Below are 72,089 nucleotides of genomic sequence, written 5' to 3' on the forward strand. Positions count from 1 at the left end.
GCCAATTCCTAAGACTCAGAGACCATCCCCAGCTCCCATCCTGCTGGAGCTCCCATCTGGACAAGATAAGGAGATTCCAGCCACTTCCTGAGACTCAAAGACCAACCCCAAGCTCCCATCTGCCCCGGAAATCCCATCTGGACCAGGGCTTCCATCCTGCCCCAGAACTCCGATCTGGACAACAAGAGCTCCCATCGGGACAAGATAGAGAGACCCCAGCAACTTCCTGAGACCAGCCCCCAGCTCCCATCTGGCCAGCACTACCATCTGGCCCAGAGCTTCCATCTGGCCCAGAGCTTCCATCTGAACCAGAGAGAGGCTCCCTAAATCTGTCATCTCTGTCTGGACCAAGTGCACTGATAAGACCAAGAACGAACACAAGAGGAGATAGGCAGACGTCAAGGCAGAAGTACATACAACAAAATAAGGAGCAATACAGCATCACCAGAAACTAGCCCTTCTCCAACAGCTAGACCTGAACATCACGGAATGGAAGAAGAAGAAGAAAACAACCTTATAAGTAACATCATGAAGAGGCTAGAGCCTTGTATAGAAGAAATCAAAAATGAAGAGGATGAACAGACAAACAAAAAATGGGAAGAATGCTATAAAAAAAAAAAAAAAAAACTAGAGGAAAGGACAATTAAAGCAGAAGAAAACAAGTCCCTGAAAGAAAATCACGAAAAAGCAATGAAACAGATGAGGGAAATAGTCCAATACCTGAAAAGGGAAATAGAAAAAATGAAGAAGACACAAGCAGAGGGAATGTTGGAAACAGAAAATCTGAGTAAACAAACAGGAACTTCAGAGGCAAGTATAACCAACAGAATGCAAGAGATGGAAGAGAGGATCTCTGGTGTTGAAGATATGGTAGAAGAAATAGATTCATCAGTCAAAGAAAACACTAAAGCCAACAAAGTCATGACCCAAAATGTCCAAGAAATATGGGACACCATGAAAAGACCAAACCTATGAATAATAGGGATAGAGGAAGGAGAAGAATACCAACTCAAAGGCACAGAAAATATATTTAACAAGATCATAGAAGAAAACTTTCCCACCTTAAAGAATGAAATGCCTATGAAGATACAAGAAACCTATAGAACACCAAACAGACTAGACCCCCCAAAAAAGTCCCCTCGCCACAAAAAAATTAAACAACTAAATGTACAGAATAAAGAAAGAATATTAAGAGTAGCAAAGGAAAAATCCAAGTGACTTATAAAGACAAACCCATCAGAATAACACCCAATTTCTCAGTGGAGACTTTGAAAGCCAGAAGGACGTGGACAAACATAATGCAGACACTAAGAGAATATGGATGCCAGCCTAAACTAATATACCCAGAAAACTTTCAATCATCATAGATGGAGTGAACAAGACATTCCAAGAAAAAGCCAGATTTAAACAATATTTAACCACAAACCTAGCCCTATAGAAAGCACTAGAAGGAAAGTTCCAACCTAAGGAAGTCAGATACACCCTCCAAACACAGGCAATAGATAAAACCACAGCAGTAAACCCCAAAGAAGAGAAGTACAGACACATTACCACCAAAACAAAAAAAAATAATAACAGGAATTAACAATCACTGGTCATTAATATCCCTTAATATCAAAGGACTTCATTCACCTATAAAAAGACACAGACTAACAGCATGGATACGGAAACAGGACCCAACTTTCTGCTGCATAAAAGAAACACACCTCAAATTCAAAGAAAGACATTACCTAAGAATTAAAGGCTGGGAAAAGACTTTCCAATCAAATGATCTTAAGAATCAAGCTGGTGTAGCCATCCTAATATCCAGCAAAATAGACTTCAAACTAAAATCAATCAAAGGAGATGATGAAGGACATTACATACTCATCACAGGAAAGATCCACCAAGATGAAGTTTCAATTCTGAATATTTATGCCCCAAACACGAGGGTACCCACATATGTAAAAGAAACATTACTAAAGCTTAAATCACATATAAAAGCCCACACATTAATAGTGGGAGACTTCAACACCTCACTTTCACCTCTGGACAGATCTGCCAAATTGAAAATTAACAGAGAAATAATGGACTTAACTGATGTTACAACTCAAATGGACTTAATCGATATCGACAGAACATTCCACCCAAACAAAAAAGAATATACCTTCTTCTCAGCACCCCATGGAACCTTCTCTAATATCGACCACATACTTGGCCACAAAGCAAATCTCAACAGATACAAAACAATTGGAATAACCTCCTGTGTTCTATCAGACCACCATGGTTTAAAGATAGATTTCAACAACAACAAAAACTACAAAAAACATATAATCTCATGGAAATTGAATAATGCTCATCTGAAACATCAATGGATCAAGGAATAAATAAAGAAAGAAATTAAAGATTTTATAGAATTCAATGAAAATGAAAGTACAACGTACCCACATTTATGGGACACTATGAAAGCAGTACTAAGAGGAAAATTCATGTATCTGAATGCACACATAAAGAAGATAGAGAAATCTTATACCAAAGAATTAACAGCACAACTGAAAGCACTGGAACAAAAAGAAACAAAATCACCCAGGAGAAATAGATGCCAGGAAATAATCAAATTGAGGGCTGAAGTCAACGAAATAGAAACCAAGAGAACAATACAAAAAATCAATGAAACGAAGAGTTGGTTCTTTAAGATACTCAACAAGATAGATAAACCCCTAGCCAAATTAACCAAAAGGCAAAGAGAGAGCACCCAAATTAACAAAATCAGAAATGAAAAGGGGACATAACAACAGACAATGAGGAAATCCAGAGAATCGTCAGATCATACTTCAAAAACCTCTACTCTACAAAACTGGAAAATCTAAAAGAAATGGATGATTTTCTGGATAGGTACCACATACCTAAGTTAAATCAAGACCAGATAAACAATTTAAATAGTCCAATAACCCCTAAGGAAATAGAATCAGTCATTAAAAGTCTCCCAACCAAAAAAAAGCCCAGGACGAGATGGTTTCAGTGCAGAATTCTACCACATCTTCAAAGAAGATTTAATACCAATACTCTTTAAATTGTTCCACACAATAGAAGCAGAAGGAGTATTACCAAACTCCTTCTATGAGGCTACAATTATCCTGATTCCTAAAACCAAACAAAGATGCAACAAAGAAAGAATACTACAGACTGATCTCTCTCATGAACATTGATGCAAAAATACTCAATAAAATACTTGCAAAAAAATGCCAAGAACACATCAAAACAATTATCCACCATGATCAAGTAGGCTTCATCCCAGCGATGCAAGGGTGGTTCAACATAGGAAAGTCTGTCAATGTAAAACACCATATAAACAAACTTAAAAAAAAAAAACCACATGATCATCTCACTAGATGCAGAAAAGGCATTTGACAAAATCCAACACCCCTTCATGATAAAGGTCTTGGAGAGATCAAGAATACAGGGAACATACCTAAACATAATAAAGATAATTTACAGCAAGCCAACAGCCAACATCACATTAAATGGAGAGAAACTCAAAGCAATACCACTAAAATCAGGAACAAGGCAAGGCTGCCCCCTCTCCCCCTACTTATTCAATATAGTACTTGAAGTTCTAGCCAGAGCTATAAGACAACATAAGGAGATTAAGGGGATACAAATTGGAAAGAAAGAAGTCAAACTTTCCCTATTTGCAGATGACATGATAGTATACATGAGTGACCCCAAGAATTCAACCAAGGTACTGATACAGCTAATAAACACCTTCAGCAACATAGCAGGATACTAGATCAACTCAAAAAAAAATCAGTAGCCCTCCTATATACAATAGACAAACAGGCTGAGAAGGAAATCAGAGATACATCACAATTTACAATAGCCTCAAATGATATAAAATACCCTGCGGTTACTCTAACTAAGCATATGAAGGACCTATATGACAAGAACTTTAAGTCCCTGTAAAAAGAAATTTAAGAAGATGGCAGAAAATGGAAAGATCTCCCATGCTCTTGGATAGGCAGGATTAACATAGTAATAATGGCAATCTTACCAAAAGCAATCTCCAGATTCAATGCAATCCCCACCAAATTACCAACACAATTCTTCACAGACCTGGAAAGAATAATACTCAACTTCATATGGAAAAACAAAAAACCCAGGATAGCCAAAAGAATCCTGTACAATAAACAACCTCTGGAGGCATCACAATTCCCGACTTCAAGCTCTAATATAGAGCTACCATAATAAAAACAGCTTGGTACTGGCATAAAAACCAACATGTGGACCAATGGAATCTAATTGAAGACTCTGATATTAACCCGCACACCTATGAACATATAATTTTTGACAAAGAAGCCAAAAATGTACAATGGAAAAAAGAAAGCATCTTCAACAAATGGTACTGGCATAACTGGATGTCAACTTGTAGAAGGCTGCAAATAGATCCTTATCTGTCACGGTGCACAAAATTTCAGTCCAAGTGGATCAAAGACCTCAACATAAATCCAGTTACTCTGAACCTGATAGAAGAGAAAGTAGAAAGTATTCTTGAACGCATTGGCACCACAGATCATTTTCTAAATATAACAACAGACACTGAGAGAAACAATCAATCAATGGAACCTGTTGAAACTGAGAAGTTTTTGTAGAGCAAAGGACACGGTCAACAAGACAAAGCAACAGCCTACAGAAAAGGTCTTCACCAACCCCACATCAGACAGAGGGCTGATATCCAGAATATATAAAGAATTCAAGAAATAAGACATCAAAATGCTCAACAGTCCATTTAAGAAATGGGCTATAGAACTAAACAGAGAATTCTCAACAGAGGAAGTTCAAATGGCTGAAAGACATTTAAGAAATTGCTTAACATGCTGAATTATCCAGGAAATGCAAATCAAAATGACTCTGAGATGCCACCTTACATCTGTCAGAATGGCTAAGATCAAAAACACAGAAGACAGCTTATGCTGGAGAGGATGTGGAGCAAGGGGAACTCTCCTCCACTGTCGGTGGGAATGCAAGCTTGTACAGCCACTTTGGAAGTCAATATACTGCTTCCTTAGAAAATTGGGAATCCATCTCCCCCAAGACCCAGCTATAGCACTCTTGGGCATATACCCAAGGAATGCTCAATCATACCACAAGGGCATTTGCTCAGCTATGTTCATATCAGCATTGTTTGTAATAGCCAGAAACTGGAAACAACCTAGATGCCCTTCAACTGAAGAATGGATAAAGAAAATATGGTACATATACACAATGGAGTACTACTCAGCAGAGAAAAACAATGACATCATGAGGTTTGCAGGCAAATGGATGGATCTAGAAAAAATCATCCTGAATGAGGTAACCCAGACTCAGAAAGACAAACATGGTATGTACTCACTCATAGGAGGATACTAGATGTAAAACAAAGATGACTAGACTGTTACACAACTCCAGGGATGCTACTTAAAAAACGGGACCCTAAGAAAGACGCAGGGATCACCCAATGACAGAGAAATGGATGAGATCTACATGAACAACCTGGACAACACTGGGAGTAACGAAGGGCAAGATTTAAGGGAAAGAGAGCTTAGGTGAGCAGGAGATCCCAGCTGGATCATGAACAGAAAGGGAAAAAGAGGAATAACAGACCATGATAAATGAAGACCACATGAGAACAGGAATAGGCAGAGTGCTAGAGAGGTCCCCAGAAATCCACAATGATACATCCACTGTAGACTACTGGCAATGGTCGAGAGAAAGCCTGATCTGACCTAGTCTGGTGATCAGATGGCCAAACACCCTTACAGTCATGCTGGAACTCTCATCCAATAACTGATGGAAGTGGATGCAGAGATCCTCAGCCAGGCCCCAGATGGAGCTCCAGGAGTCCAATTGTTGAGAAAGAGGAGGGACTGTAAGAGTGTGAATTGTTGAGACCAAGATTGGAAAAAGCACAGGGACAAATAGCTAAACTAATGGAAACACATGAATTATGAACCAAAAGCTGTGAAGCCCCCAACTGGATCAGGCCCTCTGGATAAGTGAGACAATTGAATAGCTTGAACTGTTTGGGAGGCACCCAGGCTGTGGGACCTAGTCCTGTCTTTAGTGCATGAGCTGGCTGTTTGGAACCTTGGGCTTACACAGGGACACTTTGCTCAGCCTAGAAGGAGGGGACTGGACTTGCCTGTACTGAATCCACCAGGTTTAAATGAATCCCCAGGGGTGTCTTGGCCCTGGAGGAGATGGGAATGGAGGGGAGGGGCTGGGGGGAAGGTGAAGTGGGGAGGACAGAGGAACCCATGGCTGATATGTAAAATTAAAACACAAATATAATAAAAAAGCACTTAAGTCTAAAAGCTTTAAGTTGCAAATATACAAATATTTAATAAGTTCAAGGTTGTTATAACAAAAGAAAATAGAAGAGGATAATTAGCATGAATTGTCCAGATAAAAAGGTCAGAATTTAGTGTGGTGGTCTGACTTAATCTACTGTAATATAAAAGAATGAGAAAATTGCACATTTCAATCTGTGCTTTATTAACTATTGAAATTTCCCTGGTGGTGGCTGAAAGTCTGAGAGCAGTGTCTCAGCTTCCCCACTAACACCAACACTGACAACCTGGAAATTATGTTCCAGCAGCACAAGAACTCGAGATGCACTCATTAAGAGTATCCATCTCATGAACCCTTCTGAAACTTGCTTCCTCTCTCTGTCAGCTCTAACGTTCTTGCAAAACCTGAAGCATGCAATGTTTAAAAATAAGACAAACAGCTCTGTCTAGTGGCAAGGTTTATCACTGCAACCTAAGTCATAAACTGTTTTCTTTAACTTGGCAAGCAAGGCTGACAGGAAATGGCTGTTGCGACCCCTGCTCATAGGACACAATAGATAAGCACTTAAAACTATCAGTAATGTTCCCCACCCCACCCCACCCCGCCCCACTGGGGACAGTTCTCAGGGCAATTAAGAGAGACAGGTGTAAAACCCACATCAATGGTGTGACTTTAAAGGAAATGCAAAAGCATTTAAATTTTTTAATTAAAAAACTGTGGAATTTTGATTTTTTAAAAATAAGTTTTTCTGTCAAACATAGGTACAAATCTTAGCCTTGGGCCCAGCTTCCTCCTGCCTTCCTTTCTTACCTCTCACTTCTTCTTCCAGTAAGAAAACTCCAGAATTCAGCTCTCTGTCAAAACTATAGTATTCTTCACAGGGCAGATAAAGCCGCAGCTGGGGCCCCTGGCTTTAAACACGGTTTCCACAAAGTTCTCCAGAATGTTCTAGAGTACTGTGTGCCCACAACTCAGAATGGGAGCCATTCCCTCCAGTTCCACCAGAAAGCACTCCAAAAATCAGCAGTCTTTTTGCTCACAAAGAATGGCGCATCAGGAAAAACTGTCTTCCACAGAATACCATGAAACATTGTATATTGCATTAAAATCAAGAAGATGAACAAAGGATTGGCCAACAGTCTAAGGTGAGGGCTGAAACGAGGGCCTGTTAGATTTTTTGGCTAAATCAGATGGGAAGGATGTTTGCAAATTGAATCAAAATGTATTGGCAAGGAAAGTAAGGATGAGAATTGCTTTTCCTTTTCAATGCTGGGATTGAACCCAGGGCCTTACATGTACTAGGCTAGATGTCCTACCATACTCTTTAACACATAATAGTAACAACATATTAAGTGTCTGGCTGTATCCAAAAAAATAATAATCAAAATTTTACGGCATTGCATGTTTGCCAAAGATAATAGTCAAAGGGGTACTGTCCATCCTCCCTAATTCATGAACTCTTTTTTAACAATTATTGTTACATGTATATTTGTGTGTGTATTGTGTATATACATAACAAAATTAAATTAAATAATTAAAAGTAATATATATATTTATATAAATGTAACAATATGTGTAATGATTATATATATACATACACACTCACATATACATATATACAACCTACTGAGTTTAATGTTGCTCATATGTGTATGTGTTCATTGCTGACCATTGGAGATTGAACAACTTACATAAGAGCTTGTTCCTGGAGGAAACTAATTCTCACTCTCTCAGCAACCATTACCTATAGCTTTTCATATAGGTATGGAGCCTTACAGAACTCCCCCTGCCTATGTTCAAATGTTTGTATTCAGACATCCTTGCTGTTGAGAGTTCATGGGTACATTTTTCCAGTCATGTCTAGGGAAGACTAGGTAGCAGCAGGCATCTTGGACCTCTGGCTCTTAAACTATTTCTGCCCCCTCTTCTTTGATTTTACCAGTCATGTTTGCTTGCTAAGGTTTAGACAGATTTTTAAAGCACATTTTAGAAGAAATTACTTTTTATGTATATCAGAAGAATGAATTTGTGAAGAAAATTTGTGGTATGAGATCCAAGAAGTAATTTTGGAGACCCAAAGATGGCAAAGACAAAAATTATGTCAGTGTCATAGATACACTGAGTTAGGCAGGAGGAGACATGTTCTTTCAAATCTTCCTCCATCTTAGTTCGTAAGTTATAAAACTGGTCACAGTGTCATAGAAGCAACAATCCTACAGCTCTAAGAATCCTGAATGTGATTTAGTGGCATAATCAAACAGAACCTGCCACAAAGCTAACATAACCCTGATTAAATGGTATGCATAATCATAGCAGCATTACACAGCGATTTGGAATAAATGACAAGTGATTACTTAGATGGCTGAAATTAGCATTACTTTTACAAACTGCATTTCTAGGGTCAGTGAAAGAGAAGAATAATAAGACAGGCTAAAAAGATGCTTTAACGTTTATCTGGAAGGAAAAATACTAGCAGCTGGTCTCCTTAGTTCTCTTGGGATATTTTAGTACTAAGGAGTGGAAAAAAAAAAAAAAAAAAAAAAAACATAATGCCAGGTTGGTTAGTTCGTGTCTGTAACCCTGGGACAGAAAAGGTATGTGGCAGGTAGAGGTAGACCATGAGCTTGAATCCAGTTTGAGTACACAAGCAAAAAGAAGAGGGCATAGCACTGAGTAAAGGAGGACGGGTGAGGCATGGGAAGATGTTTGTACCACAGCTTCCACAGGCTTCTCGCTTTGCCTTCCTCTCTGAAACTCAGAAGCAAGAGCAGAAATTCAACCACCTACTAGAAAATTCTCAATCAGAGGTATTCTGTGATGTCTAGTGCCATGTTTTTCTTGTCACAACTGGGGGAGCAGAACATGAGATAGTGGTATTTAGTGGGCAGAGGCCAGGAGTGCTGCTAAACCTTCCACGGTGCATGAAGTAGCTTCACTGCAATGAATCAGCCCCTCAAATGTGTGCACCGTGCTGAGGCTGTGAAGCCTTGAGCTGTTAATACCTGTTCTCATCATGACCCCAGCAGCAAAGCCTCAAGTGACTGATCTGTTCCGGGGGGTTTTACTCTCTGCCAGACTGTTGGCATCCTACGCTTTAACAACCTAAATTTAAACATGGACTACATGAAAGCTAGTTCAAAGTCTTTCTTCAATTCTTACTGTGTTCAAAAGCAAAAAGCTGGTTTTTAAATAAGTATTAAACTAGAGCCTTACTAAACAGAGGTATAACTCTTCAGCCTGTGTTTCATATCTCTCTGTAGAGTACAGAAGTACCTGTAAACTAATCCTTCATGTTCTAAAGGTAATGGTAGACAGTATTTGAACTGTAAGTTTTCTGAAAAAAAGCTAAAACCAAAATTAAGGGTTTAGAATAAATTCTTGACTTGAGAAGACATCCCAGAATTGCATCATATAATTAGATAATGTCCTTCCTTTTCAGCCAAGAAGTGAGCTGTGACACCACGAGATATGGGTTGCTAAGGAATACATGTCTCTTCAGTCTGTCTGTCCAAACTCGTCTTTTTCAGCAAGACATACATGATCTGCCACTATGGAAAAGTCTCCTGGCGTTCCAAGTTCAGAACTACCAGGTTCAATCAGTCCCGAGTAGATTGAAAGATGTTTTAGAAACAAGGAGGGGAGAGATATGAAAATTAACAGGGATGTACCTTTGGGCAAATGGTAAAGTGCCTGTCTTAGTTAGGGTGTCTATTGCTGCAACAAAACACCATGACCAAAAAGCATGTTGGCAAAGAAAGGGTTTATTCAGCTTAAATTTCCACATTGCTGTTCATCACCAAAGAAAGTCAGCACAGTAATTCAAACAGGGCAGGATCCTTGAGGCAAGAGCTGATGCAGAGGTCATGGAGGGATGCTAATTACTGGCTTACTTCACGTGGCTTGCTCAACCTGATTTCTTATAGAATGAAGGACTACTAACCCAGGGATAGCACCACCTACCATGAGCTGGACCCTCCCTTATTTATCATTAATTGTCTTACATCTGGATCTCATGGAGACATTTGCTCAATTAAGACTCCTTCCTCTCTAATGACTCTAGCTTGTGTCAAGTTGATACACAAAACCAGCCAGTATGAAGACCATCAAGTTATCTATCTTTATATAGTAAAATTGCTGCCATGCAGAGACTACATTTGTCAAGGGCATGAAACTTTCCTGATTGAAAACTTGGCTGACTTGCTGTGGGATGTTCTGTATGTCAAATGTGTTGCTCTGATTGGTTAAAATAAATAAAGTGCTGATTGGCCAGTAGCCAGACAGGAAGGATAGGGTAGGCGAGACAAGGAAGAGGAGAATTCTGGGAAGTAAAGGCTGGGTGGAGAGACACTGCCAGCAGCCGCCATGACAAGAAAGATGTAAGGTACTGGGAAGCCACGAGCCACATGGCAAAGTATAGATTAATAGGAATGGGATAAATATAAGAACAAGAGAGTTGGGGATTTAGCTCAGTGGTAGAGCGCTTGCCTAGCAAGCACAAGACCCTGGGTTCGGTCCTCAGCTCTGAAAAAAAAAAGTATCAGTTTAAAAAAAAAAAGAGTAAGAGATAGACAATGATAGGACTGAGCTAATGGCCAAGCAGTTTAAATAATTTAAGTGTCTGTATGTTTATTTTATAAGTGGGTTGTTGGACTAACAGGGCTTGGCAGGGGCTGGAGAGAAAGTCTTCAACTACAGCTGACTTGTTGATATTTTGCTACTTCTCATTTGTGATTACAGTAAACATCAAACCCTCTCAGCAGTACATAGAAGCTAAGGAAGAAAGTTCCCAGACTTGAAATACCACACCAAGAGTCAGGCACACTGGGAAGTAATGCATGCAGTGCCTATGTGTCCATGGATGAGTTCTTCTCTCCAGTGCGTCTTCCTAAATGGTCCTCTTACATCTGAGAAATGTTTACAGGACTCCAGGTATACAAGTATATAAAATAGGTAGATCAATTAAACATTTACTGATAATACACCATAAAGAGTTTTTATTTTATCATACCATGAGATGATGTGATCACAGTCTAGTAAATACAATTGCATTTAGTTTTATTGGATATTATGAATTTCACGTAAAATGTAAAGTATTTTCTGCTATTACAAAAAAAAGAAAAAGACGAAAAAGGCACTTGCTGCTCTTGCAGATGTAATGAGTCTTTTTCTGTCCTACTGCCAAGAAATGACATGGGGACTTCTTACCAATTATGAAAGCTTGGCCTATAGATTAGGCTTGTTCCTAACTAGCTCTTATAGCTTAAATTAACCCATTTATATTAATCTACATTCTAACATATGGTGTTACCTCTCTTCCATCTTGTACCTCCTAGTGACTCAGCCTTTCTTCTTCCCATAGTCCTCTCTGTCTCTGGAAATCCCACCTATACCTCCTGCTTAATTATTGTCCATTCAGCCTTTTATTATACCAGTCACAATGATACACCTTCACACACTGTACAAATAGCCCACAACAGAGGACCCTGGTTTGGTTCCCAGTAACCACTTGGTGGTTCATAACCATCCATAGATCCAGTTCCAGTTCATTCATGAACCTCTTCTGAGCTTCATGGGAACCAGGAATGAACATAGTATACATATAGTCGAGCAGGTAAGACTCAAAGAAATAAAACAATTAAATCAAAAAATTAAATTTATGTATGAAACTGTTGCACATAAGTTAAGTGTGGATCCAGGGCATTGTATTCTATCCTTTCTGCTCAGTATTACTCTAAGCATCAAAATGATCTAATAAATAAACAATTATAAAAAAAGAAATTTATTTCAAAGCAATTCTTCAGTATGCATTTAATTTTGCTACTTATTAATGATAAAAGCAAATTTGTTTTCTAGTGATATGAATGTATTTGTTTATTTTTGGCTGAATAGTTGAGGCTGCATGACATGGAACACTTTCATTGTTTTTCAGAGATGATCAATATCTTGATTTTTTTATAATCATAGGTCTAAGAACCCCACTTTGCACAATGTAATATAAATGGTAGAGATATATTTAGGATCAATTCAGAAATTGTCAGAAATTCTGAAGTTACTAAGCTGAAATTCATTTAATTTTTTTGTTTTGTTTTGTTTGTTGTTGTTTGTTTCTTTTTTAATGAAACTGAGCTCATCAACTTCTTTGTTTGTTTCGAGACAGGGTATCATTATGTAGTTCTGGATGTCCTGGAATTCACTAGGTAAACCAGGATGACCTTGAACTCATAGAGATCCTCCTGCCTCTGCTTCCCAAGTGCTGAGATTAAAGGTGTATACCAACACAAGGGTGACAAACAACAATTTTTGACACTGAACATTTTTACACAATGTTGGTGAGAAAACATTAAAAGTTGCTTTCTACAAAGAAGTTATCATCGTGCTTCTACAAAGACAGAAAGGTTTGTGTGTGCACTAAAAGCACTACAGTTCATAGCATGCAGCTGTCAAATCTAAACCGGATGTTTCTGGTAGGGATGTTGGTGCTGCATGATTTGATGGCCTATGTGCACAGTGCAAAGTGTGCATATCATATTCTTAACCAAGACTGCAGTTGAATCCCATAATACAACACAGACAAGTACTGCCTCACATACCTTGGATTCATCCTATTGTGGTTGAATTCCAGGCACTGTGTTTTCAGAGGTGTCTCATTGTTGTAAAATTTTTGAAACCCTTTGTGGATTTAGAAACTTGTGCTATAAGAGAAATCATGTTTTGCCTCTCTAGTAAAAGCTCTTTTTTTCATTTTACAGTGTTCAGAATAATAAATCCCTTAGCGTGTGCCTTCCTATGACCACTATGTCTAGAGGTGCCCACTTTTCCTTGCTCAGACTGTGATCACTGTAAAGTATGAAAAGGTCCCCCCATAGCCCATGGTCCAAGCTCCAGATGCTTAATACCAGAACGCCATGTTCAAAACAACCCTAAATACATGTCTGAGAACAGCACAAGGTCTTTCTCCAGGTCTCTTTCATCAGAACATTAGGCTTGAGATTTGTGCGGAGTAGTTCACGTGCACCACGGAGGACTGGAGCTTGGCTATATAAGCTAAGTACAGTACCCAGGAGAGTACCCAAGAGTATCCACATAAAGACAAGGCAGGCTATCACAGTACAGGATGGAGCCAAGGATGGCGAGAGATGCTGAAGTTCAAGTAAGGGGATGAAACCATGGGATTAACTTTCCAAATATGGCCACATTCTGACTCCAAAATGTTCAAAAATTGCAAATGTGAGCTAGGACTGCTATATCCTTAAGAATGAATCTGGTGCAGACAGTGAGCAGAAAATTTTATTTAGCAGTTAGTAGGAAGATTACTACCTGAAAATCTTTTTCCAAATTTCATGTGGTATCTACTTGTAGCTCTTTCTATCTCCACAGATTAAACTGCTTAAACTGTGTACACCCTGCTTGGACCTGTATCTGTCCTACCTCCAGTTCTGACCTTTGGGCTAGCTGGATCTGTGGGTGTCATCTCCATCTTTGTAAAATCATCGTATTTTTTAAATATAGTCTTTGAGAAGTTCTTATATATATACAATGAACTATGATCATACCCACCTCCATTTCTCCCCTACTACTCCCCCAATATTTCTCACTCTCAGCTGTTTTGGCTCTTCTTTGTTTTATTTTTGCCTTAATTTTATAACACTTTAAATTAAAATATAATTACATTACTTTCCCTCTTCCCTTTCTTCCTTCAATCCTTCTCAGGTCCCCTCCTTCCAACACCCTCATGCCCACCCCCCTCTCAAACTGATACCTCTTTTTCTTTAAATATTATTGTTTTACACGTGCCTATATGTGCACAAATATATATGCAATCTCAGTCTACTTCCATTGTTCATGTGTATATGGATAACCAATAAAGAAGCTCAACCCTGGGCAAGTCTAACTCTTCTTTTTACTACAGTTACCTGTAGTTCTGTCTAGGGGTGAGACTCCATGAAATTTTCCACCTTTTGCATTAGCATGTGCTTTGATAGTGCCATTGTTCTGGTCTTGTTTATGCAGTCATTTCTAGGAGATACTGTTTCATAGTAGTCTTCCTGAGATTTAACTCTTTCCTTCTCTTCCCCTCCCTTCCCTTCCTTTTCCCTTCCCTTCCCCTTCCCTTCCCTTCCCTTCCCATTCTCTTCCCTTCCTTTTCCCTCCCCTTCCTTTCCTCTTCCCTTCCCTTCCCATTCTCTTCCCTTCCCTTCCCTTCCTTTCCTCTTCCCTTCCCTTCGCTATTCCCTCCCCTCCTCTTCCTCTTCTCTTCCTTTCCTTTTCCCTCCCCTCCCCTCCCCTCCCCTCCCCTTCCCTTCCCTTCCCTTCCCTTTCCCTCCCCTTCCCTTCCCATTCTCTTCCCTTCCTTTCCTCTTCTCTTCCCTTCCCTATTCCCTTCCCTTCCCTTCTCTTCCCCTTCCCTCCCTTTCCCTTCCCCCTTCCTTCCCTTTCCTCTTCTTTTCCCTTCCCTTCTCTTCCCCTCCCTCCCCTTCCCTTCTTCCCATTCCCTCCTCTTCCCTTCTCTCCCCTGCCCTCCATTTTCCTTTCTTCCTTTCCTTTTATTTGAAGTGTTGTAGACCAAACCTGGGGTCTCTTTGTGTCCTGGACTAGCATTGCTCCACAGTGTGCAGCTTCTCAGTCTGTTCTGGTTTGTTCATTTTTCTCTTGGGTATCTGATTCTTTTCAGCTGATGATTATATTACAGATACTCTTTTGCAGATCTCTACATGGACTCCAAATATTTTCCCTAGCTCCTATGTCATTCTTAACTTTACATTATCCCTTTAAAAATAAGACTTTTTCTTCTTAGTGTTTTTCAAACATATCAGTCTTTTTGCTTTACTGTCATGTTAGAATTTTCCTATGTGTTCTTTTCCTCGTAAGTTTGTGTAGCGCTGAAGAGCAACTGCAGATCTTTGTGCATACTAGGCAACTGTTTTATTGAATTCAAATATCAGGATTAGAATTCTTGCATATAAAACATCATTTTCCTTGTCCCATTGGCCTAGGACCTCTAGCACAGTGTCAGAGTGGTACTAATAATTGTCATCATTTCCTTGCTCTTGATTTAGCTGGGTATTTTCAATGTATCACCACAAAATATCTACTATGGGACTGATTAGCTTTGAGTACTAGGCAAGATTTTTAGCACAGTAAACTGACCATGAAATCTAGCATGCGTTATTTAATAAACCATATAAAAAGCCCTCTATTTGTGAGTCTTTCAACTTACAAATAAGGGGTTGGGGCTACATAATGTAGAAGGTATTTCCAGTGCTTGGAGACTCAAGATAAAGTTTCAATACATCTGTCCTTTTATTAACCTAAGTATACAATATCTTATCTGTAAAATAAAATATATAACATAAGGGAACTCCTAATGATTCTTGCACATTGCCACATTCAGTTACCAACATAACATGCAGGCTTGGCCTCCTTTAAGTATAGATTCTATATGCTCACTTTCCCCCCAATCAATCACATCATTCATCTCCATGATGCTGATCTCTTATTAATCACAATTGATTTTCCAGCTCCTCATAACCAGCATTCATTGTTTCAGTGAAGCATAGGAGGTTTCACTTTGGTGGTGCAGGTGCCTTTTAATCCCAATTAATTCTTCATTACCAACCACAGATTGTTAACCAAAATATCACATGAAATGCCTCTATCCAAGTTACTAGTAAAGTCCTTTTTCCCCTCTAAAAATCTCATAAGCTGGGCCTCCACTGACCACATTTCTCTCAGCATTACCGTCTTCCCAACTCCCACTAGAACAGCTTGTTAACCTCTGCTTATAGCACCAAAAGGTTTTTCTAACCCAAAGTTCTAAAATCTTCTACATTACTCCCATAAAACAAAGATCTAAGAGCCACATAATCAGGCTTACCACAGCCAAATCCCACTCTCAGTATCGGTTTCCATATTAGTTCATTTTCTGTTGCTGTGATAAAAAAAAAAAAAAAAATACTCTGACCAAAAGCAACTTGGGGAGGAAAGGATTTATTTGGATTACATTTGTGGGTGAGGGAAGTCAGGGCAGGAACCCAAGGAGGGACTAAAGCAAAAACCATAGAAAAATACTGCTTACTGGCTCACTCAGCTAGCTGTTTTATCCATCCCAGATCCTCCTAACTTAGGACTGTAGCCACTCTGATCTAAGCAACTCCTGAGTTGGGGTTCCCACTTGCCAGATGACTCTGTGTCAAGGTAATAATAATAATAATAATAATAATAATAATAATAATAATAATAATAATAAAACTAACCAGGACTGGAAAGGAAAAGAGACATTATAATTAAAAGAAATTCAAATGGCCAGTGTGTGTAAAGATACACTCAACCTCACCAGCTACCAAGAAAATGAAATAAAATAGCATATCATTCTTAACACACCACATAAAATGTTTCTGTTACTTCTACACTGAAGCAATTAAATCTACCATGAACCTCTAGCTCCACCTGCAACTCAGCTCTGTGGTGATATTTTATTTGTACTGAAATGTGATCTTATTTGTATATTAATAAAGTTGCCTTGGGGTCAGAGCAAGCCATAGCAGAAGCTGGGCAGTGGTGGTACACGCCTTTAATCCCAGCACTTGGTAGGCAGAGGTAGATGGATCTCTGTGTGTTCAAGAATACAATCAGCATGGAGACACAAGCCTTTAATCTCAATACCAACCATAGAAGACCTGGAGGTCTGCACAGATAGGCAGTGACGAAATCACGTGGTTGGGTTTACAACCAATGAGAAGGCAGAACAGAAAGTCTATATAAAGAGAAAAACACAGGAAATAGGTCTCTTGAGGAGAGGAAAGACAGCAACAGCAGTGAAGGGTAAGGTTTTCAGCTCTCAGCTATTGCTCTGACCTCTTGGCTTTTAACTCTGCAGTTGGCTCTGTGTTTCTTATTTAACAAGATGGTTACATCTACACAGCTCTGGTGACTTAGAGCAGTGTCAGATCCATAGGCTGGAAGCAGACTGCAATGCTGAGCTCAGGTGAGTGACGACTCTGTGAGCTTTATTAAATGTATATTGAGTAGGCCAAATGAAAAATATATTAAGCCATTGTGATCAGTTACCAATAGGTACTGCCTTAAAAAAAAAAAAAAAAAAAAAAAAAAAAACCACTTGGGTTTTATTTGTAGTTAACTCTCCGAATAATATATCCATCTTCTTCTGAGAGCAATATTCCAGAAACTGCCACATCAAATAGTTTTGATGTACTGGTATCAGTCTTATATGGGGGTTTATTGTGGTGGTTTCTTCATGGATTTTTTTTGGCATGTCTTTATTTACTTTGGAGTGATGTTGCTGAGATACTGTCTTGCCCTGTCCAAGTTGGTCTGGAATTTGCTCTCCTTCTGTTTCCAGATTCCAAGTGCTGGGATTATAGGAATGTACTACCATGAGTGACTGTGTTTATTTGTTTTGTTTTAAATATATTAGTTTTTATCAAGAAATTGCTAGTCTACTACAAAACTAAATTTTCAGTCTAGTCTTTTCCTGAAGCTTTTGAGTTATCTGAGCTTTCTTTTTTTTAATGAAGAAATTTGTTATTCATTTTACATACCAACCACAGATCCCCCTCTCTTCCTTCCTCCCACACCCGAGCCTTCCCCCTCAACCCACCCCCAATTCCCTCCTCCAACAAGGTAAGGCCTCCCATGGGCAGTCAGCAGAGCCTGGTACACTCAGCTGAGGCAGGTCCAAGCCCCTCCACCTGCATCAAGGCATTTATTGTTCTGAAGTCTTCATTCTATTACCTATTTATGTGTGATCATGAAACATTTGGCTTTTCCAATAATGGAAAGCATGGGCTCCCCTATTCAATGGCATGTTTTATTCAGTTCCTTTCTCTGTTTCACTCACTCATGGTTTTAAAATCTTAGCAAATACAACAATAGCACCCAGAACACAGCTGATGTTCTTCTTTGCAACCACTTCCTTATACTTGTTAGGCTTCTAAATTACCAAAAATGATGGTATTGCCATATTCTGGTTCTGTGTACCATACATCACCATCTTTCTGACCTTCAGTAAAGATTTTTCTTGCCATCCATTACCTGACAGTGCAACCGGTGACACTCAGGTTAGGTTCTGTGATGGCAGCATCCCTCTGCCCATACCACATTTTAAATAGCCAGGTAAGCAATAACTTGTAGCACTTTGAATTAACTTTCTGACAAAGAACGGAATACTTCTAGCTCATGAGGTCCAGTGACAGCTCTGGAACTGTGAGATCTGGCTTCTCATGCTCCACCTCCTTAGCTCTGGGCTTCCTTAATGAAGTAACAGGTAGAGATGCAGCAGAGGGCCACACCTTGACTAATCTCTGGCTTGGTACTTGGTCCAAAGGTACTTTTGCTCATAGTCTGCTCAGAGGCCAGTTGTGATTCTGTGGCCCCATTTAGCTTCTTGGGATACAAAATTCAAGGAAGCCAGTGTGTGGTTACTCACAGATTCTATTAAACCCCCATTGTGGCAAACATATTTGCAGTGCTCTTTTAAGGTGCTCAAAACAGGTAATCCTAAACAATTTCATCTGCCAACATACACATCTATATTTGTTTTCACGGTTTGCCATATCAAAATTCACAGACTTGTTGACTTAAACAGAATCTTCTTTACCAAACAATCCCTCAGGCTAAAGGGTCAAGATCAAGAGTTGTCAGGTTTGATTTCTCTTAAGGCTGCCTTACTTGGCTTTTCACTTGACTGCCCTCAAACCACAGACACACATCAACTTGGGCATGTGTGTAAGTGTATGTGATTGGGGGGGGGGGGGTCTGTGTGTATATGTGTCTGTTTTTGTCTGTATCTGTTTTGTCTTTATGTGTGTCATGTGTGAGTCTGTGTGTTTCTATGTGTCTTCATATGTGTCTGTCTGTGTGTCTGTATGTGTTTTTGTGCATGTGTCTGTATCTGTGTTTCTGTATGTGTTCCCTAGTAGTGTCTAACATTATTCCTTTTTTATGAAGATACTAATTATACTAGGGCATGGTCTTATCTTTATGGTGCCATGTATCCTTAACTGCTTTATTAAAGCTCCTATCAAATTACAACCACCTTTATAAGTCTGCTGAGGTTAGAATTTGAGAAGGGGATTTGACTCAATCAAAATGATTGGCATAATATCTTATCTCCAATATGAGAGGAAAAATAAATATCTGTGTACAATGTAAGCATTTAAGTTTAAGAGAAGAAAAAATCAGAAGCAACCTATATAAAATTGGAATGAAAAAAAGGCTCATCATAAGGTAGCCTAGGATACAACCTATTAAGATAAGTAGCAAACTACAATTGTTTATATAAAGGAAAATAACATGGGACAAATTAGAGATGTATGCCAGGACTGATGACACATCATCTGTGTGGAAGACATAAGTAGAAAATATTCTCATAAATAAGCTAGGACCCTGCTCGAATAATTCATTTATGCTGCTCTGGGATGAATACTAATTCATCCTGAAATCTCCCAACACATTGCAGCATTCTTTTACTTTCAGATTTTAATATACAAATAATAACTCCAATTGGGGTGATGGCAAATACAATTTTTTATTAAAATTTTTCCATACAATATATGTTGATCATGTTTTCCCTCTCCCCAGAAGCCACAGGGCTCAAGTTCTGGAAATTAACACCGAAGCCTTCATAATAAGGTTGGCTGAATTACAGTGATAATTCAAGTCCCAGCCCCAGAGGGTAATGCCAGTTAAAGTAAGGGCATCAGTTGGTAAAGAATGGGATCCTGTTACTTGGGGTGAGGATATGCGGGAGGACCCTATTGAGGCTGAGAACTTTGAACCCTCAGATTCTCAAGGGTTTTTCTCACCTGAAGAAATAGCTTCTGTACCCTCAGCCCCACCCCTTGAAATACTGCCTTTCCACCTTTGACTGGGAAAATTAATCCATCATTGTCTCCTAAACTATCAGTGACTCTCTAAAGAAAATGCCAAGCAATAGTTTCCCCTAGGCCTGTGACCAGACTTAAGACAAAGCAGGCTCCTAGATGGGCAAGGGTAGAAAGTGAAGTCCATGAGGAAGTGAACTGTACTGCTAAAGAGCTTAATATGTTTGCTAATTCATTAAAGCAAATGTCTGGGGAATATGTGTGGAAATGGAATTTAAGGGTGTGGGAAAATGGTGGAAGAAACATAAAACTGGATCAGACTGAGTTTATTGATGGCCCTCTGAGTAGAGATTTTAGGCTTAATATGGAAGCTCACAGAGCTTTTTTTCTTAAGGTATGAAAAGTTTGAATGGTTAGCTGAAGCATTTGTCAAAAGATGGCCTAATGAAAAGGAGATAGAAATGCCTGACATCCTTTGGCTTAGTGTTGATGAAGGGAATTTAAGGCTCAGGGAAATGACAATGCTAGAGTGAATAAACTGTGTAAAAGCTAATCCTCCACAATCGGAAGGCCCAAAAGACTGCCCTTCACTAATCCTATAAGACACAAAATGATGAGAGGGGCACCAGCACAATTGAAGAACTTTATTCTCTCCTTTTTTCTTGTGTCAGACCTTAGGCTTGGAGATGCTGCTGCTCACTTGGATGGATTAAGTGTAATGGGTATAATTGGGCCCCAGGATAGCAGGGGCAACATAGCAGTGTTGAATCACCAAAAGCAAGGTAAAACTATGCAAAAGCATAGTTACTGTAATGTGTATCAGACAAAGTAATATCAATAATGGCCTAACCCATAGGGGTCAATACAGGCAAAGTAAATTTTATGGAGGCATGACTCATATGAGGCTTTGGTACTGGCTAATCAATCATGGTTTTTCCGGACATGAAATAGATAAGATGCCTATTGAATTTTTGTTTGATCTGTATAGCAGAAAAATCTTTCAAACAAATGAAAGAAAGGCTATACTGGATTATGGCAAAAGGGAATCTCCCAGTACATGGTATGCATCCCTGGTACATGGTATGCATGTATTGATCTAGCAAATGCTTTTTTCTTGGTACCTGTCCACAAGGACCACCATAAGCAATGTGTTTTCAATTGGCAAGGCTAGCAAGTATACCTTAAAGTTTTGCCTCATGATATATTTACTCTCTAGCCCTGTCTCATAACTTAGAAGAAATCTTGGCCATCTGTCTCTTCCATGAAATATCATATTGGTTCACTATATTGATGATATTATACTGATTGTAGCAAATGAACAGGAGGTAACAACCACTTTGTAAAGGGGGCCTTGGAGTTGGCACAGAACACACCCAGACACAAAATTCTCAACTCAAAGAAAATGTATTCCCCCAGAGGGACAAGTGGGATAAGGGTGGGGCTGCTTCTGGATCTGGATCAAAGACAGCAGCAGGTATTTCTGCAGGAGTAGCTTTTTTAAGGAGAAAAGAGGAAAGTCTGTGCAAGGATGAATTGTTAAGTCCTGACTGGGCATGTTAGCCACTATAGCCAAAGAATGAATTTTGATTGTTGGACTTTGGTGTTTTGATAGCTGGACCTGGGAGTTTTTAGTCAGGCATAGGGAAGTGGCAAAATAAGGGAATGGACCTTGGTAGCTAGGGGCTAGCCAGCTTTAGGAATGTAATCTCACAGATTATCTAGGGAGAGGGGAAGGGGAGAGAAAGACCTGCCAGAGTCGTGTTTGCCATGCCTGGACCTCGTAGAGAGACCTTCACTTTGTACTTATTGGTAACACATGAGCATCAGAGGATGGGAAAGAAATCTAACTAAAATCCAAGGGCCCTCTACCCCAGTGAAATACTTAGGAGTCCAGTTGTGTGGGGCATGCAGAGACATTCTTTCTAATGTGAAGAATAAGTTATTGTACTGGGTCACTAACATACTAGAAAAATATCACCCTAAACTTCCAATAAAAATTGACAATAAAAACTCCAAATGTCTAATAGACACAGGGTCAGACAAGACTATCCTAAGACAAGCCGTGTTTCTCCCACATTGGAACCTCCTAGCAGAGGCTAAGAGGTCTCTCCCAATCGTTCATTAACCAATACTTTCATAGGTGGGAAGACCAGACAGAACAAATGGGACTCTTAGACTCCTAGTGGCTGACATGGCCACTAACTTGCTGAGTAGAGCCATCTTAGAAGACTTAAATGTGGTTCTTGCTAGTGAAGAAGAGGAAGAATATCTCCAGGTAGATTACTAAAATATCAAGATCAGAAGAACCCCTAACTCTCAGGGCCACTGTTGAGTCCCTCACTCCCCACCTAGAATGGAATCACAGAAGATCCTGTCTGGGTGGAACAGTGGCCTTCAAACCAGGAGAAATTAACTATTTTGTAATAGTTGGTTAAATAACAATTAGACATGGGACACATTTGTCCCTCTACAAGCCCCTGGATCACCCAGGGTTTTGTAATAAAAAAGAAGCCTGGGATCTGGAGGCTCCTCCAGGGCTTGCCTCTGCCGTGCTAGTAAATACCACACTATTAATTTTAAATACTAAAGATTGCTTCTTCTCAATGCCACTCCATGGCACAATTTCAAGCACTTCACTTCTCAATACCTAAAATGAACAACTCAGGACCAACTGATAGCTATGAGTGAAGGATACTCTGCTATGGATATTGCTCTGTATAAATAAAATGCTGTTTGGCCAGTGGCCAGGCAGGAAGTATAGGCGGGACAAGAGAGAAGAGAATTCTGGGAAGTAAAGGCTGGGGCAGAGAGAGACTGCCAGCCGCCACCATGACTAGGAAGATGTAAGGTAATGGTAAGCCACGAGCCACATGGCAAAGTATAGATTAATAGAAATGGGTTAATTTAAGATATAGGAACAGCTAGCTAGAAGCCTGAGCCATTGGGCCAAACAGTTTAAATATTATAAGCGTCTGTGTGTTTATTTTATAAGTGGGCTGCAGGACTGCAGGGGTTTGGCGGTACCCGGAGAGAAACTCTTCAGTTACAATGCTCCCTCAAGACATGGCTAATTATGTCACCATTTATCAGGAATCTGTACCCAGTGCATTAAAACCCCTTATTAAATCAGGTCTCCACATACATCATTACATGGATAGCCTATTAATGTGGCAGGACAAAAGACAGGATCAAAAACTAACCTTAAACAGCAAGCCATAATGGCCCTAAAAGAAAGAGACTTTAGCAGAAGATAAGGTCCAACTTGTCCTCCGCCCCATCACATCCTGGGGACAGAGATTACTGTAGCCAGCTAAGCTTGTTATTGACTTCCCAAAACCATTAGCCCTAAATAAGCTCCAAAGCTCCTTAGGCAATGTTAATTGACTGAGGCCTCAGCTCCCCCCATACCTCCCAGCCAATCGCAGCCTCTAGTTGACTTACTTATGGGTAACAACGACCCCTCCTCTCTTTGCTCCTTGACACCAGCAGCCAAGGTGCTATGAACAGCCACATTAAAAATACCTCCCTGGCTCGCTACAATCCACAAAAACCAATCCAGATCCTTGTATTCAACTCCTCCCCCACTGTAGTGGGAGCCTTGTACCAATCTCGGGAACCTAGAATTGCTCCATACACCAATAGGGGGAGCTCCTTGACTATTAACCAAGACCATCGACGCTTTATCCACTATAAGGACAGGAAGAGTGCACCTGACAGATCGGATGGTTGTTTTCCCTTCCTCCTCCCAGACAGGCAATGGCTCCTGAGAAATCACATTTGTTTGGCTAACAGCCTCATCAGTTTATCAGGAAAAATAGATAACCACTACCGCAAGGATAAATTTCTGGCAACCACACCGCTTCTCTCTGCTTATTCTCTCCATCCCCTATCCCCCAGACCCCACTGCTTTCACAGATGGGGGCAAGAAAAGGCCACATAAGCAATATATCGAGGAGACAATGACACTGAGTCTTTTCTTTTCTTCGTCCCAGATAAATTCCCCCAATTCAAGGAACTGTATGTCATCTTCCTGGTTCTAACACACCTCAAAGAACCATTTAAGTCTATATTCAGACAGCATTTATGCAGTTAACCTGCTCCCTTGGCTAGCCCACTCGTATGTCAAGTTTCATGGTAGTCCTCTCTCCCAACAACTAATAAAAATTTTAAATATACTCCAAACACGAACATGTCCAGTTTTTATCAGCCATATATGGTCACACCCTGGATCCCTCTCTGATGGTAATGCCTGAGCCAATAAGATTGCCACAACCAGGGCCTTCACGATGTCGACCCTCACTGCTAAAGAATCCCACAGCTAACTCATATCAACTTGAAAAGGCTACAACTTAAATTCCCCAACGCTCCCATAGAACATCTTAAATGTATTCTCAAAACGTGCTTCTCTTCTGCTTCCCTAATCCACACCCCTGCTATACAGCAACTGGGCATCAATCTCAGAGGCCTTAAAGCCAATGCCCTCTGGCAAATTGATGTCACCCACATTCAATCATTTGGGAGACATAAATTTGTATTTGTTACTATTCACACTTATTCCCATTTCACTTGGGCTACAACACAAACTAATGAATATCCCAAAGAAACTAATTAACCATGTCCTCTCCACCTTCACTATTTTTTAAACCCCTCTCCAGATCAAAAATGATAATGGACCAGCCTATAAGAAACACCAATTTTGCAAACCTTGGAAAACAGTCTACCTCACTGGCATCCCTCACAAATCTCAGGGCCAATCTGTCATTGAAAGAACACACCAAACACTAAAAAAAAAAAAAAAAAATCAAACAAGCACAGGGCTCCCTAACACACCAAACATTCCCTTGAATCTGGTATTATTCATACTCAATGTGCTGAATGTTTATGCTACCCAGGACAAAGCCTCCATTGCCCATCCCTGGAGCCACCACCACACAAACCACCCATTTCTGGTTCATTGTAAGGTCCCAATGACAGGTGTTGGAAGGGCCCCAACCCTCTGCTTGTATCTTTCCACAGAATCAACTTTGCCCTATCTGGGCACCAGCCAGCAATGTCTGTCATGACCCCTCCAGTCAAAAAGATGGCAGGCTTGTTGATCATGGGGAAGACAAAGGGGAAGTGATGCAGACCACCAAGGACATGCAACCAAAACACCTGGGGAGAGATACATGCCCTTATTGATACAACTTCCCTTTCCGTTATTCTCATGGCTGCTTTTGCTCTCTTGGATGCTAATTATCATACACTGCCTAGTTCCCCTAATATTTGCCAATGGTGTTTCTTTGTTAGGGAAACATATCAGGGTCACAACATCATTATAGGCCCTGGGACATTATAGGCATCCCACTTGAAAGATGCCAGAAAGCTTTGTCCTTCCTCCTTTACCCCAATTCCACCAATGTTCAAATGCCCCTGTCATTTGCTTCCCATATAGAGAATATGTATGCTACAATCTGAACAACCACCAAGGTCAGGCAGTTGGTAAGGGACTGGGAGTCAGGAGGATCTCACAAGGAAAGGGACATAGAATGTAGTGTTCTAGGGAGGTAAAGGAGGAACTAGAACAGGAGTAAACAGGGAGGAGAGTGGGAGAGACTGGAAAAGGGTGGATGACCAATACTAAATGCCTTTTGAAAAACTACTACTACTAATTCTTTTAAAGGAAGTTCTATACGAATGACTGCAGAGAACCATTGCTGGTTGTGTTCCACCTTCTGGATATAATATGAGCTTATATAAAGACAAGCAGCTTTGATGTATTCAGCATTTATCACTATGCCACACACATGTCAAAATATGTAAAATGTCTGTTAAATGAAACTCTCCTAAGAAACAAGCTGCTAATAAGGTTCTTCTGGTTCATGTTATTAACACATATCATAGTATTATATGATATTATGATACTATCTAATATCATAATATTAGATTCTAAGCCTTTTCAAAAGAATTTCTTTTTCTTTTTTGCTCATGAAGGTCATAGATGACAAAATATTTGGAGTTTAATGATTTATATACCATGAACATTGTTGCTGTCTGTGAAATGACTATTTTTGAAACAGTGAGTAATACTTGGTAAAGTTCTGAAGAAAACAGTGTAATTGTCACTGAATTAATATGGTCATTAAATTCCTAGAATACTCGTTTAATAATAATACCCTTTGAAGTGTACTTACCATTGATATGTGGAATGTATTCCTCATTTAGATTAATCAAAACCATTGTTTGACACGGATAAGCTTCTGTCTGGAAGTCAGAAAGATGTTCAGGACATCTGAGAAGAAATTCTGCAAACTGCTTTATGAGGTGGTCCTGAACATTGTAGGTAAGGAGCCATGTTTTTCATTTCTACCTATTAAATGCTGGCTTTCTCATCTACGATAACCAGAATAACTATGGCCAATTTCAAAAACACCCCCTGGGGGCACTATAGCCCTGCTGAGAGTCACTGTTCCAGCTCCAGTGTGAAATCTAAATCCATAAAGTATCTCTACATTATTCCTACCACAGAACATGCTTTGTATGTGGGGTTTTGTTTTTATCTCTCTTAATTGAACTATCATCTCAGGCCTGTGTTCATGCTAACCCATTACATACTTAATGCAGATTTATCATTCTAAATAATAAGGACTTCAGGTCAGGGTGGTATATGATTTCACGTGGAAGACCACTTTTCCACCCCTTACCTCTGCCGCAAAATCACAAAAGCACAAAATTTGAAAATATAAACTCATTCTCATAAACAAATGACTCTAGAGGGAAGAATTAATATAGCAAAAATACAAGCATGCAAGCAGTAGCTCGGAACATTGAAAAAAGGTACTGAATCTTCACCTCCACGTGGTAGCAGAGACAGAGGTAGCAGTCATTGTGGGCAAATAGAGCAGACAAGCCAATAGTATCCAGCCTGGTTTTCATGCCTTGAAGTTTCCTCTCCCATTAACCAATGGCAGTCCATTATCACTGTTGCAGCCTCTAAACACACATTCCCTACAGCAGACAGCAAAAGCAATGGCATCTCATCAAACTTCGTAATGATAGCTTGTATTTTTTCAAAGTCTTGATCCATCAATGCAAGATTTTCTTTGAATGGAGGTGATTCTGCAGAAACATCAAACACTAAAAGAAGGGAAGGTTGGAAGAAACACACAGATTTCTATGTGAGACAGGTTCACAAACTGGAATTCTAGAGTAACATGTTTTCATGACCTCTTTTTCCCTAAGTATTATTTTACATATATACATATATTAATGTATAAATACAGCCAGGAAATGGTGGCACATACCTTTAATCCTAGCACTAAGGAGGCAGAAGCAGGCAGATCTCTGAGTTCGAGGCCAGCCTAGACTACAGAGCAAGTTCCAGGACAGCCAGAATGACATGGAGAAACACTATCATGAAAAACCATATGTGTGTGTGTGTGTGTGTGTGTGTGTGTGTGTGTGTGTGTGTGTGTATGTGTATATATATATATATGCTGAGTCTATTTGGTATTATTTATATTTATATTTACATGTGTTTAGAGCTGACCATGTGATGTTGGATGTATCCTATCAAAGGTCTCATCCCTGAGAAGACAGATTCTCCTCTCAGTAGCCATTAATTGCTTGTAGTTTTTCATCTAGGGGTGAAGCTGAGATGTATGCAGTTCTCCCATTCACAATGGCATGTCAACTGGTATTGTCACTGTGTCTTGTTCAGGCAACCATGTTGATATTTCATGGGTGTGCATTCCCTGTCATAAATAGAGGATACTTTCTGGAAGCAGACATGGCTCTTAAAATCTTTCTGCCACCTCTTCCATAATGTTTCCTGAGGCTTAAGTGTTGTATTTTAAATATCAACTGAGATTGGACACCCTGTGGTCAATTGTTCTCTGCATTGTGACCAGTTATGGATTTCTGTAATGGTCTCCATCTTCTGGAAAAAGAAGCTTCATTGATGAGGGGTGAGAGCTACATATGTGTCTTCAGATTTAGAGCTATGAGCCAGGCGATTGTGGCATGTACCTCTAATCCCAGTACTCTGGAGGCAGAGCCAGGTAGATCTCTGAGAGTTTGAGGCCAGCCTGGTCTATAAAGCAAGATCCAGGATAGGCACCAAAACTACACAGATAAACTCTGTCTTGAAAAACCAAAAAAAAAAAAAAAAAAAAGATTCAGAGCTATGATCCACCAGTCAGAGAACATACTGTCAGACAAGCTAATGAGTTAACACACAAAAACCTCCATTCCAGAAAAGGTTTTGGGAAAAAGGCATTGATATCCCTATCTTCAGATTCCACAAGTAGTCTCTTAATATTAATCTGCAACACATTTTATAGCACTCTTGTAGTTATCTGAGTTAGAATCTGTAGGCAGCCAACAGTGCTTGTTTTATAAAGACCCAAGTAATAGTTTGAGCATATTCTGGGAAAGCTCAAAGCTCGCCCTACTGCATTTATGTCATGGTCTCCAGATGATCAATCACACTGGCTGTAAGTGCCCATTTATGGTCTAGCTGAACAAAAGAAGAATGAGAAAGCACTATAAAACTAAAAATATCCATGCTCTTGTGTTTTCTTATTACAGAGTCACCACATTGTTCCCTGAGAAGGCTCACTTGAGCTGAGATGAGAACTGGTGTGTCCGGAGGAACGGAGGGCTACCACAAAAATAACAGAAAAAAATGCCAAAGTCCAGCAAAATCCCAGTCATAGACTGAGGCTCAAGGGCAGAGTGCAAATCCAAGGGCGGGAGGGGAGTGGGTAGCCAGAACAAAGACAAATACAAATGGACCAAAGTCTACTATGAACGGCAGAATGTGGAACCTAAGGCCATCAGGGGTCAGTCAGCTTCACAGATTTTTACTGAGGTTTTGTTGTTGTTGTTGTTGTTGTTGTTGTTGTTGTTGTTGTTGCTGCTGCTGTTGTCAGTTCTTTATAAGTTTCATACAATGTCTATTCATATTCACACATTCCCAACTCTGATTGCACTTCCATTCCCTAGCCACCCAATTTTATGTCACATTTTTCTTAAATTCTTCAAGACCAATTTGTGTTACCAGCTATCCATGGATGTGTTTTCCCTTACTGGAAAGTGGTCAATTAATCAAGAGCTACACTCTCAGAGAAAACTCTCTTTTCCTCAGCCAGGAGGTAGCAATTGTCAATAGTTCCATGGCTAGGTGTATGGGGTTGTGTGCTCAACCCCTCTTGCCTTGTGGGATTTAACCTGGATTGCCCTTGAACAGGTTTTTTACATGCTGCTACAACCACTGTGGATTCATGTGTACAGCTGCCCTGATTGTTCAGAAGATAAAGCTTTCTTGCATACATTTATAGCCTCAGACTCTTGTACTCTTTCTGCCCCCTTTTCCACAATGATTGCTGAGCCTTGAGAGGGGGTTACATTATCTATGTACTCTAGAGTGCTGAAAATTCCACATTCCCTGCACCTTGGCCAGGTGGGTGGGGGTGGGAGGGTCTCTGTGTTAATCACTATCTACTTCAAATAAAATCCTCTCAAATGAAGGATGAGAGATGCATTGTGTAACATGAATTACTAAACAGTCTTATTAATAAAATCAAACCCAGAGCCAGGTATTGAGGTGAATGCTGAAAGATCAGAGAAGCAGAACAAGCCACAGCTTCCTCACCTCACCAATTCCTCAACTGATCCTGTTTCCTCAGACTGGAAGCCTCTGAGTCCTCATCCAAATGGATCTCAGCTGAACTGCTACTCAAAAGCCTAAAAGCTTAACCAAGCCTAGTTCCTGGTCCTCACACCTTATATACCTTCCTGCTTCCTGCCATTACTTCCTGGGATTAAAGGTGTGAGTCGCCATGCCTGGCGGTTTCCAGTGTGGCTTTAAACTCACAGAGATCCAGCTGGATCTCTGCCTTTGGAATGCTAGGATTAAAAGTGTGTGTGTGCCCCCATTTTCTGGCCTCTATGTCTAGTGGCTGTTTCTGTTCTCTGACCCCAGATAAGTTTATTAGGGTGCACAACATATTGAGGGGGCACAATATCACCATAGCATTGATCTATGGGAATAATGATAAATCATTAGAAGTAAGTTTAATACAATGTCCATTCAGTACCATCATAGTAGTAGGACCTCCCCTAGGGCCTATGATCCACAGGGTCTTGGTCTAATAATGATGGCGGTTTTGGGTTTTACCATGTGTAACCGAACATACATCCAATTAGAATGTGATGTTTCCTTCCATGGTGTTTATGTCACCATTGTCCAGTGGGCATGTTTTTCCAAGCCAGTCATTATTATAGCTCACAGGTTTCACATTTGGGTATGATAGATAATTACTTTTCTCCCCCAGTAGCTTGGATGGTGACATCTAGCACTATCAAAGCTAACCAGTAGTGATGATTCTTCAAGGCCAGTATCAGCTTGGTTTCTCCATGTTCTATGACTCAAGCATGTAGTGTTTTCAGAAATAGAACCTTACCTTCACATTCTGGAGAATAATCTAGAGCAATGATAATAATATGTAATGTTTTGGTGTCTATGTGACCTCACTGACCAATAACTCCTAAAAAAGTAACTTATTGTGGGATAATCTTTTTGTACACTGTGAAGATGTGCCTCTGCCTAAGGCAGCTTCTGTATGGTTTTATAAAGAGCTGAATGACCAACACAAGGCAGGAAAGGATAGGCAGGACTTCTGGGGAGAGAGAGGAACTGGTGGAAGAATCAGAGGTGTAAGGGATTCACCAGCAAGACACAGAGGGAGTCCAATATACAATATGAAGGGAGGTAGTGAGCCATGTAGCAGAATGTGGATTAATATAAATGGGGTTAAGTTATAAGAGCTAGTTGGGGAAAATCTAAGCTAAGGCCAAACTTTCATAATTAATAAGTCTTCATGCCATTATTTGAGAGTTTGTGGTCCAAAAGAAAGTCTGACTACTATTGTCACTCCATGTGGAGCTATGGGTATCCACATATGGCCTGAGAAAGCTGAAAGTTAATAGATACAACTTGCCATTAACCTCAGTCTCTCAGGCAGTCCCAAGTTTGCATCATACAGAGATGTGGTTCCTTTAAGAGGCTCTGCTATGCAATAAAGACTTGAGCAGCTGGTGCCCTACTCAGCACTCAGGGAAAAATGCCTGCTGCAGCATGGACCCATCAACTTCACAGAGCTAGGTCAGGTAAAAGCAGCTCCCAGATGGTTGGTACCTGAGGACATGAGCCTAGGCTCTCACAGAAGATCAAACAGCAGATCTACAGCCCAGAACCAGTGGGTTAGCCTGCTGGGCTGACCCTGGGCTTGGGGGAGGTAAAACCAGCCACCAGTGCCATGTGCTAAGTGGAGCCTTGCAGCAGGTACCCTGGTCATTTAAGGCTTGGATGATGCTGTCAGAGAGTCATGCACAAATTCAAATTCAGACTGAGAAAAACCTCTGAACAGGTACAGTGTGCTTGAAAACGTGCTTAAATGCTGAAGAAAGGGGGAAATGGCTATAAACAGTCATAATAAATAAATAAATAGTTTAAAAATAATGAAGTAAAGTCTTTAAAGGGTGAATAAAGTAATATAAAAAGAATAAGTCACATTCCGATGAAAAATGCACAAGGCATCAGGATCCTGCATGGTACTTGTTAACTTTGAACTTTTTAAATGCTGATGATTAAAGGACAAATTCTTCTAAGAGACATTAGATTGTAGAAAAAAACTACTAAATTAAACCAGCCTGTATATTTTAAGGATGTCTTAATGTCAGAGTGGGAGTCAGAAAATGTGTTGCATTGGAGGAGAGGTTTTGCTTTTGTTTCCATGGGAAATGGAAAGTCATGGATTTCTTCAAAATTAATAAAGATCAAATATGACCAGGAGAGACCTCCTGAAAATCTTGGCTACAGACATGAAGGAAGAAACCAATAAAAACTACAAGACCATTGACATATATGCTGAACCCTCTATTATGGAAACAGCTCTGAGACTGGATGAGACATGATAAATCTTGTTGGCTATGCAGTCCTCGTGATTTATTATTACATGCCATCCTTTCATTTGGCATGGATGGAGACTTTTATTACAGTTTGATTATGAAATCCAAATGGACTTATAAAGTTGACAGATGCATTTTACCTCTCAAACATAAAGCAGGTAATTATCTTTAGCTGATGTGTGCACACAGCACATTCCACACTTGTGTTAAAGTAGATATATATGTTACCTTTAAAAGTTTGTATGTTTTTAAAAACAACAACAACAACAACAACAACAAGATGACCAATGTGGACAATGTGGAATGCCTCTGTTCCAGTTACCTCAAAATACTGTATCCAGAACAACTTCACAGCTGCTAGCTAAGATGGTCCAGCCTCACAGACTACTCCAGATAGAACTTCAGATAAGCTCTGAACTTTCCTAACACACAAAGACTGGACAACAAATGATAGAGCTAGCTCCCCCAGGACTTAACCATTATCACAATTTTTTCAGGGATCCCTAAAGATGCTGTCTCCCCCAGACAACAGGAAACAGTCTAGATAACATGACACTCACATTCCCAAGAGATAAGGCAGATGGTTTTTGGTCATTTGGTGAGTTATATATCTTTGTCATCATTTGAGGGAGTGGTTGCAAGTTGTTACATGATCAGGGAAAAAAAAAACTAAGCAAAGAAGATAAGATTCAGAGATCTCTTTCTGAAAAGAAAATAGGGGAAATACAGGAATGACATGATAAAAGGGTAGATTATTGAACCTACTTTTAAACTTAAAAGCAACTACTAGTTTCAAATATTTTAAATTGCTATGGATTTTTATATATTGATACAAATTTAAGTTATTTTTGTTACAACATACTGTAAGGTGTTGTATTTATACAACTCATTTAAAATCATTATGTAAAACCCTAGTTCTTAAAAGCTATTATTACAAACTGTTTAAGATAATTAAGAAATGCTGGTTGGTAGCTAATCATCTATAAAAATCAAACTTCTAATCATGTTACATTTTCAAGATTAAACAGATATTTTAGATATATAGGTGGTCTTCAAGCACTTCAGAGATCTGTAGAATGTGGCATTTAAGATGTTTTAATAACATAAGGTTTTTCATGACAGTGAGATATACGAATTGGACACAGATGAAGCTGACTGCCAATCTTTGCCAAAACAAGGTAGGATGGTCCTTCAAGATTTTTGCTTCACAGAAAAGTCTGTCACATATTCTAGGTCTGTAGGACAAAGATGGATGCCCCAAAGTTGCAGACGAACCTTGGGTGACTATCGAGGAAGCCATCTGTCTATATCATTTGTATAGTTTTGGGAGTTGTTTGCTTTGTACTTCCTGTTTACTCAGGTAATATTTTATCTTTCTTGAGACTCTGATGGAAGTTGAGACTAGATAGTTAACTGTTTTCTTTGTTACCAAATTCAGAAAAGAAATTTATAAAAAGAGATGTAAAGTTTATACGGTTGAGAGACATAAAGGCTTAAGATATGTACTAAGAAAATGTTTTAGATCTAAATGGATATTTTCAGGCTAGTAATACAAGTTATGATGGAAAATAATGATAACACTCTTAAAATCTGAAACTTAAAGTAATAAGCTATTCTAATTATTTTATAAATTCACTTAGGCATATTTTTATTGTGTTCTGTTTGAGTGCCAAAATCTTTTTTGGCTTTAACAACTAAATTTATATATGGAGATATTCCAAAATAATGGGAACAGGCAATATTGAGGAAATATTATTTAAGATCTGATGAAGAACTTTGATTTTATAAGAAAATCTTAAAATATATCAAAACCTAATTCTCTAGAATTTTTCTGGGATTCTTCAAAAATTGTCTTCAAATGTCAGAAATGTTGTTCGCTGATTCTGGCTCCAAATCTGGGTCTTTATGTTATTTGTTGTTGGTGTTCATATCTTTCCTAAGCCATAGATGTCTGCACATTCCCACTGAACATTCCCGTCTCCTTCTGCTGATTTCAGTCAATAACCATTACATACAAGGAACTCTGCCCACACTAGGCTCCCAGAAATTGCTACTGATTGATTTGTCTTCAAGTGTACTTTCATCTTTTAAAAAATCTTATATCTTTCTTATCACATTAATTCCAATGAAATTACAATTTTGATCATTTTAACATTTGCAAAAATATTATTTATTTTCTTCTACCATATTTCTTCTACTTAATATTGATCAACATTAAAGGGGAAATACTGGAATTTGCTAAGCTCTACAGATCGTTGGGCTCAGGGCAAGTAATCAAGGAAACTCCCAGAAAAAGGCCAGAGAGGACATTGGAGGAGCAAAACAGGAGGCAGCAATCAGGAAATTCAACCAGTAGGTAAGGTTCTTACAGGACTTCATGATCAGGAGGTAAAAGTACCCCTGTGTCAAGAAAGACATACTGGAAAAGAGATCTAGGGACACTGATAACAAACTACCACAGTACTACACGAGGAAAGATGACTGTCAGCTTACTGACAGAAGAAACAGAAGAAAAAAAGAAGGGAAGAGGAAGAGAAGGAAGGAAAAGAAGAATCTTGTCAATGTGTCCAGGTAAATGTTTTCATTTTTCAGACTCACTTGTGTGTTTAGAGTGGCAGTGTGCTATGTTCTGTTGATGGCAAATTGCACTAAGATCCCAAATCTTCAATTTTACCACAGCCATATATGTCATGTGATTTTGCTGTGGTTCCTAACTGTGACTGTGAACTCATACATGTAATTTACTTTAGCCAACAAAATAATCTACCAGTCCAAGCCTCTTCACATTTCTATTTCCTACTCTTGTAATTCTCTATAGGAAGTCCTCCATCAGTGTCAGGAAGTCAATGATGCAGAGCTGTGTTAATTGAGGCTCCTTAATCATGCCAGCCTTCTCTAACCTGGAAAAGAATCAGCTGATGTGGCAATACCCAAGTGAGCTCAGCAGAACTCAGAAGAACCACCACAGTAATCCCATCCCTGATCAACTGAACCCCAGAACACCACATATACCATTCAGCATAATAGTTATTATTTTTATTTAAATAATTTATTTTGAGATTATAATATAATCATACCATTTCTCCCTTCCCTTTCTTCTCTCCACACCCTCCCATGTACCCCTTTTCTCTTTTTCAAATTCATGGATTCTTTTATAAATTTTTGATACATATATACATACATATGTATATGTAGGTGAGAGTGTGTGTGTGTGTGTGTGTGTGTGTGTGTGTGTGTGATGGGTGATGTCATTCTGTATGCTGTGAATGTGTGTTGCTCTGATTGGTTGATAGATAAAATGCTGATTGGCCAGTAGCCAGGCAGGAAGTATAGATAGGCGGGATGGGCAGACAAGGAGAATTCTGGGAAAAGGAAGGCTGAGTCAGGAGTCTCCAGCCAGACACAGAGGAAGCAAAATGTGAAGGCAGAACTGAGAAAACGTACCAAGCCACATGGCTAAACACAGATAAGAATTATGGATTAACTTAAGTGTAAGAGCCAGTCAGTAATAAGCCTGAGCAAATAGCCAAGCAGTTATAATTAATATTAAGCCTCTGTGTGATTATTTTATAAAAAGCTACAGGACTGTGGGTGAGATTTGTCCTGACCACCAGCCGGCTGGGACACTGGAAAACTTCAGCTGGTTATGATAAAAGATAAATTAGATATGAAACTTTAGATTCACAAATATAGGATAGATAGGATACCTTCTTTGATTTTACCAAATACAAATAAACTAGATATTATAACTATAATTCTTGCTTGAAAACTGTTTTGTTATATGTAATTTTGCTGTGTTGAAGTTAAACCTTCCTTAGAAAGAAAAGGGGAGGCCAGGAGGTGGTGGCACACGCCTTTAATCCCAGCACTTGGGAGGCAAAGGCAGATGGATCTCTGTGAGTTCAAAGCCAGCCTGGTCTACAGAGTGAGTTCCAGGAGAGGCATAAAGCTACACAGAGAAACCCTGTCTCAAAAAAAAAAGAAAGGAAGGAAGGAAGGAAGGAAGGAAAGAAGAAAGGAAGGAAGGAAGGAAGAAAAGGGGAAGTGATGGGTAATGTCATTCTATGTGCTGTGAAAATGCGTTGCTCTGATTGGTTGATAAATAAAGCTGTTTGGCCAATGGTGAGGCAGGATAAGGTTAGGTGGGACATTCTAAAGAAAGAGAGAGGAGGAAGGAGACAGAACAGAGAAGACACTGCTAGCCACCATCAGAAGAAGCAAGATGTAAAAGTACCAGTAAGCCACAAGCCATGTGGCAAAGTATAGATTTATAGAAATGGGTTAATTTAGGATATAAGAACTAGATAACAAGAAGCCTGCCATGGCCATAGTTTAAAAATAATATTATCCTGTGTGTGTTCATTTGGGTCTAAGCATCTGCAGGACTGGTGGGTGAGAGAGATTTGTCCTGACTGTGGGCCAGGCAGGACACAGGAAAACTCAGCTACAGGGCATATAATACATATATCCTGCTTAGTATGCCTAATGTTATTTGCACGAATATTTTTTTTCAAAACTAGCTTTCATGGTACCAGAAGTTGCCCTGCAGGCTTCAAAAAGAGGCAACTGATCTTGCTGTGATGAAACACCATGAACAAAAGCAAGTTGGACAGAAAAGGGTTTATTTGGCTTACACTTCCATATCACTGTTCATCACCAAAGGAAGTCAGGATAGAAACTCAAGCAAAGCAGAAACCTGAAGGCAGGAGCTGATGCATGGAGGAGTGCTACGTACTGGCTTGCTCTCTATGGCTTGCTCAGCCTGCTTTCTTGTAGAATCCAGGAACACCAGCGCAGACATGACCCCACTCACAATGGACCTGGCTCTTCCCCGTCAGTCACTAAGGAAATATGTTACAGGCTTGGCTACAGCTAAGATTTGTGGCAGTATTTTCTCAGTGGAGGTTCCCTCCTCTCTGAAGACTACAGTTTGTGTCAAGTTGACATGAAAATAACCAGCACACCTCTTTTGTTTTTTTGTTCTATTTAGCCCTTTGGTGGTATAACTTGCATGAAATTTTTTAGTTATAAATCCCATTATCATCTATAATGTTCTTTCCTTTGTGCTCATGAACTAACTGTACTTTACAAATGTAATTTCATTTTTTCTGGTCACATGGTAACAACACAGTATGTTTTATGATAATCATCAAAAGTATAATTTATAGAAAACCAAAGTAAAGAGAGGTTCTTTCTAGCTGGGCGGTGGTGGCAGATGCCTTTAATCCCAGCACTCGGGAAGCAGAGGCAGGCGGATCTCTGTGAGTTCGTGGCCAGCCTGGTCTCCAAAAGCGAGTTCCAGGAAAGGCGCAAAGCTACACAGAGAAACCCTGTCTCGAAAGAGAGAGAGGGGGGGGGGTTCTTTCTAAAAAAAATGGCTGAAATTTCACACAGAATCTTCCTACAATTTATAGCACAAATGAATAGTTATGTTTCCTAAAGAACTCTTTAGAATCTACCGACTTAGCATGACAATGTGAAAACACAAGTTAAATATGACAGCTGAGAAATGCCACAGTGTAGAGCTGTTTCTGTTTCCTTTGCCTATATACTTCCCTGGAGCTCACTTATCCAGTGCTATCAACAAGTAGCTCTGACATTCAAAGTTCTTCAACAAGCCAAGGTTACTCAATAATGTCCCCTCTAAATATGATTATTGTAGAGAAAGAAATAGTACAAAGAGGAAAAAAGGAGAAAGGAAGAAAAGGAAAACAAAAACATACAGTTGCCCTCTGCACCTTTTTCCTGTTCTTTACATCTAGTTTTTGAAGTCTAATTAATAGAAGAAAATATGTTAAATATTCTCATAAGCATCTGAGCACTAGTTAATTATCAAAATAGCAAGGCGGCAAAACTTAGCATGTTTTACCCAATGTTTTCTTACTGCCTTGAGTTAGGGAATTTGAGAACAGTGACATAGTTGTATAGTTTAATGTACATATAACTGAACTACACAGATACATGACTAGCTTAAATGTGTGTCTTTGGCTAATGAAAAATAAATTCTTGGTAGGTTGGGAGGGGCAGAAAAACAACCAGTAATCTGAAAGTTAAAAACATTAAAGAAAAGCTATAGAATAAGGATGGAGACCTTTTAAAAGATGGGGACCTTGGGAGCTCCAAAGTTCTGACCAGTAAAAATTAATATATTTCTTGATAATTTTAAAACCAAAAATAAATCTGTCTCAATTGGGTTTTCTCCAGGAAAAGTTCATCCAATGTCTAGCAAAAGACTGAAGTCCTGGCAAAAAGATTCTGCCAGTCCCCCAAGGAAAGCCAAAGTTTGTATTAGAAGTATGCATGAATGTTAGGAGTTTCGATTATGTTTACCATAAAGATAAAATTCCAAAGTCTAAAGTTCTATTTTCCAAGGTAAAATAAGATATTAATAAAGGAAATCAATATTATAGAGTACTCCAGGTCAAAACAGAATTTGCATTTGTTGAACAGTTAACTCTTTCATCCTCTCAATATGAAAGATAGGAAGTAAAGGAAAGTCAGAGCTAACACTTCCTAATGCACACAAACCATCTCTAGAGAACAAAGGGGTAAAGGTTGAATGTCTTGAACTGTTTTCTTTTGGAAGAAAAACAGTATTTTGTAAAACCTTCCTTCTTTGAATGCAAACTAATCCTAACTTCCACACTGGACTGGTTAGTATTATTACATTCTCTGAATCAGAAGTTTATGTCACCATTTAAGAACTGTTAGCTTTCAAAAGCACAAGCTAAACTTGGAAGTAGGTTACTCTTTATAAATTGAAGTGATTTCATGTCATTAAACTGATGAGATAATCAAAGGCAGAGATTAAGACAATTATAATCAATTAATAATTCTATGGATCTAAATTGGTATTTTCATATAGTAACAGTAAAATGAAGTACAATCATTTATTGAATGCCAAGACAATTAATCATGTCAAAGATAATGATTTTAATGACAAAATATGGATTTGACCTTTCATTTATCAGAAACTGCTGGCATTTTCAAAAGAAATGGTTTAGTAAACACTGTCCTAATTATACTTCAAGACTCTAAGAAAGCATTTGAACTTGTTCCTCTCTAAGATAAACACTTCTAAATGCAATAATACAAAGAGCTAAATGTCCTTATGCAGGAACATTTAAATACTCCCCTACACAGACAAATCATATTAACACTCAAAAGCTGTGCTATATATAGTCTTAACTTTATACATGAAATTATGCCTCTCACTACAGCTCAGTTAGAAATTCTGATTCATCTGATTTTACTTTTAAGCCCAAAGAGAAGGCTCACTGAATGTCTGTTATCAAGGTCTGTAAAAATCAAATACACGCTAAAAAAGGCAGAGTGGGATAAAACATGGACAAAGCCTTGGTGGCAATACTGCTAAGATGGCCCTGAAGATATTTTGCCTCAGTATTCAAGCCTATCAGTATGATGAACCATGACATCTGTGGTGGTATGTTATCTTATATGATAAAGGAATTTTACAGAGATAGTTTAAATTTACTAAAAACAGGTGGCTTTGAATTAATGAAATATCAGTAAGCCTCACATATCCACACAAACAACAGAAAAGAAAGAGAGTGTTAATTGTCTGGTTGAAGAAGAGAAAGCCAGAGAGATTCAAAGCAAAAAGAACTTGATGTCTAGTTTCAAGCTAGAAAAATAGAGAAGACATAATATAGACAAGCATGGGAGAGAGACCCCTAGAAGAAAGGACAGTCAGTCCAGACACAGTAACCCCACCAACAACCTGGATGATCTTGAAAACCAGTTGTGCCTCAGCTCTCAAGTAAGAGCCCAGTGTGATGGGTTCTGTGCTTTGGCCCATAAGACCTACATAGAGGACCCACTGGAATCATACAGGATCTATGTAGCTATGAGATGTTGAGCTGCTATTGCTTTAGTTTGCTAAACTTGTAGTAACCTGTTATTTGACACCTGTACGTGGCCTGGGATGAAAGTAGCATTCACCAAAGAAAGCATGAAACTGCCCTTTCAGTTGAAGTCCCAGTCCAAGAAAATCTCTGGATTCATGGCGAAGCCCTGGGGCACAAAGAAAAATCTCATAAGAAATTTGCCCTAAAAACAAAATAGAAAGTTTTTTTCAGTTTTAAATGACGCCTTTATTTATTAACATATATTCAGTTGGGGAGAAATTCTGGAACTATATATGAAATCAGAATTTTGAGAAAGCCTTCCTTTACCTAGCCTTCATCTATTTTTTTTTTAACCAAAGAGTATACTTTGATTTACAAAAACTTTACAGAGAATTTTTAGTAGCCCACTGGGTACTAATCATTGAATTTTTCACTGCTAACCCCAGAGACAGAGAGGGAGAGAGGGAGGAAAAGAGATGAAAAAAAGATAGAGGCTGTACAAAAAGAAAGAGTACTCATTTGCTAGTTCCCATGGTGTTAATTTTCACCCTGTGACTCACTTTAAAATGCCAATTGGATTTCTAAAAGGCTAACAATTGACTCTTACAAGCCACTGCAGGCTGTTTTCAGGAAACCAAATGAGGAAGAAGTGGTTTGGAGGCAACAAAATTGAATAACTCAGAGCATTAACATTTCATAATCTGATTCTGTGTTGAAAACACGTGGTTTGTAGTATATGTATGTACTCTTTCATCTTTTTCATACTCAATTATCTTTTCACTTAGAAAAAAAATCCTACAGAGGATTCCATTCTCTTTTTACTATCCAATCTTAGAGAGTGGAATATAGTTGCATAAAAAATTCAACCACAGAGCAGTAAGTAATTGCAGAATGAGAGCAGATATTAAATATTTGAAGGGCCCCTTTGAAAGTGGAGCCTATACATTGTAAATAGGTGTTTTAGTATGAGGAACAGAACGGCCATGCCCTTCATGTTCTGCTCAGCTCTGAGAAGAACTGTTCAAGCCGTATCTCAGAAATGCAATGTGAATGTCATACTGAAGTTCTTCCTCCTAAAAGCAGACTAACAGTCTTTACAGAAGTGAAATTTGAGAGGTCTTTCAGCCACAGTCCCAGCTTCAGTGGCTGCAAAAGGCTTTGTGTGATTTTCAAATAAAAAAATAATCTTTTGATAATTTCTTCCAACCTAAAAATGGTCTGCATTTAGTTGAGAAACTGGAGTACGTGAAACTTCATTTTGTTCCCAAGTTACTGTACCATCTAGTGGCTGTTCAAATCTGTGAAATAAGATAGCAATATATGGGGCTGGAGAGATGGCTCAGGAGTTAAGAATACTTGTTGTTCTTCCAGACATCCCAGGTTCAATTCCCAGGACCCACATGGCAGTTCAGTCTGCAACTCCCATTCCAGAAGATCCAGCACTCTCACACAAACATACATGCAGGCAAAATACAAGTGCACATAAAAATAAAATAAATAAATATAAAAAAGAATTCTACCTCTAAAAATGAGATATTTTCTAAACAGTGGTAAATTTGCCTTATTCAGTTTTATACACTATACCAACAGAACCCAGAGAGAGAGAGAGAGAGAGAGAGAGAGAACTATATTCACTATAACTGCTTATGGCTATTGTTACCTGAGTTGTTAGTGCCAATGGCCTGCAGCCCTAACTAAGCGACATTCAGCCACCGATCTTTAATAGAAATTTGTCTCTTTAATTAAAAATAGATAGTAGTGAGAAATCAGGAAATATTTATTTATTGTCAACTCATTGGCAAGAGGAACAAATGGACTTGCCATCCCAAAAGTCCATCTTCAGAGTTCTTGACCTGAGATAAATTTCAATGTAAGTCAAAAAGTGTATGAAACTAGAAAAAAGGTGTGCAAAAATTAACAGTCCTGATTAAAGTGTGGCCCATCAGTGCCTGGCCCCAGTCTGTCCTGCAAGATGGTCTGAGAATTGATGGGAATCCTTTCCTGTTAAACAAGCTCCTCCTGTGGCAGGCATCAGGCTTGTCTTTTTCCTCTCGAGCATGAGAATTCTGGGCAAATTCCTATTGTTAGGGACTGGAGTTTCAACAGCGTGATAGCCAAAAGAAGGTCACAAGCATCTTTAGAATCTCTCTGTTTCTGCCAAAATGTTTGCATTATGATATATGTATATATAATTATATATCATAATTAAAATTTTAAATGACTATTTAAATGAATAAGAAAATATATAATTTTACAATTCATTTAGCAAATGTATAAGAAAAACTGTTATAAGACTGCCGTCGTACACAATGTATCTTTAACAAAGGCATTTCTGTCTAAAAATAACTGTGTTGTAAGGAAAGGAAATGTCAAGGGCATGGCTCTCAGAATATGTTGCCAGGGTACAAATGGATCTTGGAGACTTTCTAATTCGGTTCCATCATTACAAATAAGGAGTGCTGGTACAAGAGGCGGGGGAGTCTACTCGACTGTCTCCAAAGCCTTGGCCTCTACTGTGACGTACCAGTATCTTGCCGATGTGGCTTGGCGCGTACTTACTATACTGAACATGGATAAAGAGATTGTAACATTATGGACATTATAGTGACATTTCACTAAAGTGTTTACTGAATAAATTTGAAAATCTACCCTTTTTATATCCTAGAATAAATTTAGAGTTTGACACTGAACTTTCTGAATGAACAGACATTAATATAAACCTATCTAGCAATTGAATCCTTACCTACAGATTCTCGAAACAGATGGGATGCCTGTCAAGAAACAGTCAAGATGCCATGATTTTCAGAGCAAGTACCCTGAGAAACACAGAATCCAAACAATCTGAGTCCTTTACAGGAAAGGAAGTGTTAAGACATGACCAAAAAAAAAAAAAAAAAAAAAAAAGATCCTTATATAACCAAAATAGCATTGTGTTCATTTGCAGCAGTTGGTAATAGAGTCATGCTCCTGCAGGCTTTTAAGCAGCTACTGTTTCCTGCAGATTTACACATCCCTTCTTGGATGGAGGGAGAGGCTCGCCACATTCATTTTTTTTTTTAAATGAGAAAACTTACAAGGAAGAAGATTTAAGAGACATTTTTGTGGCATCATAGAAGCACTACACCATCATCACACCATGAGCGGAAACTCTTTTCATGCAGTTGCCATCAAGTTACTTGGGGAACTTGAGGGATGCAGTCTGCATTGTCATCCTTGCTGAGACAGGCTTCATAGTAATCCAGCCATCTCACTCACCTGTGCACCTGAAATAACCCTGGACACTCATCGGTTCACCAAACAAGATTAGGTGGAATTCTTTCTTGGATCTGTGTTCTGGGATGCTTGCATGCTTCTTCACGTGTGCCCACGAAAAGTTATAACACTAAAGTACTGACTTTTGCTCTCACACCCCAAATCTTCTGTGATGAGATTATACTGTTTTTCGAATAGGACAGTCAAAAAATATGTTGTTTCACATCTGCAAAATTTTAGGGTGTAGACAATTAAAGCAATATTAGGGGAGGGAGGTATTTTAGAGCTTTAAATACACATCAGGAAGGTAGACCAGTTAGCACTGAGGCATCAGCACCTCCATTTTTTCTTCTTAATATGTGACTTCACATGATCAGTTGAAGAAGAGGTGAAGGCCAGTCCTCTCTAGTCATGATCCAACAGATTTTACCCCAGTGCAGTGTGATTGTCAAAGAGCTTCATTCAGGGGCTGGTTCTGGGATAGAACTCAGAGATAGAGTACTTCTCGAATATGTGTGAGACTAAATGCCCAGCAAAACACACACACACACACACACACACACACACAGCAGTCACAAAGAAACCACATCTAAACAGGCAGCAAAAGCTTAATTAAATGCATATTGCCTAGTTACATCTCTGTAAAATAGAGAAAAAGATCCATTTCCTTTCCATGCACTCATCAAAACATCAAAGACAATGGGCTTTATTTTCTCCTTGCCTTTTCAGTTCTCTCACATCCAATACCCACTAGACTCCTTGCCAAAAATCAAGGGGGAAAGAAAAAGTGGAGAAGAACAAAAACTCCTGACATAAGTTTTTGTTCCATGTATGTCTGTATGTCTGAGTGTATGTGAATGTGTATATGTGAGTGTGTGTGTTTGTGTGTGTGTGTGTGTGTAAATGAGTGTCTGCATATGTGAGTTGTGGGATTGTGAGAGTATGTAAGTGTGCGTGTATAAGTTTGGGGGAGTTGTTTGTATGCTAGTGCGTATGGGAGTATAAGTGCGTGTGTAAGTGTATGTGGGTAAGATTATAAGGGAGTGTGTGTGTGTGTGTATGAGTGTGTGTTTATGAGTGAGAGTGTGTATGGGTATGTGTATAAGTGTGTGTACATGAGTGTCGGAGTGCATGACTGGGGAATATATTTGAGTGCATGCATGTATGTGTCTGAGTATGTGTGAGAGTATATGTAAGTATGTATAAGTATGTATATATAACTGTGGCAGGTATGAGTATGTGAGTGTGAAGTGATAAGTGTGTGTGGTCGTATGTGTGGTTTTATCTGAGTGTGCATATGACAGTATGTATGGGTGAGTGTATGTAAATGTGCTTGAGAATGTGTGAGTATGTGTATATGAATGTAAAGGTGTGTGTATGAGTGTATGTGAGAATATATGAGTGTGTGTGTGTGTGTGTATATATATAAGTGTAAGAGTGTGTGCATGAGTGTGGGAGTATAAGTGTGTGAGAGTATGTGTGTATATGTATCTGAACATATGTGTAAGTGTATGCACGTGTGTATGAGAGAATGTGTGCATCTGTGTGAATGGGTGAGAATGATTTGTGAGTGTGTGTATGAGTAAGTGTGTTTGTGAGAGTGATTGTGTATGAGTGTATTTGGGTGTGTGAGTATGAGTAGAGGTGAGTGTGGGGATGCATGAGTGTGTATGAGTATGTTTGTGATAGTGTATGTGTGAGTGTGAGTGTATATAAGTATGGAGCAGTGAACACATTAGTATGTGTGAGTGTGGGGGTGGATGTGTGTTAATGTATGTGAGTGTGTTATTGTCTATAGGTAAGTGTGTGTGGTGTATGTGTATTTGTGTGAAAGTGTGTATGAGCATGTGTGTGTATATGAGTGTATACCAGTGTGTGATTATGCATTTGAGTGTATGTATGAATGGATGAGTATGCATATGGGTATGTGAGTGTGTGTATGAGTGTGTGTGTTTGCCAGGGTGCTTGCTCATGCTGCACATATGAGGAAAGACACCTATCAGTATAAGACTTGGAATGTAGGAAGGAATTGTGCTAGTCAAACAGAGTGGCATTAGTAGATTGTTTCTAAATGTCCATGGACTCATTACCCCTAGGAAGCTGGCTAGGCTTCTGATACCAGGTATGCTTTCTCCCCAGTTCAGTGGGTCGTAAGTCCAATGAGACAGCTGTTGGTTCCCACCAAGTTGTAACTGCCACATCTTGCACCTTGATGCATATCTTGTATGCTAGTAATTGTGGTTTATAGCTGCTGCAGATGGATAGGACTGTTTAATGCTTCCTGAAGTTGGGAGCTTATACAGCATTATCATGAATGCTAGACTGCAGGAAAGAGGCTTTCAGATGAGATCCAGCTTGAGTCCTTTAAGTCCTGCGTCCTGACTATGTTGTCTCTTCAGCAATAAGGGCTGTCTTAGTTAAGGTTTCTACTGCTGTGAAGAGACACCAAGAACACAGCAGCTGTTATAAAGGAAAACATCTAATTGGATGACTTACATTTCAGAGATCCAGTCCATTATCATGATGGTAGGACATGGCTGCGTGCTGGCAAACATGATTATGGAGAGGTGGCTGAGAGTTCTACAACTTTAGAGGCAACAGGAACTAACTCACTAGGCATGGCTTGAGTATATATGAGACCTCAAAGCACACCTTCACAGTGGTACACTTCCTCCAACAAGACCATACCTACTTCCACTAAGCCACATCTCCTAATAGTACCACTCCCTATGAGCTTATGGGTGCCAAATACATTCAAACTACCTCAGAAGCCCACCCTCAACCCCTTAGATGCTACCAAGAACTACATCTATAATTTATATTGTTTTGGAAGTCGCTTGAACTACCCTGACCAACCCTTTAAAAGGAGGCTTCTCATGTCTGATACTGGCATTTTATTAGTCTATAGTTCTTCTGGGGAGAAAATATTTTTGTTTTGTTTTTGTTTTTTGAAACAGGGTTTCTCTGTGTAACAGCCCTAGCTGTCCTGGAACTTGCTTTGTAGACCAGGCTGGCCTTGTACCCACAGAGATCCACTTGCCTCTGCTTCCCAAGTGCTGGGATTAAAGGTGTAAGCCACCACCATCTGGAGAGAAAATAATGTTTAATGCAAATTTTTTACGAACAATATTAGTTGTTAATGTGTCATCATTTCTTGCAGCAAAAAAAAAAAAAAAAATCAAAATTTGCAATGAATGTTCCCCAGGTTTATTTAGTTGAAACTTTTTGCATCTATGTTCTTCAAAGTAACTGGCCAGTGGTTTTCTTTTTTATTCTTCATTCTTTTCTTTTTGTAGTGTCTGTATCTGGTTTTTGGTTCAGGATAATACCAGCTTCATAGAATGAATGTGGTGGTATTCCTTCACTTTTTACTCTATAGAACAGGTTAAGAGTTGATCTGAAGTCTTCTTTGGAAGTTTGTTAGAACTCAGCAATTAATACTTCTGGCTCCGAGCTTCTCTTTGATTGGAGGGTTTTAAGAATAGCTCGATATTCTTGCTTGTAATGGGTCTGTTTATTTAATCCTCTGGGTTTAATTTTGGAAAATGATATACATTCAGAAATTCTCCTGTTTGTGACCCAGCCTTGCAGGGTGTAAGCTTTCATAGTAATCTCTAATGATGTTGAGCAATGACACCTATTTGATCTCTAATTTTATTCATTCATTTCTTCTCCTTCTTTCTTTTTACCAGATTGACTAAGAGTTTGGCAATCTTATTAAGTTTTTTCAAAGAATCAAATCTTTGATTTTTTATTTTTTTAATTATTAGTCTTGTTATTTTAATCTCTGTCTCATTAATTTATCTATTTTATCAATTTCTTCATGCTCTGATCCTCCAGAGTAACGAGTTGAGCATCCCTACATTGGAATTTAAAAAAGGTGTGAATGCCTACCACAGAGACACTTGATCAACCATATTAATTGTTGTTCTATTCATAACAGTCAGAAATTAGAAACAACCTAGATATCCCTCAACAAAGAATAGATTTTTAAACTGTGGTACATTTACAAAATTGTTTTTTACTCAGCCATTTTTTTAAAAAATGACATCATAAAATCTTCAGGCAAGTGGATGAAACTAGAAAAACAATTCCAGAGTGAGGTATCCATACCCAGAAACATAAATACGGTATGTATTTGTTTATATATGGATGTTAGCTATGAATTCAATGATAACCAAACTATAATTGGTTGAACCACAGTGGATGAGCATAGGGTAATGGAATAGAGGGAAGAGATAGATTTCATTAGGAAAGATAGATACAATAGATAGATATGATGGAATGGGGGTAGCTGGAAAGGGAGGATCAGGTGGGGAGGGAGTGTGGAGAGCAGGTTGTGGGAGGGAGTACAGGGAGAGACAGCTAAATTTTTGAGGCATTTGAGGAGTAGTATGGAAACCTCCTAGAGTAGAAGCTTCCTAATATATATACATATACGAAAGTGACCTAAATGAAATTGCCAAAACTGGGGGAGACAGAGCAGCAACTGGCCATCTCTTGTCATCAAACGAAGCTTCCAGTACCAGGATTGGGTTATATCTAATTGAGTTGTTGGCCAAGGGTGCCCCACTGGAATCCCCAAACAACACAGGCTGTTCCTAAGACTATAGGTTGCTCTCCACACACTGAGAGCAAGACCTCATTGCTGAAGACAACATCTACACAACAGATGGAGATGTTGAGCCAGTGCCTGCACAGGGCCTTCACCCCTACATTCCAGCATCTTTAGTACATGAAGGTATTCTGCACACTCTGAAAACAGAAAAGTAAACACCAAGCTACCCACAAATCCTTTAGCTATGATGGCATACAGCCTGAAAGATATGGTAGGGCAACAATGGCACAAAGATTGTGGGAATAACCAACCAATCACTGACTTGACTTAAAGCCCGCTCCATGAGATGGAACCCGAAACAAACATTGCTTCAGTGACCAAGAACTTGAGACTAGATAACCCAGGGACCTAGGATAAAACCAAATAACACTTGTCTTTAAAAGAAAACTCTTGATAAAATGACTCCTAATGATATTCTGCTATACTCCTAGATGGGTGCCTTATTCAGCCAATCATCAGAGAAGCTTCTTCCAGCAGCAGATGGGAGCAAATACAGAAACCCACAACCAGGCATCCCATAGAGAGTGCGATGTCTTGGAACACTCAACCCTAAATGGGATGCCTCTATCAAACCCCTCCCCTCAGTGTTAAGGGAATCCCATAGAAGAGGAGGCGGAAAGAGCATAAGAGTCAGAGGTGATGGAGACACCAAGAAAACAAGGCCCTCTAAATCAACATGAGCAAAATTCATATGAACTCAAAGACACTGAAGCAGCATGGAGAGGCCTGCATGGTTCCACACCAGGTCCTCTGTGTATATGCTATGGCTTCCAGATTAGTGTTTGTATGTGATTCTTGAGTGTGTGAATGAGTGGGTCTCTGATTCTTGTGCCTTCTTTTGGTCTCTTTTCCTTCTTTTGGTTTGTCTTATACAGCTTTATTGTGGTAGTTTTTGTTTTATTGTGTTTTGTTTTGTTATTTTTTTTTAATGAATGAATGAATGAATGAAAACCTAGCCGCTAGGGCAATGGTTCTCAGCCTTCCTGATGCTGAGGCCCCTAACACAGTTCCTCATGTTGTGGTGATCCCCAAACATAAAATCATTCTCATTGCTGCTTCACAGGTGTCATCTTGCTGCTGTTCTGAATCATAATGTAAATACCTGTGCTTTCCAATGGTTTTAGGCAACCCCTGTGAGAGCGTTGTTCGACTCCCACAAGGGCGTTACAGCCCACAAGTTGAAAGCCATTAAGGTAATGGTTAAGAACTTAACTGTCACTTCGACATGCTGGGAGAGAAAACATCAGTTTTTGATGCTGAATATAATAACTACTTCAGGACAGGCTTCATGCTCAGTAGTTGGCCAACATATAACAGACTCCACAGTTTTTCAGTGTGCTTTTATTTGGTTACAGTTTGGTGGTTGTTTGTGGGGGGCGGGGGTATGGTTTTATTTTGCTTTCTTGGATTGTTATTGTGTTGGGTTTTTATTTTTTGACAAATAACTTAAAGTTGAGTATTATGGTTTTTTATCTCTTAGAAGCCTGTTCTTTTCTAATAAGAGACAGAAAGGGAGTGGATCTGGATGGGAGAGGAGGTGGGGAGGAGCTGGGGGAGTAGAGGGAAGGAAAACTATAATCAGAATATGTTGCATGAGAAAAGAATCTATTTTCAATGAAAGGGAAAAAATCAAGAATAGAAGCTGTGAAAAGGAAGGCAGCTTCAGAGATAGCTGTATAATCTACATTAATTGGCTCATTTAATTAGACAGCTTGAATAAAGCCCAACTGTGAGATACATTTTTAGTTTAATATCTAACTTCTTTTAAGGCACAAAAAGAATTTTGGCATCATATTTACCTCAAATTATGTCCTTGCTAAAATGTAATTAGGAAAATTCCAGAGAAAAACAAACAAACAAGTTTTTCTTGGAGGGATATGGAAGAGGAAAAACCAGTTATCATTGAACAAGAAAGGCAAGATCAGGGGCTGCACCTGCGACCCAAGGCAGGCACTGGAGACAGATTTAAATGGGCTGGATATCAGCAGCAGTCATGAAACAGAGGAAGGGATCCTAGACAACAGAGGCTTCCTAGACTCCTGGATGTCAATTTGCAAGTTCAGGTGCAGAAGCTCACAGTCAAAATCTCCTCTAAGTCAGTGGCTTCAAGTTCTTATTTTACCAATTGGAAGGATGACATTTATGAACCTCAGAAGGTGAATTTTAGAAGGGAAATTATTAAAGTTCATAGGCGAGCACTTAGGAGAGGAAGCAGAGCTTTATTATAGCAAGAGTGGCTCCAAGAGAGCAGTGGTTGATAAAATACTAGTTTAGGGGATTTTCATAGAACTACGGCAGAAAGTGGGGAGAAGCATTGGAAAGTGAGTTGGTCAGTCCAGTCAGCCCACCCACAAGGAAGGCAGGTGCCTCTCGGTTTGGATCATGTCTCACATGGGGCTTTCAGACAAGGTGCTCATCTAGGTGCATAAAAGAAGAGAGATAAGTAGAAGCCAAAGTAGGTGCCAGAGACCCCTCTGGCATCCATCCACTCTGGCTAGGACAAAAACCAAACATGTTTTCTGCTTCTGGCCAAGGACAAGAGTCCTATTTGAAGACTCTGCCTTTAATTGCTTGACTGGTCTCCATCTCCTGTTCTCTTAAATAGAGAGGTGACATACAAGAGACATTTTTTGTCCCATTTCTGGTTTTTCTCCAGTGTGTGTTATTCTTTGCTGTTGGCCAAGATGAATCAATACTTAGGGAAAGCAAAATCCAAGTCTATGCCATCCAGCCTGACTGGTTGCAGTTAATACCAGGGCAGAGTCCAATGACACAATTTCAGAGTTGGATGTTGAGCTAGTGAAATATAAAGATCCTATCAGGAAGATGAAAGAGCGTCCTGCCAAAGTTAATGCCATAGCATTGGGAATAAAGGAACTGAAGAAACATAGAAACAAGTGTAAATTGACCAGATGGAGGATTTACAGGACCAATTGGAAGATGTGATGGAAGACGCAAATGGAATCCAAGAAGGGCTAGGAGGCAGCTAGGGTATGCCCAGAATTGTATGAAGATGGCCTAGAAGCAGGGTTGAATGCACTGGACAATGAGCTTCTGGCTGATGAAGAAAGTTCTTACTTGGACGAAGCAGCATCAGCACCAGAAATTCCAGACGCTGTTTCCAATGACACAGAAACAAGGATGAAGTGATGATGGGTGAATTTGGATGGCTGCAGGTCTCTCCTTAGTAGACTTGAAGTATTCTAGAACCATATGAAAAATAAATACATATCCTGGGCCTAGAAAATATTTCCAAATTTGCCAAATAGATATGGGTTTCTTTCCTTTCTTTGAAAGTAAAGGTAATTACATTGCTCCTGTGTTTTTATTTTTCCATTAAGAAACTCACTGCTTGGGGGAAGCTTTCTTTGACTAAAATTTGATTCTTTTTCTCTTAAGAAAGAGTAACTTAAAAGTTAATTAACACTTGTTAAATTAACAAATAAGCAGAAGCTGGGCATGGAACAGGGCTAGCCCCTGAAGAGGAGAAGGATTATGTCCTAGTTCAATGGTTGCTTGATTGGCTTTTTTGTTTTGTTTTGTTTTTGGAAATGGTTAATAAGGTATTTATAAGTACATTCATAAGTATACTTTATGGTGAATTATGACCCCCCCAAGAACCCCAAAATATAAACTGAACTTACTCTGTTAAATACCTATAAGAAATAATTTAGATTTTTAGAGAAAGGAAAGGAGTGCATTATAAAAAACTGAACAGATCTTGTACGAGCGATTGTCCTGTCAAAGAAGTCACCTATTGTTCACATGGTGCCAAGTTAAATCTGATCTATTTCCCCATCATTCTCAATGATACCATTGCCAGGAAATAGCACTCTGATCTTGAGCTGAGCCTTGGGCAGAATATAATTTGGAAGCATGGATCATTTTAGGAGTTTATAAAGGCTAAAGAAGCAGAAATGCAAGAAAAACCTCAGGGCAACACAAATCTTACAGGATTTTTCTGAAGATCCTGTAGGAAGTTCAAAAATGGTTTGGATACCAGGCTTCTGATGGCTAACACTGGAGTTAAACACTAAGCTGAGAAGGGTTCTCTTTCATTTCTACTCATTAGAAAATTCTCTGTGGTCGAAAGAGAAGGGAGAGTTGCTAGAAAGCAAGCTAAAGGGTGAGATGCCTCGGGTGTATGGGAGAAGGCAGGAAGGCAGGCTACGTGTGTGAGTGAGCAGGACGACACTGGGCTGCACTCCTCAAGCTCATTCAGTGCTATCATTAAACCCTAAAGTGATTGTTCTTAAAGGACATGAAAATTTGTAGTTTAGTATCTTACAACGACTTAACAAAATACATTGGGACTCATGTACTAGGCCCTCTGTTTTAGATAAATTATATATGCCTGTTTGTCTCCAATTGTTTACAGAAGAGTGCACTGAATTAGGTCACTAATGAGCTCCACCCAGTGCAGCTCCTCTTCATTAGAAGCAGCCATAAAGATGCCTTCTGTAAAAAGGAACCATGTCCTTCAGCACATTCATTGTTGGATGTTGTGCTGTATTAGATTGCAGAGATTACATCATCTCCCAGAAGGTGGCAGGCCCCTCATCCTTCCAGCTGGCATGAAGACACCAAAATTCTCTCAAATAGGCCTGGCATTAATCAGTAGTAGCCTGGTCTACCATTTCACTTGTGCCGCAATTCTTGGCTCTTAAAACATGAACTCAATTTACCCTTCTTCCAAGTACCGGCCTGTCATTACCTAAGCCTGGGTCGAGCAGGTTCTAATTACCAGAGTTTTTAGTGCCTTGAGAGAAGTACCCTTCAAAGAGCTCCAATTTTTCCAACATCTAGGCTACAATAGACCTAGGAGCTATTTTAGACTAAGCATCTCTGTTTAGATGAGGATCAGAAAATTATTTGTCCAAAGCTACATACTTCACTAAACTAACAGCAGAGAGGCCAAATATTAGCCTTCTGTTTCACTGGTTTTCATAATTATGTGCTAAAACTAATATGGTTGAAGTCAAGGGAAGGAGTCCTGGTCCAAACCTGTGCAAACGTTAGAATCATCAGAGGAATTTTTTAAGTGAAAGTCCAAGAACCCAATCCAAATAATTTGATCAACCATTAATAAAGCTTAGTTCTTTTTTTTTTTAATTTCCAGGAAATTTTTATATGGAAGCAATTCAAAAATCACTATTTTTATACTTCTCCCCCCCCCCATGTGTTCCTGATGTATACCTACCATCCTAGGTCTAATTGTTAATGGAAAACTCTTTAATTTTTCCTGGTATGTCTGACAAACAACATCCTACCTTAATTTATCTGACTTAGGCCACTGGGATAGCAGCCATGATGTCAAATGTAAAATTCTTCCAAAATCATTTTAAAAATTACACTCTGATCATAGTGTTTAAAAATAAATAAATAAAAAATAAAAAAGCTAACCTACTTTGTTCTGGGATTTTCTCTGTAAGAAAGAGATCTTTCCATTTCCATATTCATACTGGCTTTTGGCTTCCTAAGCTTAACGAAATGCTATAGCCAAGTCATGGAAGACCTTGGAAAGCTTGTTTTGCTGTGACATGACTAAACATAGCCTTAGGAGTTCTCTCTTTCCCAGATCAAGAAAAGACAATTTCTTGATGACGGTGAGGAGAAGAAGGCTGTTGAGATGGTTCAGTGTGTAAGACTGTGCGCCCTAAGTCAGACAGCCTGAAGTCAGTGACCAGAATGCCCATGGCGGAAGGAGAGATCCTGACAAGTTGCTCTCTGACTTCCACACAACCCTCTCCAAACAAGCAATGAATGCAAACAAACACACATAAATAAAACCACCAAAATTATTTTTAAAAGGTCTATGTTTGTAAAAACAAATATGGAAAACGTATATAATAAAAGGATTGCCGTGCGTTTTTATAAAACCTGCATTCAACTTGATGTTGCTCCTAATGTGAGGACATTGTCAACTTCAAAGATCGCAGGAACAATTCATATAGGGGGTAAAAAAATATATATATAAATTTATGAAACTGTGATGAACAAGAGTGGTGCCAGTATCAAGCACAAATAAATCTGCGACCATCAGGACAAGGAGGACACCACGTACTTCAGTCTCTGCCACTATATTTCTGTGAGACCATGCTACATTATCTTAGTGACCTTCCCTCCTCCAAATCCAGGCACTCCTTAGATCCTACCTTCAGGTTTGAAAACAACCAATGAAATTATGTGCTAACATACATGGGAGACAAAGAACAAAAAATCATATAAAAAGCCCTATTTTTACTGTATTTCCTGCACGATGTTTTGAATAGGAGTTCAGCTGAGACTGCAAACTTATGTAAAAGCTTGTTTTTCTGAAGAAGTCTCTGTTGTCCCATTCCTTTGATCAGAATCCCACAATACCCATTTCTCTTTAAGGAACCTAGGTAGCCAAGTTTGTCCAAATGGGTACTGGTAATGTCTAAGACTGAATCTCACTTCTACTCAGCAATATTGGGAAATATATGTGTACACACACACACACACACACACACACACACACACACACACACACACATGCATATCTATTTTATGACGTTGGTGAAGAGGCACAGAAGATGTTGGAAATTTAAAACAGTGTCTGCCCTACAGTTATGCCACCATCCTCACAAACTCTCAAAAAGCAGATGTTTCAATTCCGTGGATTAGTAGAAGAAAGATCATAATTTATGTGAGGGAAAACCTGCTTGTTTCAAAATCGAGGGTATGCTAGATGCATTCTCCCAAACCCATCAACAAGCACCGAGAATGACCTGTTTCGCTGTGACTCCATTGGGAAGGTGCTATTAGAAGTACAGTGACACACCAACAAGAGAGACCTAGATCTCTGCTTCACTCTGAACAGCCTCCGAACACAGATGGAGCAGCATTGAGTTACACAGGAAGTATATAAAATAATGAAACCCAGACTTAGGTGTCCTAACCCTTCCCTGACCCTGAGGAAACAAAAACTTTGCAAGCAATACTTTAATGCTCTATACCCAAGTATCAAGTGGAATCAAGGATTTGTGGATTAGTTGGCGCCTAAAGAAAACAGGTCAAAGAAAAGGAGGCATGAGATATGCAAGTTAATGCTCTTTCTGATCCATTGCAGAATTTATTTCTTATCCATTTGCCTCCAAGTTGGGACGACATTCAAAGGAAAAAGACATACCGACTACACACAGCTGGTGAGCATTTTAATACCACAAGTCCAAAAGCAGGAAGCACAATTCCATGAGTCCCCTCAAGTGTAGTCTCCAGTTACTATCAAATATTTGAATATATTAATTCCACTCCAGGAATGTACTTAGAATACCTTGTAAATGTGAATGAACCTATCATTGGCTTACACAGAGGAAAAAAAAATAAGGAGTAAAAAAGATTTCTTTCCCAGAACTGGGCAAATTGTGATGGAGATTAGGAACCACCTGAAGGGGGATATTTATTGAGTGGATAACATGTTAACAATGTCAGTAAAGAGACTGTTTTTCTGAACTCAATTATTAACTGTTCATTTCTGGACTTCAGGTGCAATATGTCGATCTCTAGGTCAATATTTCCCAATGTTTGAAGTGTTCTTGTAAATTACACATTTCTGGGTATCATCCTTATTAGCATAGTGCTGCTGGATCAAGGACTTAGGCAGGAATCTTAACCTCACACAGCACATACCTCATGCAACAGTGAAATACTAGATGCTTCCCTTCTGATATCAAGAGAGGTGAGGGAATATTTATTGTCACTTCCTCTACTCATCATCCTGTTAGTTGAACTAACTAGTCCTTGAGGAAGGGAGGAAAAATAAAAAGGTTAAACCTGGTAAACTCAATTACATTAAAATGAAAAACTTTGGTAATCAAAAATACCATTGGTGGTAGCAAGATGTCTCGGTAAGAAAGGGTTCCAACAGCAAATCCTGATGAACCTGAGTTCAATCACTGTCTTCCAAATGGTGGAAGGGAAAGGACTGACTCTTGCAAGTTGTCCTCTGACACCCATGCGTGTGCATGCACGTGCACACATACACACACACACACACACACACACACACACACACACACACACACTCACACAATTTTTAATATCATCAGGCGACCCTACCAGCACCAGGCTATAACAAGTAAGAGATAACTGGATCCCAGGTCTCTCATGTGCACCTCTGCCTTGAGCCATCATTAGGTCCTAACAGGTATGTAGTTCCCAGATTCCTGCCTCTGATATACACTTTTCAACTTACCCTGGCCAGGTCCATGAGAAGTCTCTAGATCTCCTGTCCCAACTGCAACTTCACCAGTACACACCTCTGCTTCTGTGTGTGCTCCTTGATTAGAGGACTGGTTACATACAGGTCACTTGTACCAGGGCACACACTTGATACTCCTTGAACACAGACTCATTTAGTTAGGGGTGTGGGCATGGCTAACCCCACTACATATTCCCCCAACACCCTGTAGACCCTGGCCCTTGAGATCAGAGACAGGACTAAACAAGACATAGACTTCCTAAATAGAACTCAGGTCACAAGGCCAAATGGGACATCATAAAGTTAAAAGGTTTGTACACAGCAAAACAAACAGACTATCAAGTGAGGAGGCAGCCTACATAGTAGGAGAAGATCTTTGATAGTTATAAACTGGGAATGATGTCTTTCAAGTAATGTCAGTCGGAAAGCCACAAAATCATATATACAGCTACTACAAAGACACAGTTGCACACAACTGTTCCTCATAAGAAGCACTCATGCCTTTGGTGTGTACTACCCATTTTCTATGTGCTGCTCTGTCTAAACCCTTAATGAACTCACTAACTTGAATTCACTCTCACTTGTCCTAAAATAATTTTCTGTGGTGAAGCCATCCAGTTTCTGCTGGGTGTCTCAACGGGAAAGGATTCCTTGGGTCACTAGGGACAGTGTTGGACTGCAACTGTGTTGTCACCACTGACCTTTCCTTTGGCGATCTGTCTGGGCATATCACCTGCGAGGTTGTCTCGACTGCCACCTACCTCCCTTCCCTCACCCTTTGGACTTCTGCCTTTTCATTTCTCTGGTCTTTGTTTCCTCCTCAGAGACCCATGTTGTTTTAATTTGTTCCACTATTGTTGTTTTATTTTCTTTGTGTAGGTGTTTCGCCTGCATGTATGTCTGGATACCATGGGCATGCCTGATATCCACAGAAGCAGAAAATGGCATTGAATCTCTGGAATTATAGTTACAGACAGCTGTGAGCCACCATATAGGTGCTGGGAATCAAAACTCAAACCAACTCTTTGGTTGATAAAACTTGTCTTGTCTCTAAGGGTACTAAGCCTTTCTTCTTGCCCGTCACTCCCCTCTTTACACCACAGGTCTTTGTGAACAGACTGTACTCTGTGTGCAAGAAACCTGGCCACTCTCTGCACCTCACCTGGACAACACAACACAGCCAGCCCTATTGGTGGAGGTGTGGATGAGCCAGCCCCATTGTTTTAAGCAGGGGGGGGGGGGGCATTATTCATCTGACACGTGGTGGCATAGGTGGAAGAAAAAATGCCCTCTCACACGCCCACCAACCCCTGCCCATTGACACCTGGGACAAGTGGAGGAGCTGGCCCTGGAATCATGGGAGCACCCTGGAGGGTGGCCCCTGTACCTCAACTGGGCAAGACAGTGGAGCTGATTCTGATGGTGTTGATGTGGGAAAGCAAGCTGAACCTGAGGGTGTGAAGGCAGGAGAACTGACCCTGCCCCTCACTCATTGCTTCAAGGCATGAACTAGCCAGGACAGTGCTGTAGCGCTCACCCTGGTGGTGAGGACAGGGGAGAACTGGCAGTTGGACAAAGCCTGCAGCTGCCCAGGCCCAAAACCAAGCTTATGACTTGGCCCACCCCATCTATGATCTGCTGGAGCACAGTGAAGCGGCATGACCTGCAGGCCCAAAGATACAGGATCCCCACAACACAGTGAAACAACAGGATGTCCAAGAAGAGTCCAAGTGAGAGCCCAGTATTGATAGTGTAGCAGAAACCAGAGGCCTGGAATCAGACCAATGACTCTTTGTAATGAACACTTGCAAGTAAAGAATCACAGACAAAGGGGTTTACTGGCTGACGCACTGTGTCACACTGCAGCTTCCATGATGAGATTTTTAATGTTTTCTTTTTTCCTCTCTTAAATTTTGTTTTATTAAGGGAAGGTTTCAGGGGCAGACGGCAGGTGTAAAGGGATGGCGAAATGAATGGTATCAAGATGCATGACACCAAAATAAATAAAAAGAAAGTAAAAAAGGAGAGAAGAGAGAGAAAGAAACCTGGCCACTCTCTCCCACATACAATCTTGTGCTTTCAGTTTGAAACTTTTCTATTATTTAGACTCTCCAACTTTCATTACCACTTCTGAAAATAAATGATGGCCTAGGGAGGGGAGCTCCAAAACTTTCCAGTCTAAATAGATAAATTGAAACACCTTGGTTTTAATAGGTTTTCTGTAACTCTATAATAGGTTTCTCCGTCAATGCAGTACCCAGACCAGATCAAGTTGAACTGAAAAAGCAAAAGAGCAGGTATATTTGAGCAAAGCAACTATCCAGTGAGTCCTTCAGGCCCAGCAACCAAGGTGGAACATATACACCCTGTAGGCAAGGGGTGAATTCAAATTCAAATTCAGCTGTCCTCCAAAAACTGAATTTATGCCCAAGTATGGTAAAAAACTGACCAATTTAGGCAGGGTCTTGTGCTATTGGCAACTTCAAGTGGGGAGCTGCTGCAGCCACCAAGAATGCAGAACTGGGCTTCTGCATGCATTTTCTTTGTGGAGGTTTTCTAAAAGGGCAGGGTTTTAAGAGAGAGGAAAAGGGCTTTCTGGATCAAACAGGAGTGAGCTGGAGGTTCCAGCCGAACAGGTTTCTCTTTAATTTAGCCACTCTTTGTTTCTAACTGTATCTTTAAAACCATGATAAGCACATGCAATATGGCATACTAAGAACAAGTCTCAAAGAATGCCTGTGTCCATGTTTGCAGTCTGTTGCAGTGATAAACATCATGATCAAAAGCAAATCGGGAAGGAAAGGATTTATTTCATCTCACAAATACAGTCTACCTTCTAGGGAAGTCAAGACTATAACTCAAGACAAGAATTTGAAGAAGAAATCAAAGAGAAAGTCTGCTTACTGATTTGTTCCTAGGCTCATATTTCACTACCTTTCTCATATAGCCCAGGCTCAGTTGCCTAGGGGCAATACCACCCACAGTGGGCCAGACCCACCTACATAAATGTGTGCTGTGCGATATTTTCCTGTATGCTGTGAATATGTGTTTCTCCCATTGGCTAATAAATAAAGCTGCTTTGGTCTATGACAAGCTTAGAGGCAGGTGGGAAATCCAAGCAAAGATACAGAGAGAAGGGCAGGGTTGGGGGAGATGCTGAGAGATACCCAGGGAAGCAAGATATGAAAGAGCAGGTACTGCCATGGCCTCGTGGCAAAACATAGATTAATAGAAATGGGTTCATTTAAGATGAAAGAGCTAGCAAGAAGTCTGAGCCATAGGTCATACAATTTGTAATTAATATTGAGCCTCTGAATGATTATTTTAAAAGCTGTTGTGGGACCTTAGGTGAGAGAGATTCATCAGGACCTTGGAACTCTGTAGGACTGGAGAAACTTCCAGGTACAAATGTGCAATCAGGAGAATGACCTAAAGACTTGTTCACAGGCCAGTCTGATGAAAGCATTTCTTCAGTTGAGATTCCCTCTTCCCAGGAGCATCAGGTTGAGAACTAAGGTTATCCATCACCACCTGGAAGAAAATTAGTCACCTGAGCTCCAGGAATGCACAATGCCTGGGAAATTATACATCAGGCAGGCTACTGATATCTAAGCTAAAAAGAACAACTCAAAGAAAAGTTGAGAATCCCTGAATTTCTAAAGAGGAACCCAAAGAAGAGTTAAGTATTTCTAATTTTAAGGGAAACTCAAAATAAAGAGTATGCCTGATTTAATCTAGGTTGCAATCTTATGATCTTGGGGGCAATTTATAATATCATGCCTCTAGCTAGAGCAAAAGATATAATTCAGACTTTTTCTTAACTAATAAAGTCTTGCTGTTTCAGTTTCTGGCCTTACAATGAATGAGGCATTGGGCCGCACTCAATAAGCTTCAAGACTGATAATATAATAAACTAATTGCCTAACAATGAGATACGATGTTTCAGTGATGTAACTGTTTTTGACTCACCTATGTTCCTGTAAGATAGTCCATAATTCATTGATTCATCAGGTATTCCTCAAACAGGATCACTTGTTCAGTCTGGTATTGGTACCCTATCTGTGGTGAATAAACGTGTTCATGTCTCCCCAGGACACTGCACACAAGAATTTAAATAAGTATTTCCACCTTTTCTGTGATCTATTGTTTCTGTTGAGAAGTTGGCTACTGTTCTAAGTCTCTTCTTTTCTCTTCTTTTCTCTTCTCTTCTCTTCTCTTCTCTTCTCTTCTCTTCTCTCTCTCTCTCTCTCTCTCTCTCTCTCTCTCTCTCTCTCTCTCCTCTCCTCTCCTCCTCTTTCCCTCCCCCCATCACCCCACCTTAATATTTTCTCTGAGATGAACTTAAGGCACTGGCATAGTCAGGAGACCCCTGTTTGCCCATCCCTTGCCATACACAGGGAAGGCAAATGACAAGTGGGCAGAGCCATCACCAATGCAATGGGAAACAGACAAAGGAATTGCACATTTCCTCAGTCTGGTATCTATAAAGTTTTGAAGCCTGATTTTAATAGTGTGTCCATGTGCTTACACAGTCCTGTGATGGTTAGTTTTTAACTGTCAACCTGACACAGCCAAGAATCACCTAAGGAAAGAGTCTTAATTGAGGAGTTGTCTGTATCATGTTGGCCTGTGCCTATGACTGTGTTGGATAGTCTTTGATGTTGATTAACATAAGAAGACTCAGTCCTCTGTGGCAGCAGCATTCCCTATGCATGGGGTCCTGAACTGTATAAAAGAGGCGAAAGCAAGCAAAGATGGATACATTTTTCTCTCTTCTCTTACTGTGGATATATTGTGACTAGCTGTTAAGTTCCTGGCTTAACTCCCCACAGTGATGGAATATAACCAGGGAATTCTAAGCCAAAGAAAACCTCCCTTCCATTAAGATGCTTTTTGTCAAAGTATTTTATCACAGCCACAGAAATATAAACTAGAACAAGTACTAATGTAATTGAAGAAATGTATAGGGTGACAGCCCTTCTCCTCCCAGGGATAAGTCATTCATCAGTCTGTGCTGTGTGAGTGCTGTGAGACAGATGGGGCTCTTCACATGTCCACCCAGGTGCAGAGTGATCCTCCATTTTAAAAATAGGATTAAGAGCTGCTAGTAAAGTGGATTCCCCACAACCCCATGATGTGGGAAGACGAGGGCTGGAAGATTTGAAAGAGGTTGATATGAGTGTTGATATGGTTAAAATACTCTCTGGGACTAAGTGAAATTCTCAAAGAATGAATAATAATAAAGAGAAAATTAGGAGTTCTCAGGATAAAGCACAGTCTGAAAACCAGCAAATGTTTCACACAGCATAGAGTAGCCTAGGGCACGTCTGAAGCCAAGAAAGGTATGTCCACGACCTCTGAGAGGAATCTCAAAGCCCACACCTCCAGCACAGTGGTGAGAAGACAAAGCCATCTTTCCAAATTAACGACTGTGATGCTTCACGAGGAATAAAAAGCTTCTTAATTGTTAGGGGGACCAGATATGATTGCTTTGACTATAGATAAATATTTGAGTTTGGCAACTGACCTCAATTAATTATTCCCTTAAATACTTGTGGATATTTGAAAGAAAATGGCCCTCAAAGGGAGTGTGGCCTTGTTGGAGGAAGTATGTCACTGAAGGGGCAGGTTTTAAGGTCTCTTTTTCTCAAGCTTCTCTCAGTGTGACAGTCAGTCACCTTCCTGTTGCCTGCAAGATGGAGCACTCTCAGCTCCAGCACCACTTCTGCCTACACTCTGCCATGGTTCCAGTCATGATCCTAACAGACTGAACCAATGAAACTGTAAGTGAGCAATCTCAATTAAATGTTTTCTTTATAAGAATTGCCATGGTCATGGTATCTCTTCACAGCAATAAAAGCCCAAACTAAGACAGGAGTTGGTACAGAAGGCTCATCAATCATACTTTGCTACTTTCAAAAAGAACATGTGATATTAATTGATTAGTAACTGTAACCAAATCCCAGTATACAATTCTAGTTAATTGCTGACAATTAATTGTATTTTCTTAAGAGTATTTCTCTTTTAATATAGTAAAACTCAGTATTTAGAGTGAGACACGATCTCCCTCATTATATTAGAAATGAATTCCTGAAATTAAGGATTAAAGTAACCTCACAAATCCAGCTCTCTAAATGCAAGTTGCATCTTTTTTAAAAACCTCACTCAGGATGTGCAGAAACCATGATTTGAAAAACAGAAACCAAATACTTGCAAAGACTATGGTCCATTTGTCAGAAAATTTCCACATTCATGCTGTAATTTGCCCCCTCTGCATAATAAAGGATATTTACATATGTTTGGCAGAAGTAAATTCTACATTAATAGGTTCTTTTTTTCTATATTTTCCCTTCTTTCTTTCCAAGAAGGCAGACAGGCTCTTTTTAATATCTTTCCCTCCATGTGGTAGCCATTGCCAGACCTGCCCACATAAAAACTGTAAATATACTTAAATGGGAAACTCAGATAAAGAACTCTCCCCAAACTACCAGAGCAACAATTATAAGTCCTAGAATGCAAATTTTTGGTATGGTTCATATGGACTCCTAGAAAAGAGGAAGTGTCCTTCTATGGCAATATATTATTCTAGTGCTGATGTAACTAGAAATGTAAATGATAATGAGCCTGCTTCCAGTGTGGTGGATAGTTTCCCCTGCACTGTCTTCCAACATTTTGAGGTTAGGAATCCTTTTATCAGACAGAAGGGATGTGGGGAAGGGTTGTACCTACTTACTGTGTCCACATGTCTTCTTGTATTTATGCTCTACTTTGAAACAGAGTTAGCAGTAAACAGTCTTATAATTCTTACCCATTCTTGAGCATGAACTAGCCTCCATTATCAAGCATCAAAGTTTAGGAATATCTTTAGGGCCAGAAGCACAAGGCCCTGTTCAAAAGTAATGTTTTGGGAAAGGCAATACTCATTAGAGGTTATTATGGTTCTTGGGGTATCTTTAATAATACACATGTGAGTCTGTGTTTTCCTTGAGGAGTGGACCATGAATGAAGTGGATAAGAATTCTATAAAACCTTCATCCTGCTCCCAAGCAAAGCCTCGGGGATGTGGCAAGTTTACAGAGAGGTTTTGTTCTACAGGCTGCATCAAAACACAGACTACTGAGTTTTAAGAGTCTATGTTTGCTTCTGCCATGAGTGGCAACTGAGGTCGATTTGAGGTTGCAATTTGCTGTATTTTCCAAGTACACATGTACTCTGGATTCCTGTGTAATCTCAGAGGGATACAGAGTTGCCATGAGGACTACTACTGCATTTCTCATCTCATAATAGAGAAATAAAGCTAGGGCTTAAATTGATTTAAAGAAAAATTAAGTACTGGATTATTTCTTAGAGATCTATATGGTTTAATATTTATTATATATGATACAGATTTATGATTCACCTTTCAAATTGAGAAAAATTCAGAATAATAACAAACCCATCCAAAAGCACACAGACAGCATATATACACTGGCATGTATTTCTATTATTTTATTTCTCTTTTGTGTGTGTATGTATATGGAGTGATTGATTATTCTGTCTCTGTCTCTTTCTCTCTCTCTCTCTCTCTCTCTCTCTCTCTCTCTCTCTCACATATATATATATGTGTGTGTGTGTGTGTGTGTGTGTGTGTGTAATATATTATGTATTTTAAAATATATTTAATATAATATATATTATATTTTTTCATGGTATCAAATTCACTATGGTCGTCCTCTGTGATTGTCAACCTTATCCCTTCCTTTTTTCTCTTTCTTTGGAAAAGAATCTTCGTGAATTTGTCATAAATGCATGTTATTTACCTGTCCTTCACCTTCATCTTCTTCATCTACCAAGAACCGCTGGTAGCCAGCTTCACTACCCCCACTATCCTAAGCCTTGGCTACAGTTGCTGTTTCCTCCTCTGTATAATATATTTATCTTTGCTAATTTAAAATTTGAAATTCTTGATGAATGAGTTGAAAAAATGTATTTTGCATTCTTTTGCATTAAGTTTAGTACTATAATGAAAGTAATTATATGGTTCATTTTAATAGCAAACAAAAGAACAAGGTATTTTCAGCATGAAAGAGAAAAAAAAATGCCTGTACTCCAAAGAAAAGAAGCAGTAGAGCAAGAAGTACTGAATATTTCAAAAAGAAATGGATGAAGAGCTAATGTTATGGAGGCAAGAGGAAATGACATCAGGATGCCTTGGGAAAGAAGGAACATTTCAAAATTAGAATAAGAAAAATTACTAAGCATACAGAAATTTTGATTCAAAATAAGTAAGAATTATTTTAATAATTATAATACATCATCTCACTGTTCCCAGTAAAGTACAGAATACTGTCACTGGCCATGAATAAGACTGCAGTGTGGCAAGCTGGGATGATGTGAAGTGGTCTAGGATGTTCTTAGGGAGTAATACTAGTAACAAAAATACAAATAAATAATAATGGCATCATGATGTGATAGTGCGGTCTTCTCCCCAATTCTTACAGTTAACCTCCATTCTCCTCTTTGGCTTCCGTCTCCTTCAGCCTTCATGCTTCCACTGTTTCCATGCTTCCATGCTTTCTCCTGCCTACCCCAGAACCCATTCATCTGTCCATCCATCTGTTGCCTCTGGGCTCTTTTCCCTCTTCCTTTCCTTTCCTAACTGTGAAGTCCAGCAGCATTGATTGACTAATTCTTTCCTGTGGGGAAAAAAAAAACTTCTCACTTTCTTGCAATGTCTCACATTCATTTTTCCACCTTTGCTTTCTCTTTCTCCCATATTCACCCACACCTATAATTTACCTTTGTCTTACTGTTTTTCCCTCCCAAGTCTTGTGCACCCTCTCTCTGTTTGGTTGAGAATTGTTACTATTCCAAGCATTTGTTTTCATCTTCCATCTCATGTTCCTTAATTCAGCAGTACATCAGACTACTCTGCTATTCAAGTGGCACACTTTTTGCTCCTGATGACAGGCCAGCTCTTGTCATTACCTTCTTCCTACAGTAACCATGAATGTTTTGATACTTTCCTTTCCCTAAATTTTAAATAAGAATCTTAAGCCTGGGAAGATGGTACTGTGGTGGTTAATGTTGATTGTCTGTTTAAGGGAACACAGAATCAGCTGGGAAATGGTCTTCTGGGCATTATTTAGGATTATCATGATTATGCTAATCAAGATGGGAAGACCTGCCCACTGTGGGTGGTACCATTCCGTTTGGAGTCTTAGACTATGTAACTGCACAAGTCATGTGACTAGCTGTTTCATGCTCCTGCTGAACTGTATCTTGAATTGTGAACCTAAATTGAGGCTCTCCTTCTTTCAGTTGCTTTTGCTGGGGTGTTCTATCACAGCAGCAGGAAAAGAAACTAGGAATGGTGCAAACCTACAATCCTAGCTAAACTCGGGAAGCTAAAGCAGGGGTATCACAGACCCAGGCAAGCCTGGGCTACATGGCAAAGCTGTCAAAAAACAAAATGGACATTTTTAAAGTTAGTCTGCCCTTTCTTTCATAGACAAAACTCAATTGACAACTCAGTAATTCCTTCAGTTTCAGCAAAAGAAAAATTTTAAACTTTTTTGAGATTTAATTTTTATTTTTATTTTACATGTTTCATTCTGGTTGTGTGCATGTGTGCAGTTGCCTGTAGAGAACAGAAGAGAACATTAGACCCCCTAGAGCTGGAGTTACAGCCAATTGTGAGCCCCCTGATGTGCTAGGAACTGAACTCAAATCTTCTGAAAGCACAGCAAGTATCTTAACCAATGAGCCACCTCTCCAGCCCCAAGAATATTTTAATCTTAAACATTTCAGCCAGAAATATGTCTTGTTATCTACCCTCTCATGTTTCCTGAGACTAATTTTTTTCTTTGGTTTTTAAATAGCCAAGAGTTTCTGTCCTCAGCTTTCCTATTCCAAAGACAAAGAGGAATCTCTACTTTTGGTTGACTGAATATAGTATTACTCCATCTGTCTTCTAGCACACTGTAATTCCCTTACCCCTGAAACAAGAGAAGAAAAATATAAATTCAAACTCCAACCAATTTGTGTTTGTGGCTTCTTTCTCTATGGGTCTGGCTCAAGCTAAATATAGCATAAAATTCTCTGGAAAGTCCCTATTGCAAAGATGGAATAATAGTCTCGACTTTTCAATGGTCTGTGATTACTTTGCCCAATACCATGTGGCAGAGTCATTCTGTGTCAGTTCCTGGGCCCAGACTTTAGAAACTGAAAGCTTCCAATATTGTCTTAGGAGATCTGCTCTTGGCAACTTTGGCCACTGTAATGGGAAGATCAATTTGAAAGGCAGGATGCCACTCCAAAGAAAAGAATCAACAGACATGTTAGGAAAGCCTCCAGAGCAGACAAGGCCCTAGTTCCACAACACTGGGCAGATACAGTCAACACTAAACAGGACAGATGAATTGCCCACCCAATTGCCTAAATTCCAAAAGGACCAATGAGTAAGATACATATTATTATTGTCTGAAGACAGACTGGTTTGGGATAAGTTATTATGCAGTAACAGATAAATCAGCAAGAATTCCATAGACACACCCAAGTACCACATGTACATAATTAGATGAACTCATTCTCCCTCAATGACTTTGTGTCACCATTCTTTTAAAATTTATTTCTATGTATGTGTATATGTGTACACCTGTATGTGTGTATGGCATGCGTGTGTGGGTGTCCAGAAGATCACCTGGAGTTATAAACATTTATGAGCCTCTGGACATGGGCACTGGAAACTGAACTCTGGTCCTCTGGAAAAGCAAGTGCTCTTAACCCCTGAGCCTTCTCCCTAACCCCTGTGTCACCTTTTTTGCATGTAGATAAAGATGTGATAGTACTATGGAGTCAGTACAGTAAGTTAATATTGTAGGTTTAAGAATCAGACTGTTACCACCCCTTCTAACCTCCCTCCTGACACTCATCATTGTATCTCAGCCCCCAACTACAGCAAGCACCCCATGCTTAACCACAGAAAATCAGTGTGGTAGTTTGAATAAATCTGGCCCCCATAAACTCAGAGAGTGGCACTATTAAGAGGTGTGGCCTTGTTGGAGGAAGTGTTGTCTTATTGGAGGAGGCTGGATGACTCATGCCTTTAATCAGACCTTAGAGCTGGAGTGCACACCTTTAATCTGAGTCCCACCTTCTATTGGAAGAGTATCACTGTGGGGATGGGCTTTGAAGTCTCTTTTCTCAAGCTTCACTCAGTGTGACAGGCAACTTCCTGTTGCCTCTGAGTCAACATGTAGGACTCTGGGCTCCACAACTGCCTGTACACCGCCATGCTCCCTGCCATGATGATAATGAACTGAACTTCTGAAACTGTAAGCCACCCTAGTTAAATGTTTTCTTTGTAAGTTTTGCTGTGGTCACGATGTCTCCTCACAGTAATAGAAACCCTAAAAGGCTACTTGCAGACCTTCTCTCTCTCTGTTCCCCTAGACCCAAACCTTCTATCTCATCCCTACTGCTGTAACAGATCACCATCTGCAGACTCTCTCCACCCCCACCACATCTTCTGCGGATCACACAGGCAATCCCTTGCTAACCTCTCTCCCCCTACTTGTCACTATCTTCCAACCCCTCAAAAGAGGAAAGTACCCCCTCTAAACCACAGATTAAGCCTGCCAGAAAGCCAGGTGGGCTGTCTACAGGCCTTCTCCTCTCTTACTGTTCTCCCCAGACCCAGTCCCCCAGTCTCATACCCAGCTCTGCAGCAGAACACCTGTGGCAGCCTTTCCTGCTGGGGGGGGGGGGGGAGGCATCCTATCTCCTGTGGATCCCAGAGATCTTCCCTTTTGAAACTTCCACCCCTAACTAGCTGCTTTGGCCCAGACCTCAACTTGAGCAGGCACCCCTGCTAATTCAAGGGTTGCTCCTCCCATGGCAACAAGTTGGCTGAAGTCAGACCCACACCTCTCCTACTGCTCCTCAGATCTAGTACCCCCCCCCCCAGTCTCGTTCTCAGTTCCACAACAAGAAGCATGCTGTGGTCTCTCTTTCCTCTCTGACTCCATCCCCAAGGGATCATAAAGACATTCTCCTCTAACCTTCCTTACCCAACTCATCCCAGTATCCCAGCCTCTAATACCAGCAGGAATTCCCTGTGAACATACCAGCTGAGCAAGTCAGAGAAACAGGCAACACACAGCCTCTCTGAAAATCCAGAAAGGAAATAGAAACCAAGAAACAAAGCACCCACCCCACAAAGACAAATCTAGAAATTAGCACCTAGACCTATAATCATCCCAAAAGCATATGCATAGATGTCAGTGTGAAGACACAATCAATAAGAGCACTGGCAATGTGTCTTTACTAAAGTCCAGAGAAGGCCCTGAATATTCCAGCATCGCTGAAACCCAAGAAAAAGACCTTAAAACCACCTATAGGAAGATAGTGAAAGTCCTTAAAGCGGAAATGAATAAATCCCTTAAAGAAATCCAGGAAAACAGAAACAAAAAAAGGAAGACATGAATAAATCTCTTAATAAAATATAAGAAAATACAAATGAACAGTTGAATAAAACTGTTCAGAACTGAAAATGTAAATAGAAGTAATAAAGAAAACACAAACTGAAGGAATTCTGAAAATGAAAAATTTAGGAATTCAAATAGGCACTACAGCAACAAGCTTTGCCAACAGAATATAAGATAAAAGAATCTCAAGCACTGAATATACAATAGAAGAAATAAATACATCATCAGTCAAAGACGATGTTAATCTAAAACACACCCTACATGAAACATCCAGGAAATCTGGAACACTATGAAAAGACCAAACCTAAGAGTAATAGGAATAGAGGAAGGAGAGAATCACAGCTCAAAGGCACAGAAAATGTCCTCAAGAAATACACAGAAGAAAATTTTCCTAACCTAAAGAAGAAGATAGCTATAAAGGTACATGAAACATACAGCACACCAGGAAGTTACATGAAACATACAGATTAGACCAGAAAAGAAATCCCTCTCACCACATAAAAATTAAAAGACTAACCATACAGAACAAAGAAAGAATATAAAAAGCTCCAAGGGAAAAAGATCAAGCAACATACAAAGGCAGACATATTAGAATGACACCTGACTTCTCAATGGAAACTCTAGAAGCCAGAAGGACATGGACAGATGTGTTGTAGACTCCAAAAGACCACAGATGCCAGTCAAGACTATTATACCCAGCAAAACTTGCAATCACCATAGATGGAGAAAATAAGATATCCTTTAAAAAAGTGAAATTAAAGCAATATTTATCTACAAATCCAGCCCTACAGAAGGTGCTAGAAGGAAAACTCCAACTTACAGAAGTTAACAAGAAAACACAGGAAATAATCTCACACTACAAAACTAAAAGAAGGGAAACACACTCATGCACATACTGATAGAGAATTACATGTCCACACAGTTGGGCTTGCCCGGCGGACCGCCTAACTATTTCCATTTCAGAATAGCCATCTCCGGGGACCAGGACTCTGTGGCTTTATGTGGTTGCGTAAAGCGCGCGCACAGCCATGTAATCTACATGCATGTGTGGAGTACCCACAGGAGTTCCTGTATGCATGCGCGGCCCAACCTTTAAAAAGCCGGCACCATCTTGCATGAGCCCCCTTATCTCCTCACCCACGTGGGTTTCACACAGGCCTGTCACCTCTATCCTCTTTAATAAAACTCTTCTGTGGTCTTGTCGTGTTCGGGACGTGTTCCTAGCACCGCTTAAAAACTAACACATACATTATGATATGAAACATGCACATTATCTCAGTAGGTGCAGAAAGGTCTTTGTCAAAATCTAGCATGGCTTCATGATAAAAGTACTGGAGAGATTAGGTATACAAGGGATATACCTCAACATAATAAAGGCAATTTACATCAAACCTATAGCCAACATGAAATTAAATGGAGAAAAACTCAAAACAATTCCAATAAAATCAGGAACAAGACAAGGTTGTACACTCTCTTCATATATATTCAGTAGAGTACTTGAAGTTTTAGCTAGAGCAATAGACAACTGGAGGAGATAAAGGGAATACAAACTAGAAAGGAAAGGAAGAGTCAAAGTATCCTTATTTGCTGATAATGAGATAGTATACATAAATGACCTTAAATTTTCTACCAGGGAACTCCTATAGCTAATAAACACTTTCAGCGAAGTGACTGGATACAATACTAACTCAAAATAAAAATAGCCCTCATATACACAAATGACAAACAGACTAATAAAGAAATCAGGGAAACAATACCTTTCACAATAGCTTCAAATAATATAAAATACCTTGGGTAATTCTAACCAGGAAAGCAAAAAAACTTGTATGATTCAAAACTTCAAGTCTTTGAAGAAGGTATCAAAAGATGGAGATATCTCCCACGCTTATGGATTAGAAGTATAAATACAGTAAAATTGGTCATCTTACAAAAATCAATCCAAAGGGAGTGGCACTATTAGGAGGTGTGGTCTTGTTGGAGTAGGTGTGTCAATGTGGAGGCTGGATTTGAGATTTCATATATGCTCAAGATACTGTCCAGTGTCTCAGAGTACTTTCTGTTGCTCTAAAATGTAGAACTCTCAGCTACTTCTACAGCACCATGTTTGCCTGCATGCCACCATGTTCCACCATGATGATAATGACCTGAACCTCTGAACTGTAAGCAAGTCACCTGAATTAAATGTTTTTTTTTTCCTTTGTAAAAATTGCCATGGTCATGGTGTCCCTTGACAGCAATAGAAACTCTAACTAAGACAGAGGCTGGTGCCAGGGACTGCTATGATACAACTGCCATGCTTTTGTTTGAAGGAATATGGACCTTGGGACTGTGGATTAGAAAAGCAATTGAATGCTTTAAGTGCTTCTTAATGAGCCACACTAGTAGAAGCATGGAAGACAGTGATGCTGAGCTATTTGAACTGTTGGGGGCTCACTCAAGAGGTTTCCAAAGAGAAGAATTTTAGTATGTTTCCTAGAGAACAATTCTGTGAAATTTTGGTGAAAAAAATGCAAAGCATCCTGTAAATAGGCATGGAAGTATAAGAAAACTTGTAACCATGCCTTTTACCAAAACATCTTATTATGCATCCTTGCAGGGGAAAACAAGCTTGAACTCTCCAACCTTGAGTCAAGATGAAAACAAGCCATAAGCTGGGGTCTCTGTGGGCCCCCACACTAAAGTGAAGAGTTTTGGATTAATTTCATTGACTGAGGAAATCTCAAAACAGCCTAGTATAGACTCTGTTGTGTTGTTATTAATGATAACTCTAGAGAATATATATAATGAAAAGGAGCAAGCTGAGCAAGTAAAAATATAAAATGTACAGATTGAGAAAAGAGGCTCCATGAAGTGAAATAGAGCTACACCTTGTGTTCTAGGAGATAAACAGATTAAGAAATGGAATAAAGGAAGTAGCAAGATCATCAGGGCAAGAGCCCACCAACCTAGCTCCTATTTCCAACTTGTGAAAAAGAATTAAAGAAAATCTTAGAGCCAAGTGGGGTGGTACATGCCTTTAATCCCAGCACTTGGAAGGTAAAGGTTGACAGATCTCTGAGTTTGAGCCCAGCCTGATCTACAGACCAAGTTCCAGAACAGTCAAACTTGGGCGATGATGGAAACCATGGAAAACAGAAAGCTGGTAAAGATATAATTGAATGAGGGGGCCGTGTTCCAGTGCCAGCAAGCAGTACAACTTGGCAGCTTTCGCCACGTTGTTCTGGTTTTAGTCAAGGATAGAAGAAGAAGGTTATGTAATTTGCCTCTGTATCTAAGGAAAGCCACTGAGGCCAGGCATGTGTCAGGGGTGTCACTGAATAGAGAGCCATTTTGTGAAGCTGTGAAGTTGTAGCCTGGATTTCCTTGGAGACCCCAAGATGTTGAAGTTGCCAGAGCTGTGAGACACCTGCTGAGGAAAACTGATAATGGAATGGAACCAGCCCAGGAGAAAAATGTTGTAGTCAACAAAGATAAAAGGAGTTTGAGATCTGAAGAGCATTTTGACACCAGACATGGAGATACAGAGTTTGGAGTTCACCCAGGTAGTTTTCAGGCTTATTT

The 72,089-nt window shown here is 39.6% G+C and overlaps 1 pseudogene; it reads left to right on the forward strand.

The window, feature by feature from the left end:
- The first annotated feature begins 50,521 nt into the window (after positions 1 to 50,521).
- LOC118586151 lies at positions 50,522 to 51,025 on the forward strand (annotated as a pseudogene).
- The last annotated feature ends 21,064 nt before the right edge of the window (positions 51,026 to 72,089 follow it).

The sequence above is a fragment of the Onychomys torridus genome, chromosome 6, assembly GCF_903995425.1.
Source record: "Onychomys torridus chromosome 6, mOncTor1.1, whole genome shotgun sequence".
In the NCBI taxonomy this organism is placed as follows: domain Eukaryota; kingdom Metazoa; phylum Chordata; class Mammalia; order Rodentia; family Cricetidae; genus Onychomys; species Onychomys torridus.